The 62,802-nt window shown below is 42.7% G+C and overlaps 1 protein-coding gene across 6 annotated transcripts; it reads left to right on the forward strand.

Annotated features, from left to right (window-relative positions):
- The first annotated feature begins 16,181 nt into the window (after window positions 1–16,181).
- Window positions 16,182–58,033, forward strand: cbfa2t3 (CBFA2/RUNX1 partner transcriptional co-repressor 3). 6 transcript variants are annotated; one of them, XM_006780296.3, is made up of 12 exons: window positions 16,182–16,972; window positions 39,668–39,823; window positions 41,888–42,129; window positions 42,394–42,483; window positions 43,153–43,334; window positions 45,445–45,728; window positions 46,404–46,489; window positions 47,579–47,858; window positions 48,374–48,442; window positions 49,152–49,205; window positions 50,906–51,096; window positions 52,502–58,033. In XM_006780296.3, exons 1-12 carry the CDS (start codon window positions 16,726–16,728, stop codon window positions 52,883–52,885), a joined length of 2,265 nt encoding a protein of 754 aa, XP_006780359.1. In that variant the 5' UTR covers window positions 16,182–16,725; the 3' UTR covers window positions 52,886–58,033. The 6 variants fall into 6 exon arrangements, with proteins under 6 accessions (XP_006780359.1, XP_006780354.1, XP_087695675.1 ...); XM_006780291.3 differs by having other exon boundaries at window positions 16,183–16,972; window positions 41,807–42,129; XM_087839549.1 differs by having other exon boundaries at window positions 16,184–16,972; window positions 41,807–42,129; window positions 47,579–47,714.
- The last annotated feature ends 4,769 nt before the right edge of the window (window positions 58,034–62,802 follow it).

The raw sequence follows: 62,802 nt of genomic DNA on the forward strand, positions 1-62,802 counted from the left end.
TTTCTAGGTTTGATCATCCTTTCAATCAGCAATAACATTTACTTCCCTTGCTCACTTGTTCCCTAGAAGCTACTTCCTGAGTGGCCATGACGGGTGATTGAGAATTTGTAAATGAAGTATACTCAGTTTGTGGAGTCAACGCCACCAGTTAAAGCTGTAAGAAGTATTCTACATGAAGATGGCAGGTGCTTTTGTAGGTGCGTGTGTGGATGTGTGTATTTGTGTGTGTGTGTGCACATCCATCTTGAGGGTTCCTTGGGGTCACAGTAATCTGGTACAGCAATCTTGCACTGTAATCATCTCAGTGGTCAGCAGGTGGTCCCATAGAAGGATGGGGAGCAAGGTTTTTGTGCATTTTCTCTTCTCTTAGCCACCAAAGGCTATTCCGCTCCACACAACTCTATGATCGGTTAACGCTGCGCATGCGGTGTAAGTATGCCATGTATGACTGCTACCACAAAATTAAATTTGTGTGCAAAGATAGATAAAGTTCAATATTAACCAGGTTACACTGAACAGAATTATGCAAATCTAAATGTAGGGGAGTATTTTTCCTATCTCATTACTATCTGCAGTGGTCAGGCGGCTGTGTTGACAGTGCCGTCCCCCGTTTTAGTGCACTTGACACTTTCCCATGGCGGGTGCACGTGTGGAAGTGCAAGGTGCCAGAAGTGGCACAGGAATGGTTCAGTCAGCTCAGGAAGTACAGCAGGAGGTCGATGTAAGCAGGAACAACAGCCATTGTTGTAGCACAAAGTACGAGAGTGTGTCCTGACTGCATCAGAAAACATATTTCCTGATAGCTGTTTGCCTCCGGGACAAAACCACCTTATTCTCCTGTAATGGAAAGGTGACAGATAACAGAGCAGAGAGGATAATGATATATATTCCACTCTGGGTTCCTTTTATTTTTCTATTCCACAGTGGAAGGTCTTAGCTCAATAGCAAAGCTATTTCAGGAGATCCGGGCCTTATCAAGCCACCACACACAGGGATAATGAACTTGTTCAACCCTGGTACATTAAATACATGTGAGTGTGTGGGTGCATATGTGTGTGTTCTGTTTTAACTCAAGAGGACAGCATGTGTGTGGTTACATAGTGATGAAGGGGGCTTGTTTATCTCTACCTGGTACTCTTATCACATCTGCACATGTGACACCTTTCAATAAGCCTCAGTCTGCACCTTTCACTGCGCTCTAAAATGGGGGCCGGAGAGATAAAGAGCGAGTGTATGTATGTGTGTGAAGTAGTTAGAAGAACAGAAATGATGAAAAAAATCATTATAGATACTTACATTATGTGGTTCTTAATACTTTAATCTATTCCACTAAGAAAAAAAAACACTCTCCATTCATAACATAAAAAGAGCTCTGGATGATACAGTTACACTTAAATGACTGGATGGTGTGTAGCAGCTAACATACTGACAAACTGCGTGACTTCATTAGAGTACAAGGAGGCTGGAAAGTAATTTAAACTGCCTGTGTAACAACTAATGTCTGAACGGTTAAGAGATGACTGATGGATGTTATAAAGAAGAAAAAACAATTCTGCTGTTATTGTTATTTTGTTATTTGGCCTTTTTTCTTTCTTGCTGGATAACGTCACCTCTCTGGGTCTTGTTTTTTTTTTTAATTGCACAGAATTGTTTAATTCAGTGCAATTAAAGCCATCTGGAAAAGTCCAAAACACTCCAGCAACTATTAGATATCTAAAGCACAGGTCAAAATATGTACTTTATGGAGCTTTACTTAAATAATAGACATGGCCGCTTGAGACAGGTGAATAGAGCAGAAGGGGATGGCAAAAAAAAAAAATGTAGAGCAGGAAGTTGGAGGCCTAGCTCTACAGAGTGTGAATGGGCAGAGTGTTTGGAGCAGAGAGCTAGGCCTGTTGGCCAGTTTCCAGTGGGGATAGTGGGTGTCCCTGTGCCAGCTGGCAGCCTGTCTCTCCCATCTGTGGAGCCGAGGAGAGTGTGCAGTAATCTCCTGGAGACAGCGGCTCAGCTCAGGCCAGATTTAAAGGGATATGGCCAGCTGGCCAGGCATGGACAGGTCTGTACCACAGAGAGAAAGGAAGGGCAGGAGAAGGCCACAGAGAAGGGGATGAGTAAATGAGCAGTGATGAAGCAGGTCAGGCGTAGTGGGGAGGATGATATGGGAGCTGAGGATTGGTGGTCAGGGAGCAATAAAGAGCACTGGTAAGAATGATTATAGTCCAGCTGCCAGCAAATTATGGAACTGTAATGTAATGTTCATGCCTGTAACCGTAAATACTACAGCGGGCCTGTGCCAGCTGCAATAATGTGACATGTACCTGTGTCAATCCTGGCTTATGTACTTCACTGCTCTGCTTCCTTTTTCTCACCGCTCTGTGTCACAAAATTAATGACGCTAATTGAAGAGAGGCTTTGTGCTCAGTCCAGAAAAAGAAATAAAACAAGCTGTAGGCCAAGTAGCTCTGCTTAGCTCTTGGTTTACTCGTCTCTGTGATTGTTGCATATGGTAATCAGACCCCAGCTGGCTTGTTGGCTGCAGTTTGGGCCAGCGTTTCAAAGTAAAATCAGACTTAGCAAGTGATTTAATCCAGTATTTAACCTTATTTTTGGTGGGAAAATTTCCAGTGGTATGAGATCATTTCACTTAAGAATTTCCATCGTTTTTCTTTTTGTTCTGTAGAAATTCTTAGTGAGCATTCTTTCAAAGTAAAGCTCTACAAGAACTAGTTGAACATTTGTGATCGATCCTGTGTTTTAGGAAAATGCAGGTTTCGTGACTGAACACGAGGCTTGACAACCTGTCAGAGTGGCTTTTTTTTTTTTACGCCAGTACAGGTGCCAGGTGAGAAAATGCGAAGGATAAGATGAAGACACTGAGTGATTCAAGCATACAGCTGGGGTCTGACTCCATACACACAAAATCACTGCAGGCAAACATGTCTCAAAACATAAAGACACTCTCACGCACCTATTGCAGCAATCAGAAACTGGTCATACAGGTACATATCAGAAATATATCTGAAAAGGATGTTGTGTACACATGCAAGCACAGGTGTCATCAGCTCATACACACAGAGACCTGCACACAGGCGTGCGCGCGCGCACACACGCACATGCCTGAGGCAATCTGAGAAGAATAAGCGAAGCCATGCAAATCCCCAGATGTGCAGGAAGACAGGGGGAAGACAGGGAAGAGAGGATTGGGAGAAGTGGAGTGCCTGGAAGGAGGGGAGAGAGAGGGATTCTGATGGTGAGAAGGGAGCGAGGGGGAGAGAGGGAGGGGACGAGGCGAGGAGGGCTGGGTGTTTACTACTATTTAAAAGGCAGTGGGTGCTGTGTGCAGATTAATAAACAGGAGGTAATAGCAGAAGGACTCTATATTTATTTTTTATCTTAAATGTTGCTTGTTTGTCGGGCTGGATGAATATTGACTGTGAAATTGGGATCAGGGGCGACACATGCCAGCGCTCGGCCTTATCTCTGGGATGCAGGCAGGCCTGGGGCCGTTATCGCTGTGCCACAGTGGCGTGCCGGCACTCCAGTGCTCTCAAAGCCGCCACATTCCCTTTGTATCTGCCTGGAGAAGCCTGTTTACCTTTCACTGGCTTGATATTCCTATTAGAGCCGCTGACTATTTACTCACTGCCTCCTCCTCTCCCTCCACCGGGCATCGTGCTGTCTCTCATCTCCTCCTCTTTCTTTTTCTCTCTCTCTGTTTGGCTATGCCTATCTTTCTCTTTTTTTACTGTTTGTCTCTTTGCAGTATACCTTTTTGTCCTGCCTCTTCTTATGACCTTCACCATGACATAAAGTTCTGGACATGGCTTTGCCTGCTAATAAGCAAGCAGCTATGAACTACAGGGACCACTTTTGTAAAGATAATATAGACAAAATGAGGCACATTACATGACAACATGCACAACTGGCCCAAACACTTTAAACCATGAAAACATCAGAGTCCAAAGTGGACGTTTGTTTCGTTTAACCGTGACGTTCAAACTGTCTTTGCTGCCATGATACTCAAGAAAATATGAATAGTCTCATTCTTCCCTTCTACACAAATAGCAGTGATTTGTGTCGCTGTCTGACGCTGCCATAATGCAAGGGAAAACACCTTCTATAGAGGCACAAGGGACTAAAGCTGCTGCTGCTTTTCTGTTCCTTTTTCTATCTGGCTCGTGCAGACATGCTATTAGTAGAACTAACAACAATATTAATAAACGTAATAATAATAGGAGGAGCTGTAGATATAAGTGTAGTCTTCTTCTTCTTATCCTCTTCATCCCATAGTGGGACATAATACCACAGCAACTTCCTTTCATTTAACCCTCTTTCCACATGCTGGTGTAGCCTATCTCCTGTTGCTCTGCCACGACACTTCTCCTCCAGGTAGTGCAGTGTGTGTCTGGCTTTCTTACCCGTGTTGTAGTCATAAAGAAATGCCACTTTATATGCCTATTGTGAATTAATATAACTGGGTGCTGTGATAGATTTGAACTGCTGCTGATGTAAGAATGAAGCATCTCATGCACGCAGGATTTCAGAGTTATCTGACCTTGTTATCATTTAAATGAATTAATAGCGTCATTTTGGTTGTCTTTATCCACGCACATGCAAAAGTACAAATAACTCAAATTTATTTGTACACCACAAATGGTCCTGCGACAAGTAGAGCAGTTTATCAGTTAAAGGATTGCATCTTTGAGGAGAAGTGTTTTAACAATAAAATCCAACATAAGGCACGGAAGAATTTAAGAGACATCCGAGTTTTAAAAAATGTGTCTGCCAAGAGGCACCAGATGCGGTGAAAGCCCCAAAGGGATGATTCCTTTAAAGAACTCGCCCTACTATCACCAGGCAGCTGCGTGCACCAGCTTTCATTGCATCACAACCTGCAGGCAAGTACAAGTAAAGCTGAGAGGAATTGAGTTTGGCAGCCAATCAGTTACTTAAAGCTCTCAGAGATTTAACTGGCACACCCACTGATGAGTGAAAAATTAAAGAAGCTGCAGTGAGGTGATCGGCCGCTGCTGTTTTGATGTGGGGGACATGTTTGGTTTTGGGTCTCAGAAGAAAGGGTCACAGAAATCAGAGCAAAGTTGTTTCACGCTTTAGCCTGTGATAAAACATTCAAATTCTGATGGGAACAACACCTCAATCCATAAAAGATGAGAGGTCACTAACTGGTTTGATGACTATTAAAGTTTTGTGACTTGTTGTCTTTGCGGTCACCAGATCTTTATCCAGCTAAACACCTATGGGAGATTTTTGTCACAGTTATCTTCAAAACACAGACTAAGTGAATATTTGTTTCAAGAGGCTTTTTCAGTGAATGCAAAGGTGCTCTGCAGCACATGATGGACCAGCACCTCACTAATACCTTTTAATGTCAATTTTATTCCTTTAATCTGCCACTTATCTGTACGTGAAGAACATCAACAAAAGGCTTGAATTAAGTGACATTGAAATATCCACCATTCTCCTCTATTTTGCTCTGTTATTCTCTCTTCTCCTCTCCAAAGGGAAGGACATTAAGATTCTCAGAGTGATGACTGCCTCTTCTACAACTGCAATCTTCATGGCAGTTTTTTTTTTTTTGTTTTATCTCTCGCCTGCATGCAGGATATGCTGAGGGGCTTGAGGCGCACTATGCCGCTTGCTATGCCACGAGGTGGGATAAGGAGCAAACAAACACATGGGCAGCACAGAGCAACCCTGATCAGAGTGTCTGCCAGGGTCCTGATAAGCTGACGGGCAGGAGAGGACAGCAAGAGGTGGAAGGATTGGGTTGTGTTGTGGGTACGTAAGGCTGTTGACAATGGAGAGTACTTTCGGTGTCTGAGCACTAATGTCCGTGACTATCATGACGGCCACGTAGACTTTCTTTTTGGAAAGCGCTGCTGCACAGAGTAAGAAAATACTTCCTGAAGACCAAACTGATCTAAATCTGCAGCAAACAATCCAAACTGTACAACTGTTGTTAAAACATGCAATTATTTAACTTATATTAGTGATATTTATTCAAATATACAGTTAGCCCTGGGACTGGAGTAATCACGTTACTGTACAGTGTTGCCGAACAGTGCACTCAGAAATGCTGGCTCGTTGTAAGAAAAAAATGACACAATTCAAGAGTACAGGTCTAAAACCACAAATTGGTCATTCATATTTTTACCCTTATTATGTAATGGGCATCACTGCATGCTTCAAGTTGTGTCCGTTTTACCTTTTGTGGGGTTTAATCCTGTCTAATCCTGTTTAATCACTTTTTGGACACAGAATTTCACAGGACCAGATGATATTACCTTTTTCCCTTCTTTGCAGAATTCAAAATTAAAACAGAGCCTTACGGTTCGAGAGTCATAAAGATTAAGCAGTGCACCCTCTTGGGGTATTACAGGATGTGTTTGGTTTGTGTGTGTGTGTGTTTTGGGTCCTCAACAACCAAAAAAGTGATTTTTAAGTCTAACTATCTGAACATCTGCCTGCCTTTTTGATGGTTGGTCAATCCATCTGTCTGCTGATTAGTGCACAGCTGTCTGTCTATCCATCTGCCAGTTTTTGGAGCCAAGGTGTAGGGGACATGAGCAACATTAGGGTACCGCCCTGTTATCCTGCAGTTGGAGAGAAGGATGACGTACAGTGGAGTAAATAAAAAACACCTGTTTGTCTGCTTGAATAAAAGAAGACTGACAACAAACCCTCTACGCACTCCCAGACACACATTATATTTTGCTGTTACCTGAGAAAACAGTGATTCCACCTTTGGAGATAGCATGAGGAGCTCAGAGTAGAGATCCTACTCCTTTGCTTTGAAACGAGTCAATTTAGGAGCTTTGGGCATCTGACCAGGATGCCTCCTGAGCTTTTCCTAGATGAGGTGTTTGGGGCATGTACTGCTGTAATTAGACACCCTGCAAAAATAAAATCTCTCTGCTTGCTTGGAAAATCCAACTTCTCCAAGTGGATAAGTGTTATCCAGGCAGAGTAAATTTTCAAGGTGCATAGACAACAAAATAAATTCTAAATAATAAAGTGTGAAGATCTCCAGCAACCTTTGCAGTAAATAGACAAATTTATTTATTGACTGATGCATTTTGGCTCATGGCCTTCTTCGGGGTCAGCATAAAAACATTCTGAATAATATTTTAAATGGGATCAACATACAAACCATGTAAAACAGCCAGTCATATACATCCACATAGATTTCCACTGGGATATTACTATGTGGTTCTTGAAAATCTCTCTAACAGTGATACAGTAATAAAGTATTTGCATGCAAGCCTATTTCTGTTTTAAATGTTAGATAATCATCTTTATCTGTTTCAAAATAAATAAAAATGTCCTAATCATGAAACTAGATTGAAATAATAATCCTTCTTCTTTTCAAATGCAGTATTTCTGACTACATATATTAGAAATTTTACACAGGGCCAGACAGTGTAAGGCTTTTATGGCTTTACTGCTCAGAGACAGTTCCTGTGTGCTTCTATTTATCCTGCTTCCAGTTTCTGTGATGCAAAACAAAATAACTGTTGCTCGACGCTTCATGTTTGCCCCACAGACACGAAGGTGGAGTCAGTCTTCTAACTCTTGGCAAGAAAGCAATGTTTTATAATCTCAAAATGTTCCTTCAAAAACAGAAGACATGCAGTGCTCTCTAACACCTCCTCATTATTCATCATCAGTAGATAGATTGCCATGGGTAGGTAATGTGGGTAATGCTATCTCCCATCTCCACTGAAAAGTTTGACAAAAGTAAATATAAAAGGATAAAAGTAAAACACCTTGGACATGTGTTTATTCTGCTACGCTAACCATATGGTGGTGAAGAAGAATAAACAAAGCAGAGAAAGTTTTTGCAAATATTATTTGACCCAACTCTGTTTACAGATCACTGAGCCTTAATTGAAATTGTCAGGCCACACTCACTTCCATGGTACTTATTTCAATACTGAGACAATAACAACATCACGGAGTTCAATGGCTCGTGTTCCTATGTGGCAGTAATATCTGGATCCCTCCTTCTCTCAGTGCAAATCAATGGAGCGAGATGGCCTTTGGCTTCATTTTTCATCTTTAATATTGATTGCTGCTCTACTTTGGAGTGCACTGTCAGTCCAATTACAGAGAATTTAATTGATTTTTCTTCACAAGCTAGGTTAGATTGGATTGGTTTATGTAAAGCAGATCAAACAAAAGTACTCCCTGGACTCACTTCTACTGGTAAAATACAACTCTAATGAGCGGGAGCACCCCGACACTCCACGCCATACCCCCTCTCCTCTCAACAAAAAAACAACAACAGCTCAGTGTAACAACAGCAGCAGTAATTATTGTAAGAAAACCATTTTGATGATGGCAACAGTGTCACATGACTAATTTTCTACAGTAAAAATGTAATTGTTTTGCTCACTATGGATGGGAGAGGGAGCTGAAACTTGGGCAAAGAGTTGATAATACATACAATTATATGTGATGAATAAAGCAGGTGTCTCTTCATTTGAAAATTCCACAATGACCTTTACAGGAAGCCTCCTCTCATGAAATATACATGACCCTGAACACAATATGTCAAGACAGCTAGACAAGGCTAATTAGCTTCAGGTAAATTCTGAAGGCCTTGCACACACACACGTGCGTGCACACACACGTGCAAGTGTGCATACAAACCTTTTTCAGAGTGCTTGGATTTCTGTGCTACACGATGCTGCCTCACAGCTCTGATAGTGTTGACCTCACTACATTTTTAAATAGTCTTAGTTGCTGGTAGGCTACTGTGGTTGGGATAATCCACTTCACCTCCTCCACCTCATGAACTCAGAATTTTTGGATCTTCTGATCAAAGCTAACAGGGATACAGTCTTATTTTTGCTCTGCTGTGACTGAACAATTAGTGATTATTATCCCAAAAAATAGTCCTGAGTCCTGACTCCAAAGATGGAAAAGATGGCACAAAACATAAGCTGAAGGTCAAGCCAAAAAGGCCAGGTCCTTTTTTTTTTACAACCTCCATCACCTCCATCACCATCCCAAGTAATTCAAAATTCTATCACCTTATGATTACTTCTAATTTAAAGAAAATAATATTGTATGCTTTCTTATACACAATTACAAAATCAGTCTTCATTTCCGATATGAAGACTATGCATTCTACCGATATGCATTCTGCAGCAGCAGCAATGCAATAAACGTCAGTACATCTTTTATTACTGAGAGTTAAATATTTAATTTTTTATCTTATGTTTCAAAACTTTTTTTGATGATGGACTAAATCCTCCCCAGAGAAGACCTTCTCAGCTGCTCTTTGCTGGTTCTCTTGTATTCAAGCCAGACAGCATACCCTACCTTTCACTTTTTTTCTTCTGTCGAGACTCATAATTTAGCCCTGCACTTTAATTCATTATTATACTGGAATATTCACCTTGTGCAAAGCTTCTGGAGACTGGGAGTCAATTATCAGCCACTACTCTTGCATATCCACAGGCGTTTACGGTGCCAGTCATTGTCATCACCGAACACCTTTTGCACTCACACAGCCCCAGATCATCAAACTCCCACCTCCCAGGAATATGCATTAATACTGGTAGTCCTCGACTAGGTCAGACCCAGCGTGGTGGATTCCACTTAAATCTGATATGTTTACTGTATTTACAGTATAGAAGCTGCTTCTATGCAATGTCTGAGTGTCGCAGAAACTCAAGCTCAAAGTACTTGAGATAAATTGCCCAAGTAGAGCTCTCTCCATGGTGTAATTTGTGTGGTACTATGGCTCATTAGATACCTCCTGATTACTTCCACAACTGTGTTACCACCGATTTTTAAATGGTTATAGATCTTCGTGTGTCTCAGTGAAGCGTTCAGATATTTCTGCTCCTCTGGCAGTGTTTTTCCTTGTGTGGCCATCATGCTGACAGGCAGACAAAGTGTATAGATCAAAACTGAGAATGTTCTGGCATTAACAGCTCACTTTATAACCGCAGCCAAGAAACAGGCGTAACAGGAATACTGAAGGTGTGCTTAATTCTGTTTTAGTAATCACAGGGGCTTTCTAACTTCTCTATCTGTGAGCTGTAGTCATTGTGTTTTCCAACTTTCAGACCTTTAGTCTTTTTTAATGATTCATGAAAATGCAATTATTGAGAGGTGATACAATTTTGATGTTACAAAGAGGTGTTACTCACTTCTGGTGCCTACTTTAGGCAGTGTGCATTGATTAAACTCTCCCAGACTTCTACGTAAACAAGAAATTTGTGTGATATTTAGCTATGAAGACTCAATATTTGGACTCTGAATTGTTCTCAGCATGGTTTAAAGAAAAACTGCCACAAAGTGGTACGTAAAAAAAATGGACTCTTTGGTAGGTGTTTGAATACATACAGTAAATGAAGCCTTAATAATAAATAGTTCTTGATTTATGCTTCTTTTCAGACTTCAGTAATTACACAAACAAAATGTAGTGTTTTAGTTAACTGGTGGGAGTTAAAAGTGGTACAAATTTCTACATCACCATTCGTGACTGAAGGACTGGCCAGCCTACTATCTCATATAACTCTTGGCAATATTATTACCTGAACATTGAATGTTAAACAGATAAATTTATAAAAAATGATTTATTTATTTATTTAATATCAAACAGAAGATAGAAGTGGAGCATTTTAACAACCTTATTATCTTGGAAAGTCCAGAATGGAAACACTTTCTCTTAAAACAATCATATAAATGCTTTACACTCAGAGCCAACACTACACACTTCCCTTTACTTCCCTTTCATTGTCATTTACTGGAAATGATTACGCTAATATTTAATGTATGAGTCTTTAGGCATGAGTTAGTGTGTCTGTTTGTTTGGTTGCCATAGAGCAGTGGAAATGTGTTGTGTTATAGCTGTCTATCGCTTGTCTCCTCACTTAAATCTCCACTTTCACATTCCTGGAGGCTAGTACTGGAGCTCACACCCCTCCTCTTTGCACCTTTGCACAGCCCGTGTGAGTGCGTGTGTGTGTGTGATGGGTGCGTGGGTGAGACGGAGATGGTGCTGTCTTCTATTTCTCCGGGTGCCCCTTGCTGAGCTGTCATCACTCCCTGGCACCGGGTACACTGCACAGCTGCAGGGGAACCACTCTGCGGGGAACCTTCGTTTCCATCTGTCTCCAATTCACAGTGGCACCTATTTAGAGCAGCTCAGCGGCTGTGCATGCCACGAGCCACAAGAAGAGAGAAGGAAGAGACTGGGTGTAGTGGGGTCAAGAGAGGTGGGCATCAATAGATTACATATTTGTGTGTACAGCAATAAAAAAAAATGGGGTTATATGTAGCTGGGACACAATAGACTTGTTATATATGACTAATTATAGTAACATATTGCACTTTTCAAAAGCAAATTTCCTGATGTAACACATCTGTCAAAACAAACTGACCAAAGGTAAAACACAGTTAGTTAAACAGGCTGTTGAAGATCATCTAAAACACCGCATGCAGTCCATATCATAATATATTCAGATCAGCTTTCTTCATATAATGCCAATTCACAACAACAGTCACCTCAAGGTGTCCATATATCAGCATCCACATGTGAGCGCACTCGGTGATGTGCGTCCAGCTGCACATGTGTCTGCTGTGTGTATTCCTGAACTCGTGCCTCTGTGTCTGTGCGAGTATGAGGCCCGGCTTAATTTAGCAGGTGTGCTTTGACAGTTCTTGAATGAGTGCCAAGTCTGCTGTAAGAAGGATAAAAAAAGAGGAGGCGCTCAGTGTGCATCTGTGTGGAGCTCGACTGTGACAGATGGGGACGGTTTAACTTATAGAGTTCTGTTAAGATCTGGAGGTTTTTCTGAAGCTGTCTCTGCCAAACAGGTGTGTATTCTAAAAACACCACTGAGAGAAAAGGCGAACAAGCCTCGACTGACGTATTTGTCTGCTAGTGGTGGTGGTGTTTCCACTGATATGAGGAGGTTGTCGGCGTATACTGTGTTTTTTTCTCTCTTCCTTACGCTGGTCCAAGATCATTGTAGTTAGTCTCTTTTGGAAGACACGCCAGCCTTGAGTGTTCTCATTCATCCTTTTGTCACTGCTTGCAAGTGGAAACAAATTCCCATGAGCTGTGTTTACTGTGGGTTCAGTGGGTATCACTAATGCTGTCAGTTCCGATACTTTATGAATTTAGATCATCGAAGTATAAACACATGAAGCATTTTATGTTCAAGTTGCTATAAAAAGTAGCTTCATAGCAGTATAACAAACTCAAATTTCTTAGAAGGTTTAATCTTCAGTTAGTGATGTCAAATTAAAGTTGTGTGTTTCTGCATCTGCGCACAGTCACTCCATTAGAAGAACCTTGTTCGGTCAAAGTGTGATAAGGACGGCTGCAGAGTTGAAAAGTTCAGCCAGTTAGTGGTGGCCAGGTGTCTCACAGGCAGGCGAGGCGCTTCACCATATGGCTGCTTCTCGCCACCAGACGCCAGACGTCCCAACCACTGACTTTCACAAGCTTCACTTTTGCTGCACAAGGTGAAAAGTTGCACTTCATCTAAACCCTGACCAACATGCTGAAAGAACTCTGTGTGTGTTTGCGTTCTTAAGGCAGGGGAACTGGAGCTGCTGTTGCGACGAGACAATTAATAACCTGGCTAGAAAACAACAATCGCAGTTTTTGTGCGTTTCCTCTGGATTTCTGATACGGCAACAAAGTTAGAGATTATTTTGCTTCTCTCTCTGAATGCTGATTGGAGTTTTAAAGAGGTAATGAAGTCCTGGTGTGTCCTCCTGCTGCGGTTGTATTTGGCGAGGGGTGCCTGCGTGTCGCTGATAGAGGGATCTCTCTGACACGGCTGCTCTGGCCCGCCGCATCTGGGAGCCAGCAGTGGCAGCCGCTGGGGGGAGATAAGGCGAGGCTAGCCGCTCGTCTGTAACTCACGTTTTGCCCCCCTCTGCCCTGTTCTCTTCTCCTCTTCTGCTCCTCCCTTCCAACCATCCTCCCTCGCATCATCCCCCTGACCTTATCTCAGGGGAGAAGGCACCACTGGGTCGCTACTGTGATAGCACCTGCCAGAACCAGACCTGGCCTCTGGTGATTATGGGGGAATCATTATCTCGCTCTCCCCCAAAACTCATTTTATACCTGCCAACATCTGAGGGGAGGGGGGCAGGCAAGAGAGGAAAGGCTTCTCTAACAGGTAACAGAGAAATCTGTGTGTGTGTGTGTGTGTGTGTGTGTGTAGGTGTGTGTGTGTGTGTGTGTGTGTGTGTGTGTGTGTGTGTGTGTGTGTGTGTGTGTGTGTGAGTTCACATGTTCACATTGAGGCACACAAAGCAAAAAGCCAAAAATACGTTCAGGAAGACATTTAGCGTTTTTTGACATAGGATATATATATATATAGGATAGGATAGAGATTACATTTAACGGATACTCATCTGTTTTCTGCCCATTACTGCTTCATGCTTATGTATAATCAAGCATATAGACACACGAAAGGATTACAATCAAAAAGATTCAACAGTTCAGTCAGAGTTAAGGAACTTAATAATTTAGATGTTGTTTGATGTTAAGTGAATAAAGGTCTTTTTGTAGGTTTTGCACCTAAATCACTTTCTTTTATTCCACTTGGTCTTATTTGATCCTGTTTATTTCTTCATCTTATTTCTATTTGGATAAAAACTATGAATCACAGCACAAAACAATCCAAAGAGAAATCTCTTTTGTCACACATCAAAATTTCCCTACGAGAGCTAATGTAGGGCCAATTTCTGCTCTTTTTTCAACTTACCCAATCTTCTGCCCCAGTAGCTGTTTGTAATGTGTTTCCAAACATATGATCAGCATCCCCTCCTCATATGTTCTCAGAAGCCGTCATATCCTCCAACAAACATATGCTTTCATTTTCATTTTACTGACGGGGCTCTTTTATTTAACCCCCCTAAAAACCCATGCCAAAATGCAATCATGTCGTCAGAGAATCAACTCCTAAATGAAATGCAACAGCAGTTTGATTGTTGCTATTATTCAGAATTATATCAGCTTTAAAACAGAGTGCAGATGTTCCGTGTTGGAATACCTGTGACTGGGAAATCACCAATGGTTGTTCTAATAAAAATACATTAAAAAACACCTAAATTTCATCTTCTTCACACACTGTTGGTTTATAGAGAAATCAGGTCTCTCTCTCTCTCTCTCTCTCTCTCTCTCCCTCTCTCCTCTCTTCCTCCCTCTCTCTCTCTCTCTCTCTCTCTCTCTCTCTCCCTCTCTCTCTCCCTCTTTCACACTGTTTGTTCCCCACGCCCAAAGTCAGAGAAAGCAACATGGGTTTCTCTCACTTCCTCTCTGCTGATGACCATCTGTGTGTTAGTTTCAACCAGGCACTTGGCACATCTGTGTACTCACATCCCCTCTCACTTCTCTCATCAGTAAACGACATACACAAACATAAATTGTGTGGAAATGTGTGTGTGTGTGTGTGTGTGTGTGTGTGTAGCAGCAGTGAGGGTTAATGCTGGGACTCTGTGTTATGGTTATTGTTCAATGAGCCCCCAGGTCAGAGGCCAGAGTAGGTAAAAGTCGATGTCTTTGGTTCCTGTGTGTGAGAGCATGTGTCACAGCCCTGTTTCAGCATGTTCTTTCCCACTGCAGCTGTAGTCCTACTTACTTTCTTTCTACTTTGCAGCAACAGCTTCATGTTGCTCACACGTAGTAGGAATGAATAAAAAAGTTAAAAATATTAGTGACAAAACAATTATCATGTCACGATCTTTAATTTGGCTGATGTCAACGACACCAGAAAGCCATTGAGGAAGTATGAAGTGTATACAGACAGTCAGTAATCACAGAGGACAAGCTTTTTATTATTTTGGACTAATATGAGGCAGACATATACATGTGTCTTTTGGATAAAGACACACCACCATTTGTCTATCAGTGGGAAAAAAGAACTTCCACAGGGAAACCCTTCATTTATCGAAAAAAAAAAAAAAGAGAAGTAAAACGTAGATTTGGTCGGTTGGCCTGTGGACTCAGAACTCTGCTGAAAACAAAAGTAACATGTGGCGGCAATTTCTGGTGAAATAGTTAGCAAAAAAAAAAGAGAATATTGAAGTTGTTAACTGCATTTTTATATTTATATTATGACCTATTATGGTGCTACAATGGTAAATATGAGTTTTGACAATTAGTATGCTACTTTAATATTTATATTTAACCTGAAATCAAAGTATTTATTTATTAATTGATTGAAATAAACACATTTATTACAATTAATATTATCACTGGTCAGGAGAATTGATGGCCAACTTCTAGCTTATTAGTCCTATGATGTATATTAAAAAATAACAAAATAGGTAGCTGTGTCCCATAACTACTTTGACTAAATATCTGTCTACCATGAACCAAGCCAGGACTAAAAAATCCTGAGCATCTACTTTTTAGGAGTTAAAAAGAAAAACTAAACAAAAACATGGATTAATATTATAAACTTTTGAGATACATCTGTGTGTATAAGAGCCGATTATTATAGGAAAGTCAGCTGGTTAATGGATTTGCTGTGTTCCAGTTCTGTGGACAGTTTGATAAACAGTTACTTTGGCTTTTGTTGTATTTCCTGTTGTCCTGTTCTGTAAACTTCCATGAAATATACAAAAACGAAACATCCAAAGTTTTTTAGTCTGTTGTTTTGCAGCGAGGTAGAAGAAAAATCCAGATGATGAAGTAACTGGTTTGAATTAAAACCCAAAAATCAAACAGGAGGAAGAACAACAAGGAAGGATTTTGAACAAGGGAGCACAGACGGCATCATTATAGCCGCCGGGCAAGGTGCACAGAAGCAAAGGAGGGCACCTCTGAAGGGAGGATGCAGTAAGGGAAGGAGCGGCTTCTGGCCGACACAGCTGGTTCCTGACAGAGGAAGCCCAGACTGAGGCCCAGGTCCTGCTGCGTGCTGCTGTCTGCAGCTATCACCGCAAGCAGCACTGCTGCCTGGCCTCCCCAGGGGTGTTAGCCTCAAGACAGAAAAAATAACCACACACACAGATAGTGTGACATCCAAGCACTCACTTCTCTTTTGAGCTGTTGTGGCAGGCAGGAGGAGGAGGGTTCAGATGAGAGCACAACCCCTCAGCCAGAGCCACAAGACAAGCTGACCTGCCTTTGACACTCACACACACACTCTTGATTAACTCCCACACACTCTGCTGGGGAGAAGAGAAGAGCGACTGAGAGGATCGGGTGAACCAAGAAGAAGAAAGAAATGGGGATTTACATGCAAGATGTGCCATGTTAAAGGGAACAGCGGTTAAGGACAAAGACTTACTTGTGAGAAAACAGAATACAACTACAATCTATTTCTCTTTCCTGCACGCAGGCAAAAGGCAAAGGAAAAAACACCAGAAGATTCCAGGAATACTTCAACCAGGATAAACTTATTCACTGAAGGAATGAAAGGAATATATGGAAAGGCTGGCTGTTACTGTCTATTTCAATTTTTGGAGCCTTAAGTGAAGCTAAGTCCGTGTATGTGTACAACAGCTCAGCGGGTCACAGAATGATCCACCGGGCCCTCAAAGGCAAAACTAGAAATTGTAAAGAAACACATGGAAATCCTCAAGTGAAACTGAACGAGAACATTCAGCAGGAAAGCCTTTGGAGGTAATACTAACTTTTAGTGTTAAGTGTGCTGTTGCTGCTTCCACGGTTGAACCTTCCAAGCTGCCAGTGTGCGCCAGAGAGTTTCAAAGAGCATGTCCCTTTTGCTCCAAGCCTCTCACCTCTCAAATAAACAGGAAAGTCTGAACATGTCTGCTGAGGTCCATTTGGAGCGCCAGAAGAGGGCTGACCTGAGAGCTGTTCCAGCGTTTGCTCCACGTGTCCCTACCGTCACACTTATCAGCCACCGCGAGCTGAGGGATAAATTCGCTACCCACATACTCCAGCCCGGAAGCCTCGATCACAACCTGGTGGCCAGCAGCCGTTACAGATATAGTGAAGGTATGAGCTTGTCATCTTACAGGACCTGTTTTATGAAGGTCTTTTGGCATCGTGTTAATCGCGATGAGTGACGGAAGGTCCCGCAGCGGTCTGATCTGCTCATTAAGTTCAAGTGATTAACGTATAATCAGTTTGTGTTGACTTTGTGCTACATGCTATGTGGGGTTATGTGAGGTTTCTTCATCTTGCTATTTGATGACTGAAGCAAAAGGATTCAAGGCTAGAAGGGCATCAAAACATGGCTTTTTTTGGCCTGTTATATAACAAATAAAAGTGGTATTAAATTGCTCTCTTAACGCTTTGTTTTTTGTCTGCGTGCTTCCCCCCCCCACCCCCAATTTCTTCATATTACCAGTCTAGATTAAATAGACTTGCCCTTGTTGTTACCAAGCCCAGTGGAGCACATTTATCCTGTGGGCGCTGGAAAGGAAAAGGAAAGAGGTTTTTAGAGCTTTTGGTGGTTGGGTGGGTGAGCCGGGGGTGTCTTCCTCTGGGCTTCCCCAAGCAGCTAAAAGGAACAGAACCAGATTCTGGAGTTTCACTGTTGAGCTTTAATGGTTTCATAATACACATGAAGGTCAAAACTGGTGAATGACAGATGGACAGGTTTAAGAGAGCAGACAGCTGAGGAATACATGAAAAGACATGTGAGGTTAAAAAAAAGTAAAAAGAGAAAAAAAATGTAATTGATTCATAAAGAAGTGAAAACACTGCCTTTAGGTATAAAAATGAAAACCTTCACTTAAATCAGCGAAGGGTTTGAAGAGAGAGATGCATTAAGAATCAGACATTAAAAGCCTAATTTTATAGACTCTAAATATGTAGAAACGGTAAGCCAGTGCGAGGACTAATACCCAACGTGGTGAATTACCTGCAGCGCATACCGTCTCTTGGCAGTAATGAGCTTTGTGAACGTTGCAGCGATAAGGCCTCTATAATTAGGCTTAGTCATAAGCATCCCCCCCTGTAATTCAGTGATAAAAACCCAGTAGAACTCCAGCGTTGGTGCTCCAGCCCATTCATCACACACACACATGCACACATGTATAGACTGAGCAAAACAAAATGTGCCATTGAGAACTATAAACACAGCTCTTTGTCTCATGTAGTTTACCTGATGTAACTGTGTGTGCGTGTGTGTGTGGTGGGGGGGGGGGTACAGTCCGGTAATATGTTCTCACTGTATGGAGAAGCGGGAGTAAAGTATGTGTTCATGCATGTACATATGTGTGTGTGTGTGTGTGTGTGTGTGTGTGTGTGTGTGTGTGTGTGTGTGTGTGTGTGTGCGTGTGTGTGTGTGTGTGTCTGAGGGAGAGGTGTTGTGAGCCACAGCATAGGCTTCCTGTGAGGGAGCAGATGTCGCAGAGCTCAGGCACAGCTGCGACAGGCGATAACCGCGGTGGCAAGAATATGTCGGCATGCTGGCTCTTCTCCCTGGGTCTTATCAGTCGCACACAGCATACAGACTCACACATACACACAGACGCACACTCATATAGACACTGTACAATAAGGAACTGCCACCCAGCGCTCGCACAACCTCGCAGCAGGCCCAGATAGAGCCAGTAAGGCAGTGAGAGAGATGGAGAGAGGAAGAAGAAAAGCAGCAAGGACTAAATCAAGGGTCTTTGATGGAAAAGGTGCAGAGAATCCCTAACAAAGCCTTGGCTCATGTCTGCTGTATCATAGACTTTGTAATTTTGTGCCAACTCTAATCCACTATAGCTATGAAGAGGCTATTCTTTACAATTTTCTTTGACAAAAACAGGCATCTCACCAGTAATAAGTTTCGTATAAGTACATAAGCACATAACTTTGATGCTTTCTTTGTTATCCAGCTTGCCAAAGACCTGTTTGCACAATTAGTCATCTAACATAGACTCTAAATAAAGCTTTTTGATTACGCTTCATAATAGTCATTTTAAATAGTTAATTAAAACGTTTTACTGTCACTGTCAACACTGAAATACTCATTAATAGAATTTACTAATAACTGTATTATAAATCATGTGTGAGCCGCCACGTGTTTGTTAAGTTGCAGCTGATGTTTATAAAAATTTTTGCACGGTAATAAATACTATGTGTACACCCACCGGCTATTTCATTAGTTACACCTGTTCTGCTTCTCTGTAAAGTGTAAATATAATCAGTCAATCATATGGTAGAAACTCAGTGCATCTAGGTTTGTGGAAATGGTCTAGATAACCTGCTAAAGTTCAAACCGAGCATCATAATAGGGAAAGAAAAATGATTTAAATGACTTGGAACAGGGAATTGTTGTTTCTGCCAGATGGGCTGGTCTGAGGATTTCACAAATTCTTGTTCTCCTGGGATTTAACCTCGGTTTTGAGCCCAGAGAAAGACAACAGTAGTTCAAATAACTACTCGTTACAGCAAAGGCATGCAGAGCATCTCTGCTTAATATCAAATGACCACTATTAAACTCAGCTTCACAGCTTAAATGAATACTGCTGCTGGCCATGTCTAGCCTTTTATGACCACAGTGTACCCATCTTTTGACGGCTGCTTCCAGCGGGATAATCCACTGGGTTACAAAACTCAAATCATCTCAAACTGGTTTCTTGAACATGAGTTCACTGTACTCAACTGGCCTCCACAGTCACCAGATCTCAGTCCAACAGAGCACTGTTAGGGTGTAGTGGAGCGGGAGACTCATCGTGTATGTCAAGCTGATAAATCTGCAGCAACCGTGTTATGACAATCTGGACCAAAATCTCTGAGGACTGCACGAGGCTACGGGTGACTAGAGGCTTTAATAATAAGCTTATTGATTGTCAAAAGCAAACTAGGTATTGACTAAAGCTTAATTAACTATCCATTTACAGTTTTGACTTAGAGGATTGGAAAATCCACCATATGTGCTTTTGTTTAGTTTTAAGTCTGTGGATCAGTTTATCTTTTGTCCTCCTTCTTTGTAAATGCTTGGTCTTGCGGTTTCGCCATGTCACTCTTTCTTAGAAGTCCAGCTTACCTAATTGTTATCGCATCTAGAACAACGGGACATATTTTGTAATAGTATTTTGAAACTTCATCTACATAAAAATATACCATCGGCTGTGTGCACTTATCCGTTGCTTAATGATTACATCACTGGATTTCCAGCAGAGATATGAGCAAATAAATATGGAATGGATGATCAAAAATGTTGGAAAAACATGGATGCTGATAGTGATGCAAGAAGAGGTAAAAGTACTGAGTAAACAAGGAGTGGAAAAAAGTGAGATGAGTGTGTGTTTGTGTGTGTCTGTGAAAGAGAGAGAGAGCAGTAGAGCAGTTATCCTCTTTATTTCCTCAGTACCAGCTTTGTGGTTTCTATGAGGAACAGATGTTCACAACTTGATACAGCGCCTCATCCCCCTCTACTCACTATCTCCAGTGCCAGCACCACCAACTGTCTGCTTCCACACAAACACACACACACACATATTGTCTCTTGGGAAACACAGACATACTTAGCGCTGACTTTTTCATGTGAATGTATGGGACGCGTTCACCTGCCTGCGGACATTTTACTGGCCGTTGTCCGTCCCCCCTCGCCTCGCTCAGGCTGCATATCCTGCTCTTGAGTCAACACTTGATTTGATCAGATGTCACTTCCTCTTTTGTAAGTTTGCACTTCTCTTGGTCAGATATGACCACGTGTACACATAGCCTAGCACTCTGGTTAAAGAAAACTTCATGCCAGCATGTAAGTCCTCTGAAGCCATATTTGGTTGTAACACTATGAATGAAACACATCCCTGCGATACTCGTGCCAAATTTAACCATCTGAAATACAGAATTTAACCAAAGCACATAGAGTGGGTAATTAATCAGCTTTATTGCATATGCTGGAGCATCTACAGTAATGCAGTAATAGATAATACTCTTATTAGTTGAAGATGACAATACTGGAAATGAAGTACTTGGTCCAAGAGCATGGATTGAATTTACGATTCCCATCATGTCTGGATGATTCAAACAGGCGATACTTTCCTGCTTGATTGCAAACAAAATGTCAGGGGGTCTATGGGTGCAATTTGTAAAAGCAGCATTCCGCCGTGTGTGCTTGAGTGGGTGGGTCAATGATCCGTTACACCACGCCATATTACAGGAAGACTCTCTCTTTCATAATATGACGGAGCAGCTGGAGGACCTGCACACATTTAAGATGCTGGAATACAAAGTGAGAGATAAACATCCTGTTAAGTGCTTTATCAAAGAAAATAGAGTTTAAAGTACACGAGTCATATTTACAAACGATGCATGTGACTCAGAGGAGAGGAGGCTCGGTATGATTCTAATCGTTTCTATCAAACAGCATAACTCGGTGCAGTTAACTCCCCCCCCCTCCCTTCTTTTGATCAAAATGTGCTCTTTCCTTCTTCACGTCTGCCTGGAGCCTACACTGGTGACATTAATGGTAGCTCCACGAACGTGTGGTCTGTTGAACGCGTACGACAGAGAAAAGGATAGCAGAAGGGAGAAGAGCGCAGGGACACAATGGGTCTAGCGTTCCTTTCAGCCGGCTCAGGGCCTTATCTCCTTTCAACACACTAGCCTGTGACTGCCACTATAGGAAAGGATTTACAATGTGCAAGAGGAGGAAATGCTGCAAAACTTCTCTCTTTCTTGCTTGCTTTTAGTCTGACACACACAAACAGAAATAGTCATTTCCAAAGCAGCACAATGACCAAACTGAGTTCTTCTGTCTCAGTTTGTGCTCAACTACCCAGAAGATGCTGCCAACATAATAGAATCCAGAGCAATGGTTGGAGGGAGGTGGAGGGTGGGGGTGTTTGTGGTGTGACAGGGAGATAGAGAGTGAAAAGGCGGGGAAGACAAAGCTGTTTTTGTCATTAATGCCATCAAAGGGACTTCCAGTCGCAGTATTATGCCACAGAGAGTTCATCGAGGCGAGTTCCCACCTTGCGTGAGTGTGTTTCATTGTGCAGTTTATCGGGCTGGCCACATGGAGTGTCAGAGCTAACCCGGTGACCGCTCAACAAAAGGCCAAATTAAGAGGAGTGAGAGGCTGTCGTACAGGGAGGCTGACAGGTTGACTGACGCTGTTCCCGAAGAGAATAGCATCCTGTCAATCTCTGAGCTGTCACCTTGACAGGAATCCTTTCTTTGGATGCAACCCCCATCGCCTACCTTTCTGTCACTCAGGGCCACACAGAGACACACATATCTCTCAGTATTCTGCACAGAGAGCAAACAAGTCACAAATGGCGCACACACACACTGCAACATGCATGTATACAGAGCTGCTTTAGGGCCAAAACTCTGAAGTTTCGCGCTAGCTACCCAGTCTGTGAGAGATTCACCCTTGTAATGTCCCGTGCATCAGTTTATGTGTGTAATGTTGCGGTGTATTTCTCCTCCTTTTGTTTGTTTGATCACATTTGCAGCAACAGCTTGATCAGATATTGTGGCTTGAAGAAAAAAAAGAACATTGGCACCTGGTGCTGACGTTACCTGAAGTTATTGCCTCTCATCAGCCGTGCAGGGAACTGTTCCAGTCAGAGAGGAACGGGGCTTCCCCCCCTGCGCACTTGCTCACATTATTTAATCAGTAGTGGAGGGCTTTTTCAGAAGTCTCCATACGACGGCAGCATTTGCGTTCAGTGCTGGCGAAGGCTGGTGAGACTGGAGTCAGGGCACAGCAGCTGTTTGTGTGTACTTTACAAGCTGGTTCTGTTTGTTCTGTCGACGCAGAAGGGGTCAGAAGGGTGTCAGCTTTGTCTTCTGTCCCCTTCCATGGCTATGTGTGTCTGTTGGAGGGAGAGAGGGCAGGTGGGTGGGGCAAAGGGACTAACAGACCAGTGTGGACAGGTGGAGGATTCTCACTATAGAGGAGGCAGATGTACAGTACCTGTCTTTTTCGCTGTCGCTCTTTGTGGATCTCTGTCTGCCTATCCAGTGTATTTGTTTATCTATTTAGGACAATGCATTCATATTACTTTATATATTTATGGGTACTTAATATTATTGTTTTCAGATTTAAAAGAAACCTAAAAACAAAACTGCGTTTTCTAAATAAATAAATGAAAAAGTTTGGGATTGCTGATCCGGAGAGCAGAACATCTTCTTGCTTCTGAAAACTTCCGATGGACATTTTTCACCGTTTAAACTGCTGAAATTTTATTGACGTGCTAATGAATTGATTAATAAATTTAAAAAAAAAGACAGATTAGTCCATTTAAAAGAATTGTTATTTTTTGAATTGTCATTCGTCATCCTCGGACAGATGTTACATCAAATGAGAAGGATTAAAGGTTGAAGCAGTCATCAATCGTGAATCCATTGCAAAGTGGGAATACTAATGTTGCCACGTGTGATCGCAGTTGAAACAAGTATATGGGTGGGAAGATATGGGGCACATTTATAGAGCTCTTTTACAAGACGAATCGTCCTGCTATCCTTCTTTACAACAGTCCACTGACTTGACTATTAAGGACAACACTTGAACATAAAGGGAAACTGTCACTTTTACGAGACGCGTTGCGTTTATTGGCGTATGGTCACATGCCGACAGACGCATTCTTTTGCATTCATTCAGCTCTCAGAAAGCTTGTGGTTTTCCCCCCAAGTGTTAAAGTAAATATAGTCTGCCTTCCTTGTCGTCCCCGTCGTCCTGATATGAGGAAACAGCGGCCCCCACGGGCAGACAGCGGGACGGTAAAAGAGTTGTATTCCACTCAGTCTCAGTGCTTTTGGATTCGAGCTGTTTAGCTTCTAAAAAAAAACTTCTAAAAAAATATATAGGTAGGAAAGGATAGGCTATATATTACAAACCATACAGCCATATAATGTCATTACGATACATCTTCATCCAGCTTATTATTATTAATTTTTGCCTGCATTTTATTGGAGAACTGCAGACGTGTTTTTTTAGCAAGGTTTTACTGGTTAAATCGCATAATTTCAATAACTTTGGACAAATGCGGGGTTTACAATGTGCAATTTTGGATCTTTTTCAATTTAGAAAGGATTCCTGCACAATAGCTGCCAGCTCTCGCCTATGATGGTACCCGAGAGAGAGAGGGAGAGAGAGAGAGAGGGAGGGAGAGAGAGAGGTTAGGAGCTCCAGATGGTGTTTAAACGCAGACAGAAGGCTACAGCGAGGACAGAGAGAGAGAGGAGGAGGAGGAGAGAGCCGCGGTTACTGCGCACAGTGGCCCCGCCAGCTCCACTCATCAGTGAAGAAGACAAAACAAGCAAATCCCAAATTGTGAATCCACAGGAAAATAAACCGTCAGATCTGCTCAGCCGAATGTGATTTTCTTTTTTGGAAGTGAAGCTTTTTTTTTTTTTTTTTTTGCGTTCCTCTGTTTTTTTCTTTAAAGACCACAACACTGAAAGACAGCGCGTCGGAGGAGAAGTGCCGTACTGAGAAGCGTGGTGGTGGAGCAGCCTGTCCACGGGCTGTAGGGTGACTGTGTGCTTAAACATTTTTAAAAGAGACAGAAAGAGAAGAAGGTCACTTCGTTTCGTCGGATGTACAAGGACTCGCTCCTGACACCACGGACTGTGGCTTAACTGTGAAGTTAAAAAAGGAGGGTTTTAAAGTTGTAACAGGAGGAATAATAGACGCACCCTGCCGAACAGAGGATCCGCATCTTTATAATTTCGTTTTTTTGCCTGCGGGATGCGATGATTTCTGCAGTAGCGACAGGTTAATAGTTTTGTTTGCTTTAAAAAAAAAAAAAAGATAGATAGATAGATATATTTGGGGTTTTTTGCAGGTGAAACTCGGCTGTGTTTTTCCTTCTTCGATCTGGGATGGTTAAAATGAGCAAGAGTGCGGATTTACATGCCTGGGACAAGTTCTGATTTTTGCTTTAAAAGAAAAAAACAAAAACAACAACTCAGACTGCAAAAACCAAAGACATCAATCTGCTTAAAGATCCAAGAGCTCTGGCTTTGATTTTATTTATACGTTTTTCGATATAACTGAGAAGTGAAATACCTCATAATTTATTAAACCTGGAAAGTCAAGACCCCCTACTGAACACCCAAAGGAAAGTTAAACCGTCTGTTTTTTCCTGCTAGACTCTCGCTCTTTCCTCTCAATATTTCAAAGACAGAAAAATAAGGAATAAGACCGCGACAAAGCTTTATTATTATTATTATTTTCAAATGATGAGGATTGAGATGACATATAAAAATCGGTTTTAGAAACTATTTGGTGTGGATTATCTCCGCTACTGTTACCTCAGCTTGACCTCGACCTTCATAAAGTAAGTACAACCTGCAAAAGTCAGTTTTGAGTGAAACTACGGCAAAACGCCTTTAAAAAAATATGTCTATTATTATTTTTATTGGCATGCATTATTTTTAATTGCTCTTTCGATGTTTTAAATGGAAAAGCTTAAAATACTAAAATATTTCAAGTGTAAACTTTCACATTATGGTTAGCATTCAATGTTTTATTGCTCCGTGAAGGTGAAGATCAGGATACTGGATAACTTTTGCTTTTGCCTTTTTTTGCCTGTTATGATGTCTTTAGATGGTTACTGCTGGGTCACTGTAGGATGTTGCCTTGTAAATATAATTGAATTGAATAACACTGGTAACAAGAGACAGTTACGGGGGCAGGAAAAAGGGACTCTATTAATATTATTGTTGTTATTAATATCAGTAGTGCTATATGAACTTTCCTCTTTTCCTGTACTTTTAATTCTTTAGAGCTGAGATTAGACATAAAAAGACAGAGACAGTGAAAGACAGAGCAAGGGGAGGTCATGAGTTGTTCGCCACATGAGTCTGTGCTACACATCAAAGTGATGCTGAGACAAAGTGGTGACACAAAATCTTTGGTCTCTGTGATTTTGGTCTGGATGAAGGCAATGGGTGTGAAGGGATACATTTAGGCATTTACCCTTAGCTGAACTGCTCGGTGCCCCAAAACAGTGTAGTGCAAGGTATGGTGTCACGAGTGTTTGTTTATGTTAAGATTTGAACAGCTTTGAGGGATAACCTTTTACGTGTCACTGCGGTGATACCATCCTGTGGAGGCACTAGAGAAGTGGGTTATAAAGAACTGGACGGCTCATAATAACTCTTGTGAGTGTGGAGACACTCCCAGCGAAGAAAACAAGTCCAGCCAAAGGTTTCTGAGCCCCACTTGAACAGCCTCAGCAGCGCACTCTTCCGCATGCAAGTGCAACAGTAAAACACTCCGGCCATTTTCTCTGCAGGATGTGGCCCCGTGTAATTGGCCCTGGTAAATATCATCTGAATAATTGAACAGTTGATAATAGTCTTGAACAATAGATGGGAGGTTGCAGAGGTGAAACCGCAGTGCAGACACCCTGCCTCACCGCACATTATACTTCCATCACCACCAAGAGAGCATCTCGTCCTCTCTCCTTCCCAGTGCCGGCCGCCCAATCCCTCAGACCAGGAGGGCCTGCTGCCTGCTAGGGCAGATGTCCCCACTTCATCATTAAGTAGCTCTCTTAAAAGGCTGGCCATTCATTATGACCCGAGCCTGCAGAGTGTTTGTTCAGTTCCCATCTACTACAGGTGCACGGATAGGATGTCTGCTGTTTTATATATACAGAGGGAAACAACCACAGGTTTTGAGTAATAGGACCACTTTTACTCAGAAGAAAAGGCATCAAGCGAAACCACATGCCAGTGTACTTCACTTCCATTCACTTCAAGATGGCTTTCTCTTTTGTTTGTTATACCTCATTAGTTTATCAGTGAGTTACATATCAGGCATTCAACAGCAGAAATGGAGATGATAGAAGCCTTCGGTGTCTAACAGAGAAAAGGCTCTCGCTTATACTTTGACTTGATGCCTCAGCTTATGTGTTTGTTATATGGGCGTGTGGGCTTGTTGAGTATGTGTCTGTGTGTGTTTGTGTGTGTCCGCACGTTAATTATTGGGATCTAAATGCAGGCAGTGCAGGTGAAACTGGCTGCCTCCTAATTAATGAGTGGAGCAGATGGCCCTGGGTGGGCGGGAGCTGCAAGCACACAGCGAGCCGGTCAGGTGGTCAGCACAACACAGACACCTGGGCCATCACAAACAAGACAAGTCAAGCGGCTGACACAGGCCAAAGATATAAAACCTGCGTTTGTGTGTGTTTACATATCTTTCTCTAGTCAACAAACATTTATAGAAACCCTCTTCTTCATGCTGTAGCTGGGAAATTTCAAACACAGTGTGTTGAAAAGGAAAATCGCTATTCGGCAAAGAGAAGAAGAAATAAACAAGACGAGGCGGTTTGAGAAGATAATCTTTCATTTTTTTCTTCTCTTTTCTGCAAAGTTTAGTCAGTGGTACAAAAAGAAAAAAAAACCCCGCAATCCCAGTTTTGAAGATGTTTTGATGGGTTTATGTGTGAGTGATTTCCTCATTAAACGGAGGAGCTGTGTGTACTATATCTAATTAATTAAGAAGCAAACCTTATATGAATAACACACTATTCTATATCAAACACTATAGCAGCAAAGTTTATGGTGAATATAAGTTGAAGTAGTTCATATTTGTGTTGTTTGACGTATGTACACTCCCCTGATTGTCTTCTTCTTTGTCATACTAGTTGCTCTGATTAGCTGACTGTAGGAAGTCACATGGCCTTGCCTTTAATTTGAGAAGATTATGCCTTAATAGATAAAGAGAAAAAAACAGCACTTATGGTTTCAGTAACTCTAAAACTGCAAATTGTACAGAAGCCAGTCACTAGTTGTTGGTTCCAGTTGTTGCAGCCCTCAGTGTATATTTGCGTGTGTTCAGACTAACAGGGGAGTTATACTGTACATCTGTGATGTAGAGAAACATCCAGCTTAGTTGACTTTTGCTCTCTGGCAGTTCTTTGCAGAACTGTTGCTCACAGCAGAGGAACAGTGTGCTTATTACACAGTTGAAGTGAGATCAGTGAGAGCGATATGCAAATTTGTGCTTTTTGTGTAAATTTATGTGAGCAAATGATGAGGTGCAGCATCTCTATAGTGTCGGTGCTGTTTATCCTGATGCACACTGGGGTAAACCAGCGTGGTTCTGGATGCCTGCTGCTCAGTCCTCCGTCTTTTGTGTGTGTGTGTGTGTGTTTTTGGTCGGCCGTTCTCTGGTCTGCTCCACATGTGTTTGACATTACTGTGACAAGGCTGCCCAGCCTCTCTGGGGAGATGGAGAATGTCAGAGACTAGAGTCAAGAAGCGAGCAGCTTCCCAACATCTGATGGAATGAGAAACACACTCGCTGGATGGCTGGCCTGCTGACGCCACAGCGTGGGAGCAGAGCGGTGGGTGGAGGCCAAGTAAAACCCCAATTGTGTGTTTGAAATATCACTCTTTCTCTCTTTTCCTTTTGCTTTCTCCCAAATGTGCGCATATCCACTCATATTCTTAAGCGCCACAGCACACACACAGGCATATCTAGTAATAACACTGTTTTCACTGGAATTATCAGGTGTCTTTTCTCCAGCTTTCTCACAGCAGGTGAGATGCTTGAATTACTTTATCTGGAACATTCACGGTTGAAAACTCACCCTTTATAGTTAAGCATTTCTGAAAATTATTTGTTGAATTGACTCTTCAAAAATTCATCAACATATAAAGCATCCACAAATTGCACCCTCAATTATGCATTTTTCAAACGAGGCGCATTTGTAGCTCACATAAACACCCGGTTGTGAATGCAGGTTCAAACCAGTGTCACCACAGTATGTAGCTGGAATGCTGACAGCTACAGCCAAGAAGAACAACCTTCCTCCTCCTCCCTTCCTTATCTTGTGCCTATTTCACCTCCCGCTATCCCTCCTCACCTTTTTTTACTTCCTCGCCTGGTCACTCACCTCTGACCTTCTTTTGACCCCTTTCTTTTCCTCGTCCCATTCCCACTGCTACATCTTGTCACCTCCCACCCTTTCTACTTCATTGTAGGAAATGTGCTCAGATCAGACTCTGTCACAGGATACAGCTGGGCTAATCTACAGTAGCACCGAGCTGTGTTTTAATCACGCCAAGCGAACAGGCCGGCAGAGAAAATGGGAAGTGCAAATCGCCACCGCTACATGATATAATGAATCCCTCCCTTTCCTTCTGCCCCACATCGAGCCCTTTATCACAGGCGTGGGATAAACAAGCGCAAAGGAACACAGACTGAAGTTATTAAGGCCTCCACTCGAAAACACGTCCTCTCTGGACGTCTGGGGAAGTGCTGCAACGGGGCGACCGTGCAGACAGAGATTGGGAAGGAAGGCATGTCTCTCACATTTGCGCTCTCTCTCTCCCCTTACAGTATTTGTGAAATTAAAAATGTCGTTATCTCCTGGAAACAGATCCTGTGCCACACAGATGGTTCCGTCCCTCTTCAAATAGGAGGCTGAGCCACTGAGTGTGTTACCAGCTAGTTGTACAGACCTTAATCTCGACTTCAGCCTTCCTTCCTGTGCATGTCTGTCTCTCCACACACGCACACACAGGAATAGAGAAACTGTGCCCCTTCAGATAAAAGTGTTGCCCGTGTAAAGTTCTAATTTCACTTGGAAATTGATATTTCAACCTTTCAGAAAACAGATATATTTGAAGTGTAGAGAGAGGAAGGTTAGAGATTTCCTTGATATGTCAAAGAGTAGTGGTGACTTTGAGGAGCGGCGCAGTCACGTCTGCAGGGTGTAGAGGTTGTGTTTGATATTTCAATTATTGCTTCCAACAGAAATCAGCCCATCTGTAAGATTTCTGAAAACTATGTTATGTCTTTGTGGGGAAATCTATAAGTTCCCCCAGAGACCTTCAGGTAAAGAAATAAATGTGATATGAGAAAACATAAAGACGCTTTGTAGGACCACAAAGTTTCTGATGTGGTGAGCTGGACCTGGTGAAAAGATCTTTTAAAAGGTTTAAAGATTATTTTTGAGTCTGTGGCAGAATTTCATCTCATAATAAATAATGTTATGCATTAAATGAACTGATAATCACCTGGTAATGTTTTCACTCATATCACTTTCTCCCCTGAAACTATGATTGATTCCACAGCGTCTCTCTTTTTACGTAATATGAACGAGTTGCACTTGTAATAACAGAGAAGAACAAAGCATAAGGAGACATACGGGTGGATAATTTTGTGACATATACTGAGATTATCTTCCCTGGATTAGGCTTTATTTTTTCCTAAAAAACTGTAACTTAGTAAGCATGCACTAATATAAACTATATAGATTTTGTTTCCTGTCATCTCTCCCTAGGAAGATTATACCAGTGTAAGAATGCAGATGTTTTGTTTAAATTTACATAAATTTACACAGTTCCCTTACAGTGGCAGTTTTCCCTCCACCTTGACCATCGCGCGGCATCAGGTCATCTTAATTTCCCAATTAGCTCACATAATCACCATGTTATTGGCACAGCGGGCACTCTCCTTCTTTAGCCAGTCGCTCTGTTTTTGTGGCGGCGTCCTGTAGTCGGCCTGCGTCCCAGAGGACTTGCTGGTATTTATTTCTGCAGCTTCCAGCATGAGCTGGCTGTAGGCTAAATGGAGAAACTGTCAAAGCTTCCCTCTAACCTGTCACATGAATGTCTCTCCCCCCCCCCCACCCCCCACCCCCGCCCCCACCTCCTCTGCTGCATTCTTGTTTCTTGCGTGTCTGTGTGTGAAACCTATGGGGTCCTCCAGGATAATACAGAACACCCTCCCCATGCCTGGCTAATGTCAGGAGCTTTTGTTACTGTGCCCGCGGGGCAAATGAAGAGCTATGAGAGCGCTGGCAGGCTGGAGAGCAGTTCAGGCTACAGACAGTTTTGTCAGCGCTGACAGCTCCATAGTGACAGAGCAGACATTTAACACAGAATGAAATGAAATACAAGACATCAAGCAGGAGAATGACTAATCTGCTGTTTGTTTTCCTATCTTAGCTGTAAGTGACAGCTCAGTGTCAGGTTTTTAACGGTGCACAAAGCATAAGAGAGAGGGGAGACACGGGGAGAAAAATAGGCAGCCGTAGTTCACGCGCTCTGTTAACACACACTCACGCAAAGAGTTTATGGCAAAGGATACACAGCGATGCTGCATTTGCTGTGGTGTGTGCATGTTGCCAGGGTCAATTCTAAGTCTTTTGTGCTCCATAAATCAGCAGGCAGCAGCAGTGACGTAAGAACAAACAGAACTGCTCTCTGCTGCAGCTGGCTGGAAAGAGGGAGATACAGGAGAGAGGAATACAGAGAGGGAAAGAGAGAGCAGGACAGCAGCTGTCAGGCCTCCATCGCACACCTGTCACACAGGAAGTGAGCGCTGGCCACTGTTTCCTGGATACACCTCCTCAAACACTGCTCCTGGAAGAAATGGAAGGGGGGACATCTGCTGTGAGGGAGAGGCACGAAGGTGGCCTCTCTGATACGGTAAAACATGGATGAAGAGTAAATGCCAACCACTGTAGCAGCAGGAGAAAGCAGATACAGAATTCCTCCCCCGCCGCTCCGACTGTTTTCATATCAGCTGCCTTGTAGTCATATTTGCATGTGAATGTGTGTGTCCAGTTTGCACAGTTTAGAGGATGTTTGTGTTATTGCAGAGCTCTGTGACAGACGGGTCACTGTGGAGACTCCAGCCCAACTCTCCCACAAATACACTAAGCCTGCATGCCCGAAACTTAACAGTGGGACATTCCCACGCTAGCTCCTCTCACCCGCCCCTCCAGCACCAACCCACCCCAGCCCTTCGCTCTCTCTCTCTCTCTCTCTCTCTCTCCTGTGACCATCATGAACTAATCCAGATGTGGTGTGGCTGCTCACAGATGTCCACATAACTCTTTGTACAAGGTGCTGCTCCTTTCTTCCTTCAGATTCTTCTCTTTCTCTGCATCTCAGCTTGCCCCAGCCTTTCACATCACCCAGATCACGGTCTCAGCCTCTGATCCGAACAGGAAGTGACATCACAGTGCTGTGAATAAGGCACTTGCAGCTATTTTTCTCCCATTTCACTTCTCCTCCTAGGCTCCAGAGTAGTTCTGTTGTGGCTGCTGTTGGTAGAAAATTTCCTCTTTGTTTGTCAGGCTTGTCAGGCTGGGTCCTCAGGAGGCCCCCTTGCCCTATTCCCAGGCTGCCCTTCACGCTGCCTGTATGCAATTAACAGAGTAATTAAAAGCCTGATGAGCTAATTGGTGCTGGGTGAGGCTGCAGGTGTTTGGATCGGGGGTGTGCGCTCACCGTGAACATACTCTTTTCAAATATGTTTTGTCTTTTGGTTTTATTCCCATTGAAGTGAAATATGAAGCTGATATTGGTCGGCCATTAAAGAAATCGGTACTAGATGCTCAAGATGATCGATAAGGCGGTAACGTGATTTCTCAATAGAATTTATTTACTGAATCCTGTTACCTAAAACAAAATCAGATGCCTAGGTAGATGTTGTGTTTACGCTTCCACTTTACTGTGATACCAATCATGACTCCATACATTGCACAAAAAATGTTTCCTGCTTCAGCAAAACTGGATTTTACAGGAGTGCACTCGTTGCGAGGATGAATTATGTCACTTTTGGGCTCATCAAAAAGTGAAGACAACAGAAAGTCTTATCCGATGATGTTGGCTGCCTGGGGCTGAGCTCTCAGCTGGCAAAATTAGGTGCATGGCTGACAGGATGAGGGAAAAAAAGATGTAGATGAGCAAAAACAAATGAGAGTTTTCATGCACGGCAGAAGCTACATGTAAATTTTTCTGCTTTTGTTTGTCTGCCTGCCTGCTTTGCTGGTCCATTCCTAGATGTACATGCACAGTCACTTCCTCATATCTGTGACTCTGTCTTGTCTCCCACTTCCTCCCCCACATCTCTGCTCTCAATCCTTCTCTCTTTCTCTCTCTCTCTCTCTCTCTCTTCCTATAACCCCATCCCCTCCCCTCTCTGTGGCAGCTGTGCTGGTGATGGCTGTGTGCCCATGGTGCAAGCTGGCTGTGGGGTCCCAGGTGGCTCACATGACAGTTATTGATGTTCAGGTGTTCAGCTCCTCTCACACAGGGACCCTGGAGCCACACAAGCACGCACACAGGCAAACCCACACACATTTGCACACATGCAGAAGCACAAAACACATGCGTGCACTCCGATGCTGTTTACATACCTACACAGAACGCATGCGTGTAGTCATGTACTTGCATAATTATCCATAAAAACCTGTGTATTTCCCTGTTGCTTCTGAGGAAGTGTAAGCAATACAATAACAAGTACAACTGAGAATTTGTGCCTGCAGCTTCTGGCATGTAAGGAGAGCAATTTTTATGGTTTTTTTGGTGATCTTATATGTGGGACCATTTTCTCTGTGTGTGTGCGTGTGTGTGTGTGTGTGTGTGTGGTGGAATAGCCAGTGTCAGTACCAGTGCCCAGTGCAGTCCTAACACACTCCAGATGTGTCTGGCTAGCCAGGGAGTTGTTCTTGGCACAGCCTGCCTCGGCCAAATGTCACAAATACTTTCCTTTATTTAGGAATGGCTCTGAGTTAGTGGCTGAAGAAAAGAAGGAGGTGAGGATGGACGGGTGGTGAGGGAATGAAGAACAGGGCAAAGGGAGGACAGGTAGATTTAAAAAAAAAAAAAAAAAAGAAAAGCAAAAAAATGATTAGCAATGTAGGAAGACAGGATAGCTCAGGGTGGGGGAGAGGGTGGGGGGGGGGGGGGCTAAAAGAGGAGATGTAGAAGGACAGAAGATAGAGAGGGAGGAGTGAGGGAAGCGGGAGTGAGGCAGAAACAGTCTAGCATCTGGATTTTATTAGCAGCCGTTGGGAAAATCTGAAAAGGAAGTTTTTTCTCTGCGAGCACGTCGGCAGCAGTGATATGCTGCACATAACCACTTCACTGCCGACGAGAGGAGCCAGGCCCTCCCAAAGGAGAACAGATGGTCGCTAGAACTTCAATACAATTACATCAACAGCTTTCACAGATATAAGCAGTGTATGACAGCATCCCTGCAGCTTTGAGAGGCAGAAATACGGCTTTTCTAACCTTAGCACCTCTGGTCCTGGATAAATTGTCTTTGATCTGTCCTCACCTTCTGCTTGTCCTGTAGTTATTCTTACTCTTCCCTCCCCAGTTTGATCATTTAAAAGAAAATGGAGATCTTTTCGACTTTGAAAAGCTTGAAATTGTCAATGATCTGCTTGTTGTAATCTGATCAAAGACAGCCCGGCTGTTGTCAGTGCTTGAAGACAACCAGTCCGCCCCCATCCTCCCCCATCCTCCCCCATCCTCCCTTCCTTATTCCCCTGTTTGTTATTGGTCACCGTGTTTATTATGCCATATGCTGCACATGTGTAATATCACAGCGATTCTTAAGTAACAAAGGGCAAAATGTCCATGTTTGTGTCCACAGCATGAGCATACGTATTTTGAAAACTTGTAAGCACGTGTGAAACCATCTGTGCATCTGTTTATAGTGTGTGTGTGTGTGTGTTTGAGAGTGTTCTTGAGCAACTGTAATCTGAACCGTAGGAGTGAGGACATTGCTATGAAGTTACCTTCAACAGGCAGCTTCAGAGTTAAGACTTAAGGTTAGAAATTGGCTTAGATTAGGGTTAGTGCGATGGGGACAGGGAATACACTACTTTAACGTGAGTCCTCATAAAGATAGCTGTACAAGCGCGTTTGTGTGCGCACACACTGCACTGGCCTGCCTCCCACCCTGTCATTAGTGAGGGCTTTAAAGCCTCTGAACTCTAAATCAGCTCAAGATGAAGCGGAGTCTGGGATCTGTCTGCAGGAGCAGCCTCGGTGCAGACTCACAAATATTTATGCACACACGCACACACATTCCTATCTTACCTGTGGCGCGGTGCACCCTGATAACAAGGTAAATGTCAAAATGGAGAAGCAGGCACACAGACAGAAACAAATACATTGACTTGCTCTAGGTTTTGGGAAGATGACATTAATTGTGTGCTAATGATGTTCACACTTCCTTTTTATTTGAATGATATTTGTGCTGGTACTATAATAATGGATTGTACTGTAGGTGCTGTAGCCCTTAGTCCCAGGTCCAAAAAGCAAGGCCTGCAATCCCCAGTGTTTTGATTCTAAGGCCTGGTGGGGGTCTGGGGGCCAGGGGCTTAGGCTCTGTTTGTGTGGACTCCACAGCGGCGTGATAGGGAACAGATGTGGAAAGCCAGGCGGCTGGGCAGCCAGCCAGAGCAGCTGGGAGAAATTAAAAACAACAGCATTCCTGGAGACTAGGGGAATTACAGTGGGAGGGAGGGAGCGAGAGACAGAGAGAGAATTTTAGGGCTATGTGGTCACTGACAAGAGTCTCTGTGGAGTATGAGAGACTGAATAGACAGGGGGGATTTAAGGGGACTGTTCTGCAGTGGTTAGCTAAAGCTAATAAGTTTCAGCCGCATTTCCAGTGGAAGAACAAATGCCTAGATACACATACAGTCAACACGCGGGCATATGCATGCGTAAAATGAGACCACGCTGCACAACCAGCATCTGAATGACCTTCTAATATCTTATCATTACACGGTGGTCGTTATATGTCTATCTGCGCTCGTCTTAAGGAACTAAAATGAAAACATGTGTCTCTGAATCTATAATGAGACCCTCAAATGACTTAGACAAACCACTGCACTGTGCATATGTATGTTATCTGTGGTTTTGTGTGCCTTGCAGTGAATTGTTTTTCATCTCGTTTCATCATGGCACAAGGAGAGAACAGGAGACAGAAAACATTTTTAGAACTCAGACTGAGGACTGTTTCTTTGGTGAGCAATCTTTTAGCCCTGATTACGTCAAACATAGAGAGATACAGCTGTTCAGAGAGTCTGAGAAACAGAGGCAAACAGCCTCAGAGAGGAAGGTAACGGTTGTATCGTGCCGTCGAATTTTCAGCACAATATTCAGAGATATTTTGGACCAAAAAAAAGATGTATTTGTCCCTAAAGTGGCCTTCTTAGTAGACTCAGATGTGTGCAAGTGAGGGAGAAATAGCATGGTCCAAACCTGAATCTTAACCACAGGTCCACTTCACCTGCCATACCCAGCTCTCTTTTTATACTTCTTTTGGTATAAATATTTTGTCCTTCAACGCGAAGCACAATTGGAGCACAGATGGCCACAGATGGGGATGCAGACCTTGCAGACTTCCTAATGTATTAAAAGTAAAATCCAGAGCATGGTGTGTACGTGTGCGCCCTGTCTCTGTAGCTGGTCAGATTAAACAGCTGTCTATAATCCCACGGTGGGAGCAGACAGACTGAATGGTCCCCTTATCCTCGTCCTCTCCTCTCCTCCTCGCCTCTCATCTCCTCTCCTCTCCTCTCAAAAACTAACCGTACACACTAGAAAAGATCTTGTACAGAGAGTGACATAATAAATTTGCTCAAAGACGAGGTTTACTGAAACATATGGCTGCTTCTATAAAGGAATAAGGCCACCAATTCAACAGCATGTAATGTGTTTTTACGTGTTTAGTGCTGTATAGAGGAGCATCTATTTATACAAACCAGCCTCGTTTGCCTCTATCCACAACCTTGTGTGTTTATGTTTAGAGCGTCTGGCATCGGGCAAACAGCAGAGTGCCCCTCGTGTTCTTGAGGATCAGTGTGTCAATGGCTCTCACACTGCACACTCCAGTGTGGCACTCTTTAAATACAGACACCAGCTGTTGAACGGAGCTCTCAGAAATAGGCTAACACCAAGGACTGAGGCGGACTGAGGCAGGAGTTGTGCGTAGGAAAACATTTCGCAGGAGTGAAATGAAAAACACATTATGTGGTAGTGATTTGATATATTAGCTGATTACTATACTCCAGCTACACACCAGGGTAAAGATACAAAAAGCCCAGTGAGTGTTAAACATTATGCTTCAGTAGCGATGCTGGTAGAGTTTTTATTAGCTCTTTTTGATTAGCAGAAATGCATTACCAGACATTATCGCTAACTGGTTATGTTTGGCTCAGGATGACATTAATTTATAAATCAAAAATACGCATTTGTAATGGCGTTCGCCACACTTTTCTTACATCAACAACATCCTCAAAGCACACAGACAAGATTCAAACATAGGCGAACAAGGAAAAAGCAGCACGCAATGTCAGAGAGACAAAGGAGAAACTTCCAGACTCTCTTAAAAATTCAAAATGTGTGTGTTTTTACGGCAGGGGAAAGTTCGTAAACTTAGACAGTGAATCATACGCCTAATCATTTGTCCATTCTTGTGAAACTGGCAAAGTGATGTGTAATTTTTTCCTTTGTTTGAAAAAATATTGTCTCGGCATGTTGCTGTAACATGGTGCAGGCTCCTCTGTGCCTCTAGTGCATTTTACCAGCCAAGACAAGCAGCAGATATGTGTGAACACACTGTTTAAACAGATTTCATCTGTTACGCTATTTTGTGTCATGTTTAATGATGGTAAAATCCGATATTTCAAAACCATCTGCTAAGGTAAAAGCCCCCAGACTACCTTAAAGAAGTGACTGTGAGTTATTGAGTCAAGGGACACTTTATTGACTTTGCAAAAATGCTGTCTGTGGCAAATAATTATTTGTCTCCTCTTCTAAATTTGCCCTGTCACCTGCTCCTTCGCACTTAGTAATCTCACTAAAGCATACAGGAATTGGAGATTCGACCCACAACTACTGAGCGATTTAAAATTTCAACAGTATATAAGTTCTCAGACCTCTTTATTCTTCGATATAAACGATAATGCCGAGACCTCACCGGACATATTATGGGAAACGTTTAAAGCTTATATTAGGTCCATAATATCATATCAAGCTTCACGGAATAAAAATAATAAACTAGAACAGTTAAAATTAGAAAAAATAATCCATGATTTGGACGCTAACAATGCAAAGGCTCCCTCTTTAGATAAGTACAACACTATTTGTGCATTAAAATACAAACTAAACCAGATATTAACTAGCAATATTAATAGAGCGTTCATTTTTGTAAGACAGAAGTATTTTGAATTTGGGGATAAACCACACAAGTTGTTAGCTAGACAACTAAAGAAGTTAGAAAATGACAAAACGATTCACAAAATTAGATCACGTAATGGAAACCTGGTCACATCGTATAAAGATATTAATGATAACTTTAGACAGTTTTATGAATCTCTTTAAATTTGGCAAATATCTGAATTCCAACTTTTGGTCGCTGTCTTCTCAGAGATACTTATTGTCACAAATAAGTTAGTCTCATTTACTGTGCTTGCATTAAAATGCAGTTAACATCCATGATGTGCACATGAATGTGACATCAGCTCTGATATCGGCAGCAGGAACGCTTTAAACCAGTGGTATTATTTAACCAGATCATAAATGTGGTCTGATATTGTATTTTGGATGGTAACAGTAGAAAACAAAATACATCAACTGAGCCAAGAAAATTAAGGAAAGAGAGGAAAAGAAAGGTTTCTCTTGGCCCCTAAGTTGGTTTGCTTATACTGTTCTGCCAACTATATGAAGATCTATGAAAACTACTGTGGTCACTTGTTTGGGTTCTCTGTGTTAGTGAGAAAGGACAGAATTATTATTACTTTTTTTTTTTTAAATCCAGTGATGACAAGACAGATGAAAATAAGAAAAAGAGAGAAGGTGAGGGATGGGGTAGGAAGCATTGAATGCCACATAAAGTCTACAGTGTGCTGCTTTGCTAGAGTAGAGAAGACGGGCCTCTGTCTTAGGCTTTGTTCATGAATAGATGGGTTTACTTGAGTAATAGAGTTTTAGTACTCAACCGTATGCATAAACTGAGTGTTAATAGTGATTTTATTGTTTCTTATGACATGGTGCGCATTCATTGCACTTTGCCAGTCACACACATCATTATAAAATATCTTCTCAAGCTGAAAAAGTCATCACACTCTCAGCTCAAGTTTACATTGCAGAAGGATCCAGCAGCTGCACTGACAGACAGACAGAAAGACAACGCTCTATAGATAGCTAGATAAATAGATACATCGACTTAGTGTTTGCAGTTTTTCACATGACCGTGTTTTTGTGTAAGATTTTTTGTACTACGTGAGGCCCTTTGCCACTAGTGTACAACGTAGCGCATCTGTCCACGCACATGCGTGTGGCCATGTCACATAAACCACGTGTTGTGTTTTCTTCTCATGTCCGTTGATGTACCATCCATTCCCTTCACACTACAGAGCTTGGCCTTGCCTTGTTTGGTCCTGGCAGGCTGTCTGGCAGAGGACAGTGAAGCCTCTGGTAGCAGGACAGAGCCCCGCTGAAAGCCAGTCCACAGTGATGGACAGCAGCAGATCCAGCTGCACTTGTCACTGGCTATCAAGCCGGCTGTCTGAACTGGGGAACGAGAAGGGACAGGCGGGGGGAAGTGTGTGGGTGTTGGAGGTTACAGTGGAGGGGGTCTGATTGGGATGTCACAGCTACATGGATTGTGCATGTGTGAAGGAGAGAGAGCAATAGGGAAGCGAAAGGGGGCTCTCAGTCAGCAGCAGCTGAGCTAGTGAGCAGGTGTTTTATGTCTCCCAGGCCCATGAATTTCCATCGGGAAAGACAAAAGAAGTTTGGATTCATTTCCACTTGCTGCATTGATTTGTTTTTGTTCTGTATATGTGGGGCTTCTGGCTTAAGAAAACATCTAATGGCTCCCAGGTGAAGATGTCAGTGCTGTCTTTTAAACCACCACTCTCCACTTTGAAGTTTTAGGTATACACTTTTTTTGTAAAGCTGGAGTTCGTTCTTGACAAACTGTGTCTGTCTTCTCCTTTCATATTGTAGGTAGCAGAGTGCAGAAGGTTGGAACAATGCCAGATTCACCTGCGGATGTGAAAACCCAGCCCAGGTCCACCCCACCCACCATGCCTCCTCCACCCCCGGCTGTCAGCCAATCAACCAATCGCAATGCTTCGTTCACCCCTACCACTAGTAAATCAAGTAAGGATCCTATCTATCTATTCCATCCTATTTTTAAGTAGGAAAAACAACACGTCCACTTTATACTTTAACATCTTTAGTCCGTGATTTGTTTACTATGAGCGTCATCTAGAGTCCAAACTTTTTGGAATAAATTGCTCATAACCCACTGAGCGCTTACACGCTGTGAGACGGGTGTAAGAAAAACACTGACTGGTGTGCTGCTTTGGTGACTTTTGAATGGAGTCGCTCTAAACCTTTATCTCATAGTAAACAGGATGTGGCTGTGCTGGTGTCCAAGGCATTGTAAATGCTTCTTTACAGCATAGATTAGGTAGTTGGTATTGGGGTAAAAGCTACTTTACACCAAACTGGATCAGTTTGTGGTTTAGCTGTTAATATAGATGTCATATTTTAATCACAATGTCTATGATTTGTTGTGACTTTGGCCTTATTGTGTCTTTGCTAGGACTTAAAACTCTTCCTTCCTTCCCGTAAATTTGCCATGAAAACGAAAGTAGGGCTATTCCAGTAAGAATAAGAAAAATTCATTCGTTAAGACCTACCACATGCCGATCAGACTCTTCACAAATGCATACATTTTTGTAATACCTTAGCAGCCGTCTGCGATGAACTTCGCAGCCATTTGTTCTGCTTTTGTCATGTGTCACTCTATACGCTTGTGTAAAGGAAGAGAAATTCCAAATATGTGTTTCTTCTCTGCTCTGATGAACAAGTGTTGAAGTCACTTGTGCGTCAGGTGTGTTTCCCTGCAGGCGTCCGTGTGTGCTTGTGTCTTTTGGAGTGCATAACGCCCTTGCTGGTGGGACAAGTGTCTTTGAGTGTCTATGTAAGTGTATGGCATTGTGTATGCGTGTGTGCCTGTGTTGTTTACCAGCTGGTCAGGCGGCAGTCGGTACAGGGACATCAGCCAGGATGGTGTTTCAGTGTGTAGAGTGCTTTCTTCCCTATATAGCAATGGCAGACTATGTTGTTTCACCTGTTGTGGCGGGTGGTCAGGAGTGTAGATCTCTCCTTGCACCTCTCCCTCGCTCTCTAAAACCAGAACACAAGTGCAGCCTATTAGAATCACATGGGTTAGTCCATATGTGTTCAGGCCCTCGTTCCGTGGATTAGAGCAACAAGCATGCCTGAGAGGAACCAAAGCACCTACGCACCAGTGGACATTTGAACTGCCTATAGTCTTTGCTTTATCAAAATATGATGGAAAAGTATCATACCTGACAGTAGCTCACTACAGAGCCCTAAAAACACACACTGAAAAGATTACGCAGCTGGTTGGATGCTGTGCTCACTGTAAGTGCTGTCATATGCTGTTATCGTGAAGTTTAAGCTATATACAGCTTTAGGAAAAAATGCCACGTTGTGTCATCATTAGGTATTCCAGCAAACACGCAGCATTCATACACAGACGCAAATATATTTATTTTGATTTGGTGAGACACGGGACTGACCGGAGAAGAGCATTTCAGGGGAGAGGTCATACGTGTTTTTGTTTTTCTCTGTTTGTTTGTGCCTGCATTAAGAAAAATACGCGAGTGAGTATAAATGTGTATGAATGCTGTGCCTATTCTGAACCTCAAAGCTGCAAATGTACTTTCAGCTGGTGGACATGTGCGGGCCCAGATTTAGCTACACACCTGCTACTGGAATAAAAGTAACACAGGCCATAGGACTATTTTTGGCATCTCTTTAACAAGTTCCTCATATAGTTGTGTCCTAGTGAGTGAGTGAGCGAGAAGCAGGGCGAAATAGACTGATACAGAGGCAGATGGATGGGTCGGGGTGGGAGTCAAATGGTACCACTTGTGAGACAGCTGAAGTTACTGCAGAAAAATAGCAGAAAATTGCATCACTACAGTTGTCATTTACCGGAGGCGTGGTATCGACTTTAAATCTGTTGTGTGCTTTATTTAATTCATCTCAGCCAAACACTCTTCTGTCAGCAGGATTTAAAAGCTTCTGCCCTTGTCATGCCCCTAGATCTGTCAGATGCCCCTCAGGCCCCTCCGAAACTACTGACCCAGTTCACGCCGCCTCCTCCTCCTGTCTGTTTATCTGCAGTGCTGAATGGGAGCAGCCACTCTCCTACATCGCTAAACGGTGCTCCGTCCACTCCTAACGGCTTCAGCAACGGGCCGGCCATGTCCTCAACAGCCTCGTTGTCCAACCAGCAGCTCCCGCCGGCCTGCGGTGCCCGGCAGCTCTGCAAACTGAAGCGCTTCCTGACCACGCTGCAGCAATTTGGCAACGACATATCGCCTGAGATTGGAGAGAGAGTGCGCAGCCTCGTCCTGGGACTGGTGGTAAGTTGTGATCATGCTCGTGTAGAATTTGCCTGATGAATCTTTTCAGTAACAACGTTTTGTATAACTATCTGAAGCTACATTAAGCTAATACGTGGAACTTATTGTGTTATTCGTTCATTGAGAATCAAGAATGTGTGCACATAATACAAATAGATATAAGCATGTGGAGAAGACAATAAGGAAATGGCATGTGTTGGAATGATTGTGCGAGCTATCTATAAAGCATTAAAAGCACTTTTTTCTTCTTGTTGTCTTGGATAGAATTCCACTCTCACCATTGAAGAATTTCACTCTAAACTTCACGAAGCCACCAACTTCCCTCTGAGGCCGTTCGTCATTCCTTTCTTAAAGGTAAACGTCTGCACCTTTCAACAAATCAAGCCTGATGTCCTCTAGTTAAATGCACAAACTTTACTTCTCACTGTGGTCAGCGCTCAGGACAGCGTTTCAGTGAAAGTATTCAAAGAGTAGTAAAAAGGGGAATCTATATGTGTACAGTGTGTACATGTGGTAGCCATCAAACTGTACATAAACAGTGGTAAGACGTGCATGGTAATGTCTGACAAAAAGGGTGTGTGTGAGTTTGTGTGTGTGAGTGTCAGACCTCCTGGCGTGCGATGATCCTCCACATCTGGGACATCGCAGCAATAGCTGTGTTATATCAACCAGACAGGTCTGAGAGAGCTATTTGACAGCACTGTTACACACACATTCACACGTACACACACAGATAAAAGACACACAACAGCACACCCCGGAGAAAGAGAGGGAGACACATGGTAGAGGAATGTGTCAAGGGACCTGTCTTATCTCATCCTGTCTCTTCATCTATCACTTTCTTTTTCCTCACCCTAATCTGGCATTATTTCACTCTCACCCCATCTATCTGTGATTCCACCGTGAGTTTCTAGCTCTTTTCCTGTCCACTCAACAATCTATGTTCCTACAGGTTCAGTAAATCTACGGCATGTCCTTCCTATAACAACTTACATACTGTCTTCCCTCTTTTTTCCACTGAAGGCAAACCTGCCCTTGCTGCAGAGAGAACTGCTTCACTGTGCCAGGTTGGCCAAGCAGACCCCAGCCCAGTATCTGGCCCAACACGAGCAGCTACTCCTGGACGCAAACGCCAGCTCACCACTCGACTCCTCCGAGATAATGCTGGAGATGAATGAGCATGGCAAGAGAAGGACCCCTGACAGGTAACATCTCTCTGTTTAAACACAAGAAAGCACAGACTTCAGAAATGAACATGCATTGGCAGAGTCTTACACAGACTGTTGTAAATGAATTATTTTAGGGTATTTCAGAATGCCAAGCGACAAGGGGAGGCTATAAATCCTCTGTGCGGGAGGCGGAAGTCTGGACAGCCCTGATGCCAGACTGCCTCTGCCAGCTGTCTGGGAGGGAGGAGAGAGATAAATGCAGCATAGGAAAAGAAAAAAGAGAGACTGAGAGGCGAAAGAAAACGAGATCCAAAGGGGAGCGCAGGGAGCGAAGTACAGTACATGTCCTGAACATTATCCAAAGACAGACAGGAGGTCTAACAGAGCTATTGTCCCACATTTCTCCCCAGCTCTCTGATTTATTCGCTCAGCTAAGAGGATAACACACGAGAGAATTAACTGACGTTTCCCTTTTTCATTTCTTCCTTCTTCTCTTACTGGCACTGCCCTTCTTTTCTGATGACTTCTTCACCCCGCTCTCTCACTCCCCTTCTTACATTGCCTGACCTGCGGGCTCCCGGCCGCTGTCCATATGTCAGAGACGTGTCCAGATGGCGATGTGCTGGCCACAATGCTGAGCACATCCTAGGCAGGGTGTGGGGAGACAGGTGGTGGCTATGGTTTTGAATGGGACTAGAGGTTGGAGCTGGACATGCAATCCCACTGTAATCCCCACACATCCTCTTCACAACCTCTGGCTTATACGCAGCAGGCAGGACTCAGAGGACGGGAGGTGGGGGTGTACAGCTGGGCCAAGGCCTACGTCATGCCAGCTATACCTCTGATTTGCTAGACAGTACAACCAGGGATGTGTACGATTATAGCTGACATGCACAATAATAAAGACACGGATAACTGAGAACGAGTACGCACACACATAAACACACACACCATCATCAGTGTTGCATTTATTCGCCTTTGATCCCCAGGATAATAAAGAGTGATTTCCATCTGAATGCCTAGCTATTGCCATCCAGCTAAACAGATTAATATCAACACTCCCATTTAAACTGTCCAGATGGCTTGAAAACACAACCTCTCGCACACACACACACACACTTAAAGTACACAGACACAAATGAGAGTCACTAAACATCTGCCAAACACACAGCATTCAGCCCATATTGCCCCTTAAGCCCAAGAGCAGGGTGGGAGAAATACTTGCAATCTAAGAGTAGGCTGAGGGATATTCAGATTAAGAGCTTGAGATGCAGGGTGTATGCTTGGACTTGGTTTTGTTTGGTACATATGGCGTACAGCTGTGCAAAAGCTTTGGAGAGGCGCTGACTTACCGCAGTTGAACAACAAGCACCTCTCAGCAGGGATACGCAAGATGTGTGCGTGAGGATGTATGTGCGCTGGCATACACCATATGGGAGTTGCTCAACTTTAAAAAAAAAAGACAGATTTGTGTTCCTTCCTGAAGCCTCTTCAAACAGGTTTAACTTGCAATACTAGAGTCTTCATTTAATAATTATCCATCAGACTCTGCTGTTACCATTTGATATTTAACCGTACACCAAATACAAAGATACATTAGAAGACAGACAACAGATAGGTATCATAAAAAGAATCACATCTACATGTTTAGAGCTAGTCTTTTCTCCTAAAAGGAGATTCTGGCTTTCACTTTATTGTGCCCTCCTGAACTCTGACATAATACATTGGCATTGGATATCGATGCTTGCAAAGCCATCCCACAGTTTCCATATTAGTCACTGTGGTCTGGCAAGGCCAAGGATGGAATAACAAGAGAAACATGTAGTCTGTATAGAGGTTGATTCTTTTCTTGCAGACATGCCAAAGTGAGATGATATACATACATATATATATATGAGATGAATAATAATGAGTTTTGTGTATTTTTAAGTATTATGACACTTGAGATAACATTGGAATAAAGCTTTAAAGGTTTGCTCTCTAAACTTAACTTTAAATAGGATACATTTGCAATTACTTTACCACTGATGACATCCAAAAAAAGAAAAAAGAAAAATAATTTGTGGCTATGCCGCTAAATCACCCTTTCCAGGCCATCTGGGCTCAGAAACACTGAATTAATCCACCACCCTGTCCTCTTTCACAGGACCAAAGACAGCTCTGAGAGAGATGGGTTGCACCCGGAGCACCTGGCTAAGAGGCCCTGCACCATCAGCCCCAGCCAACGCTTCAGCCCCAGCACAGGTCTTCCTGCTCACCCTCCTCTCAATGGACTCCCCACACACCCTCCCAATGGCATCCCCCACCCGCCAAACCCCCAAGTGGGACCCCAGCACTACCGTTTAGAAGACATGGCTCTGGCACACCAATACAGAGATGCTTACAGGCATAACGAACACCGTGAAGCCCGTGACAGGCACCGGCAGACAGGTAGAACAGCTGCAAAGCATTCATTTGGTTAGATAAGTCAGTAATACCACAGTGACACTACACACAGTTTCACGGTCAAGACCGAGTGAGCTTCAGTGTATATAAATGGGGTGTATGTAGAGAACAAAGGCCACCTGTCAGTCCAGTGTGATAATCCTTGTGGCACTGTGTCTATAAAAAGACCACAGCCATACATGCCCATGTGGTCACCTGCAGCAGCCATACGTGACTTCCTTCTGGTTCTTATACAAATAATCTCACTGATTAGATATGAGCGTGTGTTTTTATTATAAACAATGTATAGACAATGTATAGTGGATTTAATGCTAGAGCTTGTTTCAGTGACTCTTCTAGTTTGATTTGTGCTAAATTTGTATAATTCAGCGTCTTTATATGCTTTATTATATGACTTACATTAAAATGCATATAGCAGGAGTTGCACAGGAAATATAAAAAATCAAAAAACAAGAAAATTAAAGCAGTGCGCTCAGCTAATGGACAAAGCTAACAACCACTGCCATAGTGAAATAGCTAGTAAGGCCTAAGAAATAAGTCAGGGAGTTTATTTCATTATGTCGACACAGTTATCAAAAAAATGAGTTGATGATGTGTGAAGTCTACATGACAATAATGTGGCACAAACCTCTCTGTGTTTGTGTGTTTCTTTTTTTATAGCAGTCCACGGAGCTCGCCAAGAGGAAGTGATTGATCACCGTCTTACAGATCGAGAGTGGGCAGAGGAATGGAAGCACCTCGATAATGTACGAATCTGCAAAGCAGCTGTGTTTAATGACAACCACCTCTTTACTTTATTCAAATTAAAACAATGGGGGGGGGGAGCTAAGAGGTCAGCGGGTGATGAAAGTTTGTTTTAGTGCAATTGACGGCATGCAGATGACAGGGACAGGAGCTGCTGACAGACAGCTGACCTTACGAGGTCTGCGTCAGTGCGGTGAATTAACAACAGACACACACCTATCTGGATTCCTAGCACTCAACTCTATGAGAAACCATGTAGGCTAGAAACACATACACGCACACACAATGCAAGAGTGAGAAACACACAGAGAGAGAGAAACAGGGCCCCAGATGGAGCTCAGGACCCAGCAGAGAGCAGCTCCAGCTGGGGTGAGCAGCTGAGACAAGAGCTGCAGTCATGGAGAGAACCGGCCAGGCCTGGACCCCTGCCAAATTAGAAACACTTCACTGAAATAAATATAGCTAACTCAGAGGGGAGGGAGGTGGTGGAGAGGCAGGGGAAAGAAGTCAGAGACAGAGAGAGGGAAAGACGAATGGGAATAATGATATAGATTGAATGTCAACCATGCTAAACCCATTTAGCAGATCTTTCTATGTCTGGAAAGACAGGGCACTTTGGAAAACAGTTACACTGGTTACAATAAAGGGGGAGGTGGAGGGGGGAGGAAATCTGTTGAGCTGGCAAGGAGCAGAGCAGAAGGGTAGAAGGAATCGGTTCAACACTGTCATCAGCAGCCCAGCTGTTAAATTATCATCGTTGCATCATCGTAATGCTGTCAGACATTCACCAACAAGCACGGAATTCATGAACAAATAGGTCGAGACACTAACACACACTGCTCGCAAGCACACGTCTGGTTTTGGGACAGGAAAAGTGGCTCGAAAAGTGGCTCTTACGTTTTGGAGAGGTTTTGTTCTCATGAGCTATTAGGAAAAACAATCTATTTAAAAATCTGGTCCCTTTCAAAACCTTTCATTTGAAAGTTTAACTTCCCTCCCCGTTAGTTTACTTTTTTCTGGGGCGGAAGGGACCAGTAAACGTCTCCTCTTGTTCATTAATCACTTTAAGTAAATATCATTTGCCTTTGCAGCTCCTCAACTGCATCATGGACATGGTAGAGAAGACAAGGCGCTCTTTGACAGTGCTGCGTCGCTGCCAGGAGGCCGACCGGGAGGAGATGAATCACTGGATCCGGCGCTACAGTGACGTGGAGGAGATGAAAAAAGGTGGGAGCAACGGACAGCACTGCCTTCCTCCTCCTCCTCTTCCTCCTCCTCACCACAACTCCTCCTCCAACACAGCTAGCAGCAGCGAGTCACTGCCCGTAGGAACTTCCTCGGCTGCTGAAAGGCAGACAGGCAGACAGACAGGTAGACAAACACACGCAGGGTATGTTTGGCAAAGCAAAACACTCACGGCAAGGTAGGGCTTACTTAACATGCTGGAAACGCCGTAATATATCAATTTAGACACAGAGAGTCAGTCAGATGATGATATTTACAGCAGATTTAGAAATTTTAGCTCAAACTGTGAGGCATACAAAACATCTCCTTGCAATATCCTGGATCTTTAACCAGCTGATTGCACCCTTATGTCGACAGCATGCTCATTCGTAATTAAGATTTGTATTCACTTCTAGCTCCCATATTCCACTTCCTTCCCACAAATAGTTGGAGAAAGTCTATGGCAGCCTGTTTACTGCACTGATGTTGCCACACATATATATATATATACATTTTTACCTTTTTATACCTTTTTATCGATTCCAAAAATAGAACTGGAAACTGTAGGGCAGTCATGGATGGATGTGTGTTCGAGCAGATCAACAGTTTGTCGCTGTGTGCATGCAATCGACACTGAGTGTGAGCCTGCGTGTGTGTTTCAGAGATCCATCGAGACTTCTTACACAGGCCTCCCTCAGGATACCTCCCGGAAGAAATCTGGAGGAAAGCTGGTAAGAGTCAAGCGTCTTCCTTCTTCTTCTTCTTTCTATTGTCTCCGTGATTGACCTCAGACTAACAAAACACACACGTACAAACACTGTCGTCATTCTTCATGGCCCTCACCCCGGCTGCAGACAGACAGAGCAGAGGCCTTACAGCTGTAGGTCCATCAGGCCAGAGGATTGGACGTCCTCTGTGTCATTAGGATAAATGCCCTCCATCTGTCACCACCATGAAAGGCCACTGCAGTTAAAGCTGCAGTGAAAATGCAGTCAGTGGGCCTACGGTAGGCCGCGGCAGCACAGCACAGCACAAGGTGGAGTTTTAACTGGTCTCCATCATCGGGAGCACTTGAATTTTTATCCCACTTTTTCCACTCACATTTCATACACAGACCTTTGACTGAAGGGAATAAGAATCAAACTGCTGAGATATAGAGACAAAAGAAAAAGAAATCCCAAAAAAGCTTTATTTTTGGCTAATTTTGCCAAAGGGAAGCAGGTGGGAGCGTTGCACCGCATGGGACCTGCATGTTAGATAGAGCCTGTCCCGGGAGCGGTCTGGTTCAGCCCTTGTTCCACCTCAGTCCCAGCACCATTATGCTGCACTCATACTCCAATACCCTGCGGAGGAATAGATGCTGCTGCTGTCTGCAAAATACTGTGCTGCATTTTCACCGGCAGCAAAAGGCTCTTTTAATTGCAGTTGTTTTTCATACAGGTACTACAAGCATCCCGCTCTCCCCAGCACTAAAGCACCTCCAAAACAAGCAGGGTGAGTAACATATCTCACTCCCAGCATCTCACCTCAAATGTTTGTGTGCGTGTATGTGCATATGTGTCAGCTCTATCTCAGCACCCAGGTAGTCTGTGCTGATGTAGCTGCGGCACCTCTCGCTTTTTTTAATTAAAACCAGACACGTGTTCTCTGGTCTGGTTCACATTGAGAGACTGCATTGCTTTTGAAAAATAAGATCTGAAGTGTGAAAAAGCAGACAGAAATAACACATCTCAGGGACTTGCCAAATCCCTGCAGAATTAAAACATTAATATTGCTGCCCCCGTGTTTTCCATTAAGTGCTAATTGCCCCAGCATCTGCTATGCAGTCTCCTTGATAAGAATTAATTAAATTTGCAAACTAATCTTAGTGGTGCATGCATTAGGCCAGATAATTGAGAAGCTTGGAATAATGCAGATAGTGTTTGCAAGGTAGAGAAGAAAGAAGAGGAGGAGAAGGAGGGGTGTAGGGGGGGGGGGGGGGGGAGGAGTAGGAATAAAATGAAGGTAGTGAGGGAATGACAGGATGTGGGACAGCATAGACACGTGTGCCTTAAGTGTAACTATATGTGTACAGCGTTGACAGAATGCAAACTTTTTTTAGCACAAGAGCGCTGAATTCACACAAGCTCACATAGAGCTCCATGCACATGCTGCCATGCGCATGTACACAGCAGCAAAGTGTGGATAAGGCTCCCCCTCACTCGCTATCTTTCTGCACAGTAGTTTGAAACAACTGGAGTGGAGCGGTGAGGAAAAGTGACAGTTATTTATGAGTTCCCCTTCAAACAAACACTGACTGGAGGAAATGTTGAGCATGGGAGAGAACTGCGTTGTCTAACCCGCCTAGCAATCCACTTTAGGGTGTCATTTGTGTCTTTATGCGTGTGCGCACGTTGCTATAATTGGCTCATGTGGGTTATCTGGAGAAATATTATTCAATGTATGAAAATATTGCTGTCTTTGCTGGTAGAAAATATGTTAGAGGAATTCACATCTTGTCATCACAACATACCACATTAGCATTTGAATGCTAAACAGTGTGTTTTTGGCAAACTATTTCCGAGGCGAATGGAGTCCTACGGGAAAACATGTTGTGCGCTGCGAGGCCAGTAATGAAAGACCACAAAACGTAATCACTTCTGCTTCTTACTGAGAAGGAACTACAGGAAGTTTCTATTTTCGACTGCCATCTGGAAAGGAGTCTACCCACCTGCCTGTTATAAAAACAAAGCCTCCTTACTCATATGGTGGACTCCTGCTGGAAAAACAAAAGACCATGTGATGAAGCCTACATTGTAGGAAGTCAGCCGGTGGAGATATGTGTGCCGGCTGCGGAGGGAAATTATTCGCCCTTTACTGTAAACTCTTGTCAGTTTCTGGTAAAACTGTTCTTGTGATAGGATGACAATTCATTCAGGGTGCTTGATGAACAACCGAGTTGGTGACATCTGCTGTTGTCAGCTCTGAAAATGATTGTGACCAGACGTGTTTGAATAAATTATTGAAGTCTGGTTTCTTTTCTTTTTTTCACACTTCTCCTGGCATAAAGTTTTAAATCTTGGATGATGTACATCTGTTTGCCGCGTTGCAACAAGACGGCAGCTTAAAGAACCTTAATAAAGGATGACAGACAGAGCAGGCTGGATGGGACGATGGCCATAAGCACTAACACTCTCTCTCTTTCTCTCTCTCAGAGGAGGCAGTGAATGAGGTGAAGCGACAGGCGATGTCGGAGCTGCAGAAAGCAGTGTCAGATGCTGAGAGGAAGGCTCATGAGATGATTTCTGCCGAGCGCTCTAAAATGGAGAGGGCACTGGCCGAAGCCAAGAGGCAAGCCTCTGAGGATGCATTAACAGTCATCAACCAGCAGGAAGACTCCAGTGAAGTGAGTATCATAGACCCCCTACCGACATATTGCCTCATCCTCCTCTCATTGGAACTTTAAATTCCCTAATCACTCATCAGGCCCGTTGTTTCAAGGCTTTCTTGATCCATTACCCTTTGCTCCACTCCCCTTACCTGTCACGTCCTCAGTGGCAGACGAGTGGAGGTGGGACGTAGGACCCAAGATGCAAGCACTGACCTTGATGAGAGTGAGCTTTATTGTGACAGAGATAGAACAAACAGCAAATAGGTGGCAAGTGCTGAACCTAAGATTAACTAAACTGGGAAAAACTTACACAAACAGACCTGAACTGGAGATGCAAGAAGACTCAGGGAACCAACATAGGGTGCTGCAGGGAAATAACTGCAACAGGCAGGAGAACACACAGGGCTTAAATACACACAGCAATAATCAAGGGATGAGCGACAGGAGGGGAACACACCTAGGAGAAATCAGAGCTGACGAGACAGGGGAAACATAAACTGAACACACTCACATACACAGAGAACCAGACAAGACACTGAACTTAACAGACAGATTCACGGGCATACAGTGTGACACCATGGACAGAGAGGGAACATGGAGAAGTGGGAGCAGGCAGACATAGAACAAAATCCTAACAAATGGAAAACCTTAACAAAAGATATAACAGAATAAACAAGAACATAGAATAATATAAAGAAACACAAAACACTGAGTCGACAGACTCAGGACCATGACATTACCTTGCATTGTGTAATCCTTGCAGCTGGCTTCTCTCGGTTTGGTGCAGCAGCATGTTGTCATCATTACTGCAGAAGCAGTCCAGTTGTCTGTGTAAATAAAAGCAGACAGACCCAGATGGTTGGAGCAGAGTGCCAGGCTGAGGCCATTAGTGAGCAGTTGACCACCACCTGCTGGTAACACAAACCAGTGGCCTTGGACCAAGAATTAAATCCATAACATCGAATCCCCATGCAAAGAGGAGCAGACAAATTGTGGATGACACACACAAACTGGCTTGTAAATGCCACTTAGTTTAGGTTTTAACATGTACAATGTGAGAAATTGTTTTAAAAATACAGTACATTCTGAACTGTAATGCATTGTTTTTGATGAATAAAGTTTAAAAAATGTAAAAGCTGATGCCTTTGAGGAACATACCTACTGTGCAGTCTTGTGGTATAATATAGTTGTTGTTTTGTTTTCATATCACCCGAACGGCACGCTGTGTTACATCGTAACGATACTGTAATATTTTTGGGAAAAATAAGCTGCATATTAAAGTAATGCAGTGGGAAAAAAACATATTTCCTGCTGGCAAATCTAGACTCTTGTTGCAGCGTTAGGAAGTGTAAACTCTGCTTGGTTGAGTACAAAATAGACTTATTTTTATCGACCCACTCTCTCCCTACTGTCTCAACAGAGCTGCTGGAATTGTGGGAGGAAAGCCAGCGAGACGTGCAGCGGCTGCAACACAGCTCGCTACTGTGGCTCCTTCTGCCAACACAAAGACTGGGAGAAGCACCACCACGTCTGTGGTCAAGGCCTTCAGGGGCTGCCAGGGGGCAGCAGTGTCCCTCTAGGAACCCCCTCCTCCAGCTCCTCCGCCTCCTCCAGCGCGCCCCCAACTCACTCCGAGCGCACTCCTCCAGGACCCCTGTCACTCGCAGCCCAGAGCAGTATTGCGGGAGGGGCCGGCAGCGGCAGCGGAAGTGTTTCTGCCAGCCCCAAAGAGAGCAGTTCCAGCAGTGCCTCTCGCTCCACAACTCCAGCCACCCCCGCGCTACTGGATGCCACCTCTCGCTGACGTCTGAACTTCGTCCCTTCCCTGCATACCGAAGTGACAGCGCTCACACTCCACACAAAACCAAACTGAGGAATCTTCATCGCAAACTGCTCCAGTCCCCTCCTTTACCTCTTATTTCCCTCATATCCCGATCTTTAACATCTTCTCTTTAACCTGATGATGGACTTGTTTCCTCACCTTCCTCCAGTATACTTTCTCTTTCACAGCCACAGATACAAAGATTGTGGTCTGGGGTTCAATGTAGTGTAAAGCATGACGAGTGCAGTGTCTCCTTTCTCTGTTGAAGAAACATATCAGACGTGTTTGCTGAGAAAATGAGCTTTGACTTGAAGATTTGCCCTCAGTAACGTAAGCATGGTAAATAATGTCCACTATAAGGGCTGTGAGGAGGCAGCATCAATGGGGGATGACTAGGCCGATTAGCACCTGGATAGGATTTCCCTTTAATTTAGCACCAATGAGATGAGCCCTGAGATGTGCACTAACAGTCCAAACAGTTCCCAGATGTGGGACTTTTTCTAGTATCCCATTGGAGAAAGGCAAGGAGCATAATACCTTTTTTGTTATTTTTGAGGGAAGGGGTAAAAGTTGGGATGCGATTAATTCCTCAGAAACACAGCTTAGTATTTATTAAAAGTTCTTTTCTGGCTTTAAGGGAAAACAAAGAGAAGTCCAAATATTCTAAATAAAGAATAATAGCGATGATGCTGACGTTGATTATGATAACAGTAATGATATGAAAAAAATAACTTAATTTTGAACTGCTAACTACCTTGCTAGCGAGCCAAGAAAATCTACACCGGACTCACCTCTCTGCACCATTATGAACCCAAATGATTTCAAAGATGAAAAATAACATGATCCAAACCTTTGTATTACACTGCCAAAGTGAGTAAGTAAGCGATAAAGAGAAGCACTCATCTTGTAACCAAACACAAAGCAACATCACCTCCTCAGCAGATAAGCCAGCCTGAGACGACCGGGCTGCAGAGGAGCTGCAAAACGGGACCCAGAGACAGCAAACTGTGACCTGCTTTGATGTGCAGCTGCCTCCTGCAGTCTGGGTAAAAGTACAGCGATTCCTCAGAGACGGCCCAGACTAGTGAATATGGACAATGCTCTGAACTTACCTACAAGAAAGACTTAATGAAATAGATGGAAACCCTGCAACAGTGTGTTTTTGTTTAAATGGTAGAGAGGACAAAGAGGAACGAAAAAAGCTACACAGCCTCAAAGGAGACGATGGTGTGTACATGGCAAAGGAGCTGCCGAAACAGAAAAAAAAAACCTCAACACAAGCTTGAAAACATTGTCCAAGATGGCATTACAAACTATGGAGATACGTGGAAGGATTGTTTGTAAGTTTTTGTTGTTTTTTGTTTTGTTTTTAATATACGCTCCACAGCGAGGAGATCTTTGAAGGAATTACCTTTACATTCACTCCCTCCTTTTCCAAAGCATGATAAACACAAGACAGAGCCTAAAAAAGGGCGGTGTAGACTTTGTTCTCCTCTCTCTTTCTACCTCCCCTCACCCCTCTCCTCCCTTCCATGTTCTTCCCCAACTACTTGACTCACGTGTGCCCTACCCCTCCGCTGGCTTTGGACAGAGAGCCACGAAGCAAGTCCCACGGGTAGGGCTGAACCCGCTTGTAGATATCGTTCCTCTTTTCATTTTTCAATAATGTCTCTTGTTGCTGATGTCCACACGTGCTGCCCTTGTGTATATCCGGAAAGACGGACTTTTGTTTTAGTTTTGCTACCTTTCACTTTCCTCCTTTGAGTTCGGGTTGAGCAGTGAAGACAGAGCAAGGACGCTTATGTTTATGAGAGGAAGGCCTGCATTGTACTTATTGTTTGATTTGTTGAATCTATATCAATGAGATGGAAACCCCTCTTGTAGAATATTTTGTATTGCTCGCATTGTAAGACAGTGAGAGGACGGAGGTGCAATATGAAGAGAATTCAGCTACTGAATGGAACCTCAGCAACTGCCCATAGGGTGTCATATAATATAGATACATATAAATATATTTAAAGTAACATCAGTAACTTAATGTGAATGTACATAGTATTTAAAGAGGTCCAAAAATGTGTTTGCCAAATAACAGAAACCTTTAAAGTTTAATGTCCAGATTTTTTTCACAGTACATTTGTTTTTAAAATTGATCAATTTTTTTTCTCTCATACAAGTTAAACACTTTTTCAATTTTCACTCAAATCAAAGTGTCATGTGACTCCGAGTGGAGGAAACTGTTGGCAACAGTGGCAAAACAGCTCTGCATCCTGCAGTAGGTGACTCAACAGTGTGTATTAATAGAAAGGCTCAGTGGTAACTCAATTAGTTTGTTTTTTCCTTCTCATTTACACCAATTTTTGGAAATGTCATACTTGACACATCACGTCAAGCACTCCGTTTCTTACCAGCCGTTTAGCTCCAGCGCCCCTGTAGTGATCCTCTCTCTCTTGGTCCTCATCAGTCTGCGTGCATGTGGTTAACAGTGTTTGTTTCTCCCATGGTGCAGGATTAAGCGATACGCCAGTGTTAAGCTACAGTACATGACAAATCTAATTTGATACCCAATCTTTAAAATGTTGTTCTTTACTCCTCGCTGCTTATTGTTCATTTGTAAAGACACAATTTGAGTATAAGCTGCTGACTTGGGGGTGGGGGGCGGGGTGGGGGGCAGGTCTTTAGTTTCAGGCCAAGAGAGTAGCACGACTTCTTTCGCTGTTTTTTTCTTTTCCAGGCTTTCCCACACGCCTCAGCAATAAGGTTAACACGAGAATACTAAACAGTCAAAAAGCCTTGAAAAAAATATGTGTGCATATTTTATATTGATTATTGTATAGCTTACATGCTTGGCGTCCTTTGCTTGGACCAAAAGGGGAAAAAAGAGTAACTTTGTTTTTGCAGTTGGGGCATGGGAAAACAAAAACTCTTTGTTACTTTTTAGTTTTTGTTGGATTGATATTTTTTTTTGACTATCTGAGACCATATTTCAAATGACATAAGCTGCAAGGTACCCCTTCATTCGTGTGTAGCATTTATGTATGTGTGTTAGAATTAAGGCGCTGACCTCAGCCTATTTTCTTTTTCTGTGACTTGTTCCTTTTACCCTGATGTCGAATTCCTCCACTACTACCACAAACCACTGCTCACAACCCTCCCTTCACACTAGCTACCTCCTGTGACCATACAGCTAACCACCAGGAGAGGTTGACCTGGACTTTGAAAAGCTGGGTTGAGAGCAGACATGGACACACACACACATGCCCGCTCAAATGTCGTCATAAAAGGAAATAGCGTTGTAGAGAACTGTCTTTACTCATAATGTTTAAATCTATTTATTCCTCTCAGACCCTAGTGTCTCTCTTTTTCTTTTTTTAAAAACACATCCCACTAAAAAAACAGATTCTGCTAGAATTTAGTAACAGGCACACATGCAGTCAGACCTCCGTATTACCAAACAGATCAGAGAATTGACCATGACATGCCATTTGTTGTCCAAAACCAATAAAAGCACAGACCAAAGTACTCCTGTATTGCCATAGTAGGTTCTGAAAATGGTGTGAATCAGCAGACCAGAAGTAATAAAGGTTAGAGCTCAGCTACACCAGTTAACCAAAGTGTCTGAAATACACACGCTCAGAGCCCAGGAGTGAAGACCGCCCTCAATGAACCGGCTGAGTTTCAGAAGTGTAGAATTATTATTCAAGCAATCAAAGCGCTTGTTGTCTACATACTGAAAAGTGCTTCTGTAAAAATAATAGAAGCCTCTCCTTTCAAACAGCCTACTGATTGCGTGTTCTTACAGTCACAAAGCCTTGCAGAGATAAAAAATGAATGCATGGTGTGTGTGCGTGTGTGTGCATATGGTTGCGTGTGTGTGTTTTTGTAAGTCTTTTTTTCTTTATGTCTCTGTACAAACTACTTGAAACCTTCAGAGCTTTAATGAAACATCCCAGGCCGTGTACAGTGGCACATTGATTCACAGTATGTAGCAGCAGCTTTTTGCAGTACAGTGACACGTTTTTCTATAACATCCACATCCACGCAACATTGTGGCGGCAGTTCCGTTCATCTTTCGAGCGCGCTGCTTGTGTGTGTGCCTCCATGTCTGTGAGTAAGCCCTCAGATAAACGAAACAAAGCCAAACCCAACAGACCATTATAAATGACCAAAACACAACCAAAAGCTACAACCATCTCAGTTCAATTTCGCTTTGGTTCTAATTTTTGTGTTATGTCCCAGCAGTAGAGAACGTCAGCTGTGATTGATTGCGTGAGATATGAGACTGCAGTTCGAATCTGCACAGGAAAGAGCAAAATTGTCCTTCACTCCTCCTGGGTTCAGTGGACAGTAGGATACAGAAGATCAGCTGGGGTAATGAAACAAATGCAATTAGTGCATTAGTGCTGTGGTGTCATTTACTTTTTTCTGTGAAGATATTATATATGGCAAACACATAAGGGCTCTGCTGTTGTGAATACCATCCAAGGGTCTCCAAACACTTTGCATTGGCCATGTGTCTTATTTGTTTAACTATGTACATGATATGGGCAAAACACATGTTTAGAGAAGTCAGATATTAGCAGGTTGGTGTTTGTTCCTCCCAACTCCAACCAGAGAAGCTTCAAAGCTCATCAGATGTGACGCTGACTTGTCCTTCCTGTGAAACAGGCTCCAATATATAGCTACAGTAGAAAGCTAAGGTGGCAAACAGTGGATACAGAACTTGTTTTCCCAAAAGCCATGGCTCAGGATGGTCTTGTTTTTATCTTTACATAAACTGAATAAAGGTTTATGTTTTTTTATGTGTAGGGAAGCATTCTATACTGTAATGTGCAATACATTATTACAGAAAAACATGTTTCTGTAGGAAAGGATGGCGCTTTGAAGATCTTTTCCCTTTTGTTTAATTTCCCTCTTCAAACGGTCCTGTTGCCATTTTTAGATGAAGTAAACTGTGCCAGAAGAATTCAATTCTTATTTGTATTTATTTCTTGCATGCTTTCCTCCCTGTTGCTAATACCGCTCTTTAACTGTTCGCTCTGTTGGATGTGTGAAGCTGTAAAACATTCTAATTCAGGTTATTGTCTGTGTTGAACAATGTAACTGTGTAATTAAAACATGAAATGAAGTATTCATTGCTGTTCTCTCTCGTCTTTTTCAAATGTGGGAATATTCTAAGATTACATGCCCAGAAAATGAAACTGATCCATTGTTATTAAATAATTATTAACACAGAGTCATTATCCCAAATGTTGACATATCACCAAAAAATCTAGACATACCATGAAGATGATGTAAGTATATTACAACAGTGACACACAAAAACATTACTAAACAACTCTGGCCTCATGTTAAAGTCACCTCTTCTACTAATTCTTCTTCTTTCGGCTGCATCACTCCATCTCCATCTTTACACCTGCCTCCATTGACCCTATTCATAGCATTTCCCTCTGTCACACCAACCCTCTCCATGTCCTCCTTCACTACATCCATGAATCTCCTCTGTGGTCTTTTCCTCCTGCCTGGCAGCTCCATCTTCAACATCCTTTGTCTGGTCTTCCTGTTTATTATTTCATCTGCACATGTCAAAATCATCTCAGCCTCTCCAACTCACTCCAGACTGCTCAACCTGAGCTGTCCCTTTCCACCCTACCAACTGTTTTTTCTTTAGGTATTTTGTGCACTGTCTGTTGCTTTGGATTTTATACTAAAGTAAATGTAATAGTCTGATTAAATCTTATTATACTTTTAGCCTCTTTTGAATCACCTGCTAGGTTTAAAAAAAATCTATTTCTTCCCTTCTTATAATGAGGCACATGGTGGACAGGTCTGTCAACAAATCTAATATTTGCCCAGGTTCAACAACACAAGTGACCAATTAAATTGTAGTGATGTCATAGTTTTGTAACGTGGAAACACCATAACACCACATACCAAACATAAGCCTAATCCGATAGAATCTTACTATAGCCCAGTAACCCTAAACCCATTCATGATCACATCCCAACCCCCATCCATAACCTTGACCTTAACTGACCCCGTTTTTGGATTTTGTTTTTCCCTCAGTGGGCATCGGCAGTTTTTTTCCAAGTTGCAAAGCTATGACACCTTAACAAAGTGATTGGTCAGATGCAATGTTGATCCTGGACTTGGCTCCCTACATCTAAACCGCAGAACTTTATTTTACATTTTTTAAGGTTATCCAAACCTTCCCAGGGCTCCTATAGAAATGACATTAATGACACTCCATGTATGAGTTTTTTCTTCCTCCCATCACCCCCAACTGGTCCACGGCATATGGCCACCCCTCCCTGAGCCTGGTTCTGCTGGAGGTTTCTTCCTGTTAAAAGCGAGTTTTTAACAGGAAATAAAACCAAACAACAGACACCTTTTTACTGCAGTTTCTTTCTATATTTTCTTAATTTTCAAATGACACATTTGGTATGTGGCTATGTTTATTAAAAGCTGCAAAACCTCTCCCCACCATTTACTCTTATTTAGTTATTTCTTCTCATATGTTTAACTGATGTTATGTCAGAATATTTGTGGTATTTCCGAGTGGTTCCTGAACATAAAATCAACAGATGAGGCCTTTTTCACTGGAGAAATAAAATAATACATAAAATAAAATAAAACAACAGAATTATTATTGACTAAATTCTCTTAAGCTGCTTAATTCTGAGATTTTTATTGTACATGCTTTCTTCCCAGGGGCGTAATTTCCAGCGGGGTTAGGGGGGTTATGCCCCCCCCCCCAAAATAATCAGACCCAGCCAATATAACCCCCCTCAATAAAATTATGAATTATCTTGCATCTTGATCTTCTTTACTCATTTCAGTTATTACAGCACCACAGTCAAGATATGGTTTAAGTGCACATTTTCAGTTTTATTTTTCAAGGGGTTTTGCAAGAAACATTGCATTATCTGTTTAGGAATGACAGCTTTTTTTATACACAGTCCCACATTTTCAAATTGTTAAAAGTAACTGGCTGGCAGGCTGTTTCACTGGTGAAGTCTTGTCCCCCTTATGAGAAATTAAGCAAACACAAAATTTGGAGTTAATACCAAGTGTTGAACCTATTTGGTAACTTGTCAAGGGAATTTTCCATGTGAGATGTTGTTGCAAGTGAAGGAAGCCATCAAGATGAAAAATAGACAGAGAGATATGAAAAACATTAGAGGCCAAAGGTGGGCAACTTTATTGTCTGGTACAGTCTTTAAAAGGTGCACTACAGAGTACAACCAAAGCAAATGATTGCAAAATTCTGCCAAGAACACTCTCAAGGAGGCAGGTGTATCATTGTCAAGGTCTACAAACAAGAAGTGCCATTATGAATGGAAATACAGAGGGTTTATACCAGGGGTCCTGTAACAGGGCGGCCCTTAGCGGCTGGAAACACAGTGAGGTGGACCAAGACAAGTGTAGTGGAACAAAGTATTTATTTTTCTATGCAGCTCTCCTTACAACAATTTGTCGAGCTTCTTCACAGCACAAAAAAATCCACACTCTAATGACAACTGGCAGCCTTAAATATGTTCAGCTGTCACAGACTTAACCATTATTCCACTCTCAGGTAAGTTATTAAATCCCAACCTTCCACCACAGTATACAATATATCAATAAGAATAAATAAATACATAAATACATTTCACATATTAATAAATATTTCACACTTTAATATTACACCAAACCCAATATTATAAAAACCCTGAAACCCAAGCACAAAAAGATTCACCACACTCTCTTTACCAATGGTCTCTCCCGGAACCTTTAAATGGTGTCTGGACCCCCGGGGAAACATTTGCCCAAACACCCTGAGGAGGACACAGGCAAGAAAGGTGAGTAATCATTATCTTACACTTATTTGCACTACTTTTATCCCTAGATTTCACACACACATTTGCATTAGTTTTCCTTACTGGTAAACCTTTATCACAATTTCAATCACCATTCTTTTCTCCTGACAGACAACCACCACATTCCTTGATGAGGAGCAGCTGTGCAGGATCTGAAATAAGGCTACCAACTGATTTTAAAATTCCCAATAAATAGTCAATAAATATTTAAACTTCTTGTGTGCAAATGTTTTACTGTGCAAATCCATGCTTAAAGTGCAATGCTAAATAAAGTGCTTGATAAGGTGCTTTTAATAAAGTGAAAGGTGTGCTCTAAAGTGCTATACAGATAGTATAATATAAATAAATGTAGTAAGGGAGTCCTCTTCCTTACAGGTCCCCAATCCCAGTCCACGAGGACCGGTGTCCCTGCAGGTTTTAGATGTGTCCTTGATCCATCACAGCTGATTTAAATGGATAAATGACCTGCTCAACATGTCTTGAAGTTCTCCAGAGGCCTGGTATTGAACTAATCATGTGATTCAGGTGTGTTGACCCAGGGTGAGATCTAAAACCTGCAGGGACACCGGCCCTCGTGGACTGGGATTGGGGAACCCTGGTTTATACTAAGGTCCAAACCACTGAAGAACAGGAGGGTCAGAAAACATCTAACAGAGCCTGAACATTTCTGGAGAGATGCAACCAAGATGAACTTGTAAAAGAACGATAAAAACAAAAGTATGGAGAAGGAGAGAAAAAGCTCATGATCCGATGATATTACCTGTCCAATATGGTTATGGTAATGTTATGGCATGAGTATGTGTGGCTGCCAGTGGAACTAGCATCAATAGTTTTTACTGATGATGTGACTCCTGACAGAAGTAGCAGGATTAATTGTAAAGTGTAGAGGGCTATACTCTCAGCTCAGATTAAGTCCAGTGCTGCAAAATTGATTGGACAGCACTTCACGGTGCAAATGATAATGACTAGGATCATATTGCAAAAGCAACCCAAGAATTTCACAAGGTAAATAAATAAGATATTCTTCAATGACAAGTCAGTTGCCAAATATTAAACAAGTAGAGTATGCTTTGCAATTACTGAAGACAAAACTGAATGCAGAAAAACCTACAAACAAGCAGCAACTAGATGTATCTGCAGTAAAGGCTTTAGAGAGCATCTCAAGGGAGGAAACACAGCATTTAGTGATGTCCATAAATTCTATACTTCAGGCAAACGCTGTTTGCGAAGGATTTTCATCCATGTATTAAAAACAATCCTTATATTTAAAACTAGGTCAGTTTTTATAATTACGTTTGGATGGCAGATTGTGTGTAAAAATTGCTGTAATTCCTTTACTTTTGTGAAAACCTTTGAATTAAATCTGAAAGTCTGCACTTCAATCACATCTTGATTTCTTGATTTAAAATCCACTTTAGTGGTGCACAGAAAACTGTCAAACCTACCTAACTGTATATAAAAGATGTGACATAACCCATAGGTTTGGGGGCACAGTTTTGATGCCTCTAACGGTCATCACCACATCTAAATATATTTGGACATATATGTTATCAGCTAACACTAACTAGCTTAGTAAGGGTCACCTGAGCTGATTGTACCCAGTCCAGATAATACTCCACCAAATGCAGTGGAGTATTTTGAAGCTTTTTTTGAAGCTTCCTAGAAGTAGCTCTCTGTTCTGTAAAATTGTATTATTTTTATTATTTTTTTAATCTGTCCTGTCCTGCAGTTTTAGCAAGCAGACATAAATGCATTGTTATGCCAAATACATTTGCTTTGCCAAGAGAGGCACTATAGAGTCTCTAAAGGCTCGTCTTTTTAGTCTTTTTCTTTTCATTCTTTCTTTTCTTATTTGCGTTATTTGTATAGTTATACAGTGGTGGAGCAGATAGGGAGTGAGGGTGTGATTTGAAGCAATGCGAAGGATGGAACAAAACTGGATTGGAGATGTGATTCACAGACACAAACCTGGTGTGTTCCTGGGGTTGGACTTTATATTATCACGTAGGCATACCTGCTAATCAGTGAAAACGTATGAATGAA

The sequence above is a fragment of the Neolamprologus brichardi genome, chromosome 1, assembly GCF_056152115.1.
Source record: "Neolamprologus brichardi isolate AB-2024 chromosome 1, ASM5615211v1, whole genome shotgun sequence".
Taxonomy (NCBI): Eukaryota; Metazoa; Chordata; class Actinopteri; order Cichliformes; family Cichlidae; genus Neolamprologus; species Neolamprologus brichardi.

Bases quoted from the DNA above. Each gene is read 5' to 3' on its own strand.
- cbfa2t3 (XM_006780291.3), top strand. From the start codon at position 16,726: ATGTCCCTTTTGCTCCAAGCCTCTCACCTCTCAAATAAACAGGAAAGT. The intron at 16,973-39,667 runs GTATGAGCTTGT...TTCATATTGTAG, and splicing joins CCGTTACAGATATAGTGAAG to GTAGCAGAGTGCAGAAGGTT. The intron at 43,335-45,444 runs GTAACATCTCTC...CCTCTTTCACAG, and splicing joins AAGAGAAGGACCCCTGACAG to GACCAAAGACAGCTCTGAGA.